The sequence below is a fragment of the Corvus kubaryi genome, unplaced genomic scaffold, assembly GCF_017639235.1.
Source record: "Corvus kubaryi isolate FWS band 111438036 unplaced genomic scaffold, C.kubaryi_AGA036_p1.0 split1-37296, whole genome shotgun sequence".
Classification (NCBI taxonomy): Eukaryota; Metazoa; Chordata; class Aves; order Passeriformes; family Corvidae; genus Corvus; species Corvus kubaryi.
The window spans coordinates 5,658,731-5,730,819 of NW_024582075.1; the positions used below are offsets into that span (position 1 = coordinate 5,658,731).

At 36.6% G+C, this 72,089-nt stretch overlaps 1 protein-coding gene across 3 annotated transcripts; it reads right to left on the minus strand.

Moving 5' to 3' along the window:
• Positions 1-9,484: 9,484 nt before the first annotated feature.
• On the minus strand, positions 9,485-52,785 carry ALDH1A1 (aldehyde dehydrogenase 1 family member A1). 3 transcript variants are annotated; one of them, XM_042013066.1, is made up of 15 exons: positions 52,686-52,785; positions 40,572-40,645; positions 40,153-40,271; positions 32,855-32,959; positions 28,840-28,980; positions 25,689-25,818; positions 24,552-24,613; positions 22,421-22,549; positions 19,871-19,984; positions 18,148-18,250; positions 17,397-17,581; positions 15,758-15,922; positions 13,806-13,963; positions 12,238-12,312; positions 9,485-10,084 (listed from the first exon to the last, which is right to left on the minus strand). In XM_042013066.1, exons 3-15 carry the CDS (start codon positions 40,240-40,242, stop codon positions 10,012-10,014), a joined length of 1,530 nt encoding a protein of 509 aa, XP_041869000.1. In that variant the 5' UTR covers positions 40,243-40,271; positions 40,572-40,645; positions 52,686-52,785; the 3' UTR covers positions 9,485-10,011. The 3 variants fall into 3 exon arrangements, with proteins under 3 accessions (XP_041869000.1, XP_041868999.1, XP_041869001.1); XM_042013065.1 differs by lacking the exons at positions 40,572-40,645; positions 52,686-52,785 and having other exon boundaries at positions 40,153-40,333; XM_042013067.1 differs by lacking the exons at positions 40,153-40,271; positions 40,572-40,645; positions 52,686-52,785 and adding an exon at positions 37,762-37,837.
• Between the last annotated feature and the right edge of the window lie 19,304 nt (positions 52,786-72,089).

A 72,089-nucleotide genomic window follows, 5' to 3' on the forward strand; every position in this document is an offset into this window, starting at 1 on the left:
GTGACTCAGTTGAGATCTCTCTGTTAGACAGTCAAGGAATTGGTGAATGCTTTTCCTGTGTCATCTCCACCCAGCAGAAAGATACAACTGAGGGGCCGTACCCAAATCCACAAAACCAAGGCATTTAACTCCCACTTTGATGGTTTGCATTCGAAATAACAGAGTAAAATTTTTCCTCCTCTGGCTACCTTGTCTGAAATTAACTGATGTTTCTGTGGACACATCTTTCCACTAGCAAAATTACTCTGATACCCATATGTCTCCTAGAGTATTCCTAGATGTGATTAAAGCTTGATGGTTTCAAGCACCAAAAGCAGGGCTGCCCAGTATATGCCTAAACTTTACAAGAAGTAACAAAATCAGTTTCAGGAGGAAATCCTGTCAGCTGTGAGCTTTGAAGACCACAGTGTAAACAGTCAGGCTAGTGCTCCCATTTTTCTGTCCTAGGGTCCTGGTGGCAAATGGACTTTGTTGAGCAGGACTCTAGTGTCATATTTCTGACACCAGATTTTACCCAGTGTCTTTTGCCTCTCCAGGAAATATTGCTACAGCAACCTACTCTGTAGATGGCACTTTCTCCTTTTCTGTTTCACTAGCAGCAAAGCATCTCTGTGCCAGAGATAGACTCCAGAGCGCAGTGATTATAGGGGCTATTCCCTGAAAATGCAGGAAACTTGCTGCTAACCTGTGTGCTATGTTTAGTTGCCTATTACTCGCCAGTTTTGCAATCGTTAGCTTGGTGCTTAGCACACAAGATTTTCCACATTTCTTTTCAACGTTCTTAAAATGCTCACTTGGATATTGAGATTTCAGGGCGCCTCCTGCCAATGTTCACAGACAGCAAGGATGTGTTACAGGTAACATTTATGTTATTTTGTTGGTGTCCTAGGAAATCACAGGTGTGTTCTACAAGGGATGCCAATGAAGAGTAAAAAAAAAACCAAACCAAAAAACCCAAAAATAATTTTTACTGTACCTCTGCACATAATTTATATGGGATTGTGACATAAAATGTATGATTTTCTGCCAGGCAGATTATGAAATAAAGAATATTTCAATCCTAGGTTAAAATGGGATCCTTTCTTGTTCTGAAGTAATTACATAATTTTCATTCATGTGTTTCTTATTTCACCGATTGACAAGGCAAGTTAAAGTACTGTTGTGCCTGTATGTCCTTGAATCCAGGAAGATTTCTTTTATATAAATCCTTCTGCAGGTACTCTTTTGACAGATTGTCTTCATCTATAGATTTTTTGTTGCTGTTAAGGAAGTGTTTGGATAGCATTATGGCAAAGGAAAAATATATTTACCATGAAGAGAAAATAAGACTGATCTGTCAAAAATGTTGTAGCAGTAGAAACAGATTTTACAGATGTTCAAAACATTCTTGAAATCCACATTAATAACTGCATCAAAGATTGAGCTGATTGAGCTGATCAACATCCTACCCATTAGTAGGTTATTTATGGATGATTCTGCTCTTTTATGCATCTGTTTTATAAGTATTGGCAAGAAAATGAAATGTATAATAAAGTGACACATAAGTTGAATAAATTATTTGCTCTCCTTTGCTGCATAGGTTCACAAACGGCTTCTTCTCCTTTGCTAGCTATGGAGCATCGCTGTGAATATTACTGATGTCTGAAGGAATTTCAGCCTTATGGACTTGCATTTCTTCTAAGTCTAATATTAAACTATGAATTCTCTGAATCTGTTCATTATGCCAAGTGTGTTCTATATAAATTTTTTTCTCAAATCTAAATTCTTCATGTGTGTGTGCTGACCTCTAGTCTTACTAGAAATGTACTCCTTAAGGAAATATATAAGGAAGAGCCATAAAACTTAGGACATAGACTTTTTAGGTGATGGTTTTAAAAGATCATGGGGATGGAATGTTTAATTTACTTTTGCTTTCAAATATTGTAACCAAAAATGCATACTTACAAATGCTAAAACATCATAATTGACCAAATTTTTCTGCCTGTTAAATAATATTTATTTCTACCTCTGTAAAAGGTTCAGTGTGGTTTTCTGCATCTAACCCATATTGACAGCCTAACTTTTCTCTTGACATAGAAATATATTCTCCCTCCTCAGTAAGGATTCCTGATTTATTTTATTTTCTCCTGATTTGTTTTTTGAGATTTTTTTTAAGTCTGTAAAGTTTCTGGTAGATGAAATCTTGTCCACCTTCTTCCCTGGAGTACCTCTGCCTTCATCTGATTATTATGAACAAGATTTGACCTTGCAGTTGTGGATTTTACCAGGTGATTGTATTTTGTTGTCACACACATTCACAGGTTTGTGCATCAGTACTTTAAAGAAGCAAAATTTCTCACAGACAGCACAATAACAAAAAATTAAAGAGATTTTTTTTTAACTATGTAATGTCTTATTTGTACAGTAAGAACTTTAGTTTTAAATATTTAACTTGTTTCTGGATTCTCTAAACTGGTGTGCTCTTTTTTCTGTCCCCACATTTCTTTTACATTTTCCTGGCTCAATACCATTGTTATTAGTCTCAACTTCAAAATAATTCATTGCATTAATGATTCAAAACAACAGTTAGTTTTAAAGAGGTGCATTTCCTTTCAGTATAAAAGAGCTAAAGTGTATCTTTCAGAAAAAAACGTTTGCTTGTGTGCTAGGGAAGTAGGCACAGAAAGAGGCAATGAAACCGCTGTGACCTTGACCTGGACGGGTATGTTTGGTGAGACAGAGAAGACATATGTCTCTTTCTTCCTATATGTCTAGTCTGTCAAAGTTTTTAATTTTTATAATCTCCCTTTATGAAATAAAATTTTGCCATGCTCTGTTCTTGTAAATATACTCCATAATAAAATTATTTACAAAGGACATCATATTTGTGTATCAGTTGCACAGGATTAGTACTTAAATGGAAGTTTTTCTGTCACTAAAGTATAAACAGAAAAAAAGAGAAATGAACAGCATGTGCAACAAGCATGTCTCATAAAAATTTATTCATTTTGATAAATAAAGGTTAAAAAGTGTCTTCCAGTATCTATAAAGCCATGTACTTACATAGCTCAATTTCTAGCAGTAAAAAAGCCAGTGGAGGTTAGCTATAAAGCCTATATATTCTCAGAGGTGGGGAAAAGTGAAAGATAAAATGTTGAAGATTTTACAAGGGCCGTCTCAATTAGTGGTGGCTAGTACATCATATACAGAAAAGGACAGAATCTAGGTTGTTCCTGAGATAATGAGATATTGTCAGACATGATCTATTTTGTCTCAGTGAATGCATGGACATTTTTCCTTTAAGTATAATTTTGTTAAGATAATGTAAATCTCTTTGAAGAGCAGTGAAGTGACACAGTGCAGACTGAAGAAACATATTGCGAGGAAAGCACATATCCTGCTTTGCTGAGTGTAAGGTTTAGACTCCTAGGATATTTTCTCATACAGCTGGACCTCTCTTTAGACTTAGTGGCACCCTTTTTTTTAAAGTAGAATAAAATCATTAATGTTGGAAAAGACCTCTAAGATCATCAAGTTCAATTGTCTGCTTCTGTTTGCTGAGGTCTAAAGAGAAATATAGGGAAACCTAACCTTTCCATCAGAAAATCAGCAAAATACAAGACATGAAACAAGCTGTTTATCAGACCACGAGGTATCTTTCGTTCTATAAGGGAGACTCTTTCCATATAACTAATTTGCATGTAGGCAACTCCAAAATTTAATTTCTTAGTCATATGAAGGGGAGACTAACGAAAAGCTACATGCTTTTTCTTACATGGAATTTGTTTTTGTGAGCTAGGAGTGCTTCTCTCTTCTACCTCCTTACTGTTACTTTGACCATGATTGCTTGTTCACAGGAACATATGCTTTTTAAAGATTGCCACCAACACAATGGATAATAAGGGCCAAAGGTCCTTTATTGTGGGAACCCAGAGTGCAGAGAATATTTCTCTGCCTGTTTTGAAGGGTTCTACCCCCCTGGACAACACTGCTTTTGACCTTTGTCCATGGAGAAAATTGCCTATCCTCTGGGAAAAATAAGAATCTACACAGGTGTGAGCTAGGTGATACAATATTATGTAAGATTGTCACAGGATGAAAAATTTAGAGGTTTTGGGTTTATTAATATAGTAAGTAGATAAAAGCAAAAAACATCAAAATGGAGGATTGTTGTTGTTCTCCAGACCTTCTTCTTCTTCTTCTTCTTCTACTACTCCATATTCTGCAGTAGAAGTAGTTCAGGATAATTGGATAAAGAATTCCTCTGTTCCTGTCTGCGTGACCAGACAATTTATTAGACATTGGCAGAAAAGTGAAAATATCTTTCATTTAAAGTTTTCATTGGGTGATTTACCTTTAAAAGGCTGTTTAATCTTGATCATTTGGCTTTTCCTGCATTCTCTGCTTCATGCTATGTCTGGGTCATGTCAGTTGCTTGTACTTCTCTGATAAGACTTAATAAACAACTACAGAAGGAAGAGAAGGCTAAAAGTCCCTTTTGTCTCTGACTCCTGGCAAAGACTCTGAAAAGGCCTCCCCCGTCAGGGGAGACACAATTAAGGCTCTGGACTGTGTCACTTTATGTAAGAATCAGCTCTCTAACACGCATGGTGCTTAGCAGTACAACGTTTGTCTGTAGCAGAAGTTCTAAAACAGGTGCTAATGTGTCCATGCATGGGACATTTATGCTCCAAACAGAAGGTTCACATGACACTTTTGCTTCATTACACTCCTACAAAATCTTTCTTGTTCTCGAACATAGGTTGTTGTGGACAGTGTTGCTTGTTCTCACTTGGTTCACTTATTTGCCTGTCAGACATTTTTCTTTTCTAAGGGCAATACATCTCTAATACTGCTCAGAGTTTTGAAAAGAGGGAGAGCAGAAGGATCGGGAAGTTAAAAAACAATCTGACAGCAAATATAGTGATGGAAGGGCTAGGGAAGAACACTTCATCTATTAAAGTTCAGACTCATACTTGCTGTCACCACAGTCATAAGCATGAGCACTACATATTCTAAGGAGCTGTACTCAGAATGAATGTAGAATCCATGTTGCTGGAGTCACCAAATTTCAAGAAGGCCATAAGTAAGGCCTCAGCAGTTGGTACCATTTGGCAAGGTTTGATGACCAAAGGCACTGCTCTGTTTGCTGCAGGAGGGTTTGTGCTGTGTGGACCATGCTGTATGACCAAAGTTTTTAGCAGTATATGAAATTGTACCCATAAGGTATATGAAAAAGTAAGGGATTTTTCTGCGCTGATAGCGAGAGGAAGGTGGCCAGGTGCAGTGCTTTATTTAATAACTTAAATGCTTGTCAGAGTGTGTCAAAGTGCTCTTTATGTCGAGAGCCCTCTTGGATTGGAGTGTATTGATCATTTGTAATTGTCAAATTATTATTTAGTCATAATCTTATATTCCATATAGAACTATAAACAATATGAGAATATAAAATAAAATAATAAAACAAACCCTCCCATTGTTCCTATCTGTTCTAGCTTTCTTCCTTCTAAAAAATCTGCAGTAATAATAACTTTCCTTGGGAGAGCTGGCTACTTCTATTCTGCTTCCGTCGAGGACAACCTTATGGTATTTTGGTTAATGCTTCTGCCAAATCTCTGCTTTGCCTGCTAGTAATATGTAAAAGCAGCTATGGTCTCCTCTTCTGGCATGGCCAGTTTATTATACTGTGTATGTATCATCTTTGTTGCTGCTCTTTGAGGACTGTTTCACAAGCTGGATTTTCAACAGTCATATCACCCAATACTCAGATCTGTTTATTGGATCATGGCATCCGCCCAATTTTTCATGCAACATTCAACTGACTGACCCAGTGTATGTTGTGTTTCCAGATTTTTTACTTTTGTTTCCAGAGCACTATATTCATCAAGTCACTGTTTTTCTCTCAGCATAACAAAGGTCCTTCAGACCTCCTACTAAGTTCACAGGGAACTATTATTTCCAAATTTTTAGAGACCTTTTTTTACTATTTTATTTTACAGTGGACTTTTCATAAGAAGGAGTTACCTAAATCTCACTTTTCAGTGTGGGAATATGTGGAAGACAATACACAGATCAAGAGAACCATACCATGACTTGAATGTAAAGAGGGAGAGCAGAAGGATCAGGAAGTTAAAAAAAAATCTGACAGCAAATATAGTGATGGAAGGGCTGGGGAAGAACACTTCATCTCTTAAAGTTCATGTTAAATCTTTCAAAATTATAATGACATCTTAGAGTGAGATCTTTCAGAATCTCAGGATGAACCTTTGCTTTCGTTCCTCATCAGACTCCTTATGCTTCTGTTACTCTTCCCTTCCTTTCTCCCTCTTTTTCTTGCACTTGACTTTTCGGCACTTTTCTTTTGTGTCCCAGATGAAACAGCCTAGTCTTCTCCCCAAGAAACCTTTTGGCTGCCAAGTTCACATCTTTTGAATTCCTCCCTAAAACCTACTTCATCAGGGAATTTTCACTTTTTATCCAAGCCAGATGCCTTTCTTGCTCTGAATATTTTTTCCACATCTTTTCTTGTTTGTCTTAAGACCTGCATACCTGGTAGTCAAGGATTACCAGTAATTTTCTTTCCTGAAACACAATGAGAATTCCTTAAAAATTCACTATTTTGACTGAAATAGCCTAAGGGTCCCTCTATCCTTCTGTTGCCATTCAAAAGCAACTCTTAAATAAAATAGTGTGTCAGAGGCAGGGAAGGGTGCAGGGATCACCTCATTAATGGCAAGACAATGGCCCTAAGGACTCCAAGTTTCTACAGCTGGCTTTTCTGTGTGGTATAAAATCACTTGAAACAGATAACTTTCCAATAAGTCTGCAAAATCATGTTCTTGGTCATACTGCCATGAATATTAAAGGTGTGCCTTTAATAGTGTTAAGGGGATAGAAACAGAGTTTACTAGAAAAAGAAACAGTCCCGCTTAAATCTCCTAGAATGTTACTCTACATTATTTACCTAGACAGCCGTTGTCTTCAAGAACTATATGAAAAATATCGTAGCTCCAAAAATAAAAATGTAATAACTGCTACTGACACTAGCAGTCAGTTTTCAGGAGCCTTGAAAGGACATGCAACAAGCTCACTTGTCTCATTAAATTTCATCCTCTGTGAAATAGTGACTACAACTTCACTAACATTATAAGCAATATTTACATAGAGATCAACTAGTGCTCTTCTCGTGTTTCATTTCAGTAAATTTCGATGGTGCTGTTTTGTGTTTCAGATCACAAATCACCATACCCATGTACAGATGTAATTCAAAGACATAGCAAAGACATTTCACCATCAGATGGAGAGTCTAATACTATGAACATAGTTTCAAACACACCTAATTTTGAAAGGACACTTCTTTTATTCACAGAGTCATTATTACTAATTTATTACTAATTATTACTGTGTGCATTTTTGAGAGAAATCCACTTCTGACTTTTAAGTCAGTAAACTGGCAGTTGAGGAACAAATGGGACAATATTATTCTTTTCTTCTGGCTTGGACATTGTCATGCAGTGTGATCTAACGTGCTCATGTAAATCAAACGGGACTACGAAATTTATTGAGCCCTTGTTTTCCTCTTTCAGACATAAGCCAAGTGTTTAAGAGAAACACACACATATTGAATTTCTTAAACTTACTAGATGCCAAAGGATGTATCTCTTTACACTGGCATCTCATGGGAACAACTTCTGTGTGTCGTCAAATCGATCCAAACCTGTACTTGTCTCTGATGAAAACTTTGGGTGTTTAACCTCAGCTGACCTACGGACTTTTCCTCTCTCCCTTTCTCTCTCTCTCTTTCTCCTCCCTTGCCCACCCCCCACCCAAAATGTAATATACACATGAAAGCACTTCTCTGACTCAAGGCATTTGAAATATGAGAACTTGAAGTCACTACTCAATGTTACATTTTGATCACATTGAAAAATTAAAATTGACAGAACAACACCATTGCCAGCTTTCTTTTACCCATCAAGACTGTCAAACAAGAACTAAAATATATATTTACAATATTGTTAGGAACAGTATTAAAATATTTCAGACATTATAAGGAGAAAATACATATATGCATTCAAGGGTCGAGTTGGTCCTTCTCCTTTACCCCCGTATTATACAGTGTTTTCCCTTTCCTTGTGCTGTATTTCAAAGTCATTCTTTGGGCTTGCAGTTGCAGGCACCATGGGTATGACTGGATTTGCAGTCCTGTGCTGCCAAAGGACACAGTGAGGAGAAGGGAACCAACTGCCTGCATAGCACACATCCAGAGGGGAGTTGCTTCAGACTAGCCTTAGTCTGCTTCTAAGACCTGAATGGTTGCACTGTTTGGACCATACCAGAAACACGCCATGTGTGAGCCTTCTTGCTTAATGTCACCAAAGAGGAACCCCACTTTGCTCCCTTTTTATCCTTCTTCCAGGTGAAGAAGGCACGTGGGGAAGACCAGGAATACAATATCAGAATTGCCCTCCTGATTGAATACAAAATGTAAATGTAGGCTTAATGTAATTTGGCTTATTTGTCCTGCTTTGAGTCTTCTACTCTTGAACGCAAAAGTGGAATTCGGATGGTAGAGATTTTTGAAGACCCACACCAACTCTACAAATTGCTTTTAATTTCTTTTAAAATATAAAATCCTTCATTGTATCTATGTTTTCACTAACACTGTGTTCATTTCCACTTTTAAAGACTTCCAGATAGTTTTGCCATTCTTTTCTTATCTGCAGCTTATTTTTTAAGATTTTTTTTCTTTTGCCTTTATTTGGCATTCATTTTTATTTCTCTGCTTTCTTCTGTCTACTATCCTCTGCAGAAAAATCTCTGCTAATTATTTCACAGTACACTCTTACTTTTGATTCATTCTTCCTTCTTTTCCTTCTTCTATTAGTCTTCTGTTTCTTATCTGGAACCAGAATTCAATTTGTTTGAAAATTATGTCTAATGAAGTTATTTTAGAGGCACAAATATGGGATTTGGAATGGATACCTTTCGAGAATAGATAATGTAGGGGCTGTGGAGAAAAATACCTATGCCACAAATTTTATGCCCAGTTCTTCATGGAAAAAGGCATCCTTAGACTAATAAGGTAGAAGTCTGACCTGTATTTTGTTTTAGCTGTATTATTAAAAATAAAAATAATTAAAAAGTGTCCAGTGTATCCAAACAAACAGAACCCTCTTTCCTTTCAATACTGTGCAAATTCTCCTATTGCCCCTCCTCTCCTCTCCCCTCCTTTCTCTTCACTATTTCTTGTTCATATGTCTGTGAAGATTTGTTATGCACACACCACTGCAAAGCCAAGTGCTGGCTCTTTGCGAATTGTCTATTGTTCTGTGTGTTCATGCTTTTCCAGTTAGAAATACTGGCAAAATACGGGGGACTTTAGCCTCCATATAGCAGATGTAGTTTACGTCTGGTGTCCTGAACACACTCGTGGTGCTCCTGTGCTACATATTGGCCAGTGGTTAACCAGTGTAATAGAAAAGACTAATGAAGGGAGAAGTTCTAGCTTTTGAAGGTGAATTTTAATATTTTAAAGTTTTGTACAGATTACATTCAGGTAGCATGATGAAGAACTTTAATAGTCTAAGAAATATATCTAGAGAAACATAGAGAAGAGTATCAGCTAACTACTCATAAGTGCTTTTTTTAAGGCCACAAAGAAAATGCAAGGAGAACTTGCCATCTAACACTGACAAGAGCCCATAAATTCAAACTGTACTTGTAGAATATACTGAAAAAGGAAAATTTTCATGGAACTACAGAGAACTACAACTGCAAACAAGAGTAGATATTTTTGAACATGAATTTTAAAATGAGTTAGCTGTGAACCAGACATTAAAGATTTCTTTTAATAATTAATCACATTAACTTTTCCTATGCTATTCCTTATATTGTTAATGATAGAAGGTACCTCTTATACAGCCAGAAAGCAGACAGGTTAATGAATCACTTGGAAAACTAAACACTTAAGAATTCAGATAGCCTTTTCAGATTCATTCGAAGGTGTTAAATTCTGCATTTCAAACAGCATTATGAGTTCTTTTGAGGGATTTTGATTGTGACAGTCTTTACTTCTGTGTATTCATGAAGTCCATATTCTCCCCTAGATAAAAGAGAACCAAGAGCAATAGTTATGCTAATGCTTTTTATATGAGTTTTGTTCTGGATGGGATTTTCAGTGGTACTGTGCAATTGGCCAGATATGTAACAAGTACACTGGACATATTTGGAAGACAGCTGTGCAGCTAGAGTGATGCTGGAAACCTTCTGAAAAGCTACAGCAACAGTCTCCTGAGAAAAATGGGACAGAGAGTAATTTTATTTCTGTGCAAAAGAGTGGTGTTTAATTTAGAGCATTTCTAAACTGCATTTCTGTACAGCAGATCAAGAACATGCTAGATCTTCACAAGCATGTTCAGCAAGTTATTTATATAGATCTTCTTCTGATGTCTAGAGTTTTCTCTAGAGTCAAAGAACAGACACTTCACCTCAAGTAAAGGGGGGGACAAAATTATTCCATGATGAAAACTCCCAGACAGTGAAAAAGAGTTGAAATCTTTGATATGTTACGAGCATTGTTTCACCTGTATGATTTCAGTGACGAGATGAAGCTTGTTTGTATTCCTAAATATTTGATATCCAATGCAGTCAAACTACATAAGACAAAACTGATTGCTCTATGGAACAAGCGTTACTACAGTATAATGTTACACAGTTCTTACTGCTGTCTCATTAAAGAGATACATAAGCAAAGGAGAAGTCTGTGCTCAGAACACTTGTGCTGGGTGAGAATGTTTACTGATTCCCTTCATTTTTGGAGAGGCATTTCGTTAGTATATGACAGTTGGTAGTTTAATTCATAATGGTATTATCACTCCAAGAATTATGCAGAGCATTTTATTCTGGGGTTCAAGGAAGTCAGTGGCTTAACAGAACCGCATCCTAATTTTTTCAGTGTAGGTCTTTCACATATTTCCACATCTCCTAAAAATGTTTGTACAATATTTGCAAATTTTCTCATGACAGACATCTATCTGGTGATGATTCTTTCCTTGTCCTTTAGTGGGAATATTTTTATTCGTCTGATAATTGTGACTGTGAACCAGAAAACTTTCTTAGCACAAAAGCTTAACTCCTTCAAAATGTATTGTTATAGAGAACATTTTTGAGTGTCTGTTATTTCCAGCAAATATAACAAAAAAATATTTCTGAAAAAGGCTGTGATTCAGAATTGATTATCTCCCAATTTTTGGCATCCAGCAAAGGCAAAGCCGTCTTGGATTATAATGGCCTAAATTATTGGGAGGTTTCAACTTCCAGTTTTCTAAAGCTCTCAGCATTGGCTTGACTGTTTCCTTTGAAGTCAGTGGGAGCTTTGCCATCAGAAGCAGATTGTCTCCAGTGATGAGCAAGTATAAAAACACTAGTCTTTAACTCTGAAAAAACTACATGAAAAGAAGCTCTGAAGCTCCTCACTTTCACATAAATTTTTTAATCACTTCCATTGTCCAGTAGAAGTGTCATGTATTTGTCTTAATAAAAAAGAAAGCTTACATGTACTAATTTTTATTAATTTCTTTAAAAAGAGTTTGTTCTCATATATACGACATTTTAAACTAAGAATGAATACAAGTAAGACAGGATATGATTCAAGGGAAACTGGATTAAAACTTAGAAGTTTGAAGACTTTTGATTAGTTTATAACATTTGCATGCTACTCTGCTTCTAGTTTGGGAAAAAACAAAGGTCCGAAGACTACAGAGGATTATTTTCATCATAACTTTTGACCTAGCTGGCACACACTGTAAAATCATTGGTTTCACAAACTTTTAAACTTGCTTAAATCTTGCTTAAATGAAGGATTTTGAAAAGTCTTGTGCTTTCAAACCTAACATTTAAAGGGGGTTTCACAAACTACCCACAGATTTATCTTCATGAAAATGACAGTTTCTCTATATATGCAAAAACTGTAAACCATAAACACAATGGTCAGTTTTGCTTACGAATATACTGCAACCACAGTAGACTGCAAACTGCTCAGATTGAAAAAGTGTGCATCTAAGCAATTTTCTTATTTATTTTGGAGAGGCATTTTTGGTTGACATTGCCTCTGACAACATGATGCCTCTAAGCACTCTAAAGACTAATTTGACAAAATCTAAAACTGGATATTCTAGTTATGCATATTTAAAGTCAGGGCTTGGAATTTCATTTTGAATTTCCTGTGAATCTACTATTTTAAAAATATTTACTTACATTTCTCGTCCATTTCCTGACATCTTAAAACCTCCAAAGGGACACTGAGCAGACAATGCACTGTAGCAATTAACCCTGGAAGAACAGGAAAATTACTTTTGACAGTGTGAAACAATTTTTTAACCTCTGAAAAATCAGTGGTTTTCTGTCACCTCTAAAAAGCCTACAAATGGTATCTGAGTAAAGTATTTGCAAAAATATATGTAGTTTGAAGTTTAGAAAAATGAAGCATCAAAAGCAACTACAGTTATTACCAGCTTACTAACACTCAGCAAGGGTCTTCAAGCAGAGAGACAGTCATATCTTTCTCTGATAGTTGCAATAGAATTCCTAACTCGTACATAAGCTCTCCCACAAAAGATTATCCACAGCTAAATGTTCTGTAGGTACATTTCTGATAGATAAACTCAGGACAGCTTCATTTCATATTTAGGAAATTTTGTTTGGTTCTATTCAGTTAAACCTTATTCTGTATTGTGGTTGAGAACAAAGACACAATAATGAGTAAGAAAGGAATTTCACAGGCAAATTTTTAGGTATGAATAATATTGGCAGAATGTGCACCCCACTTCCTAGCGGAGAAGCTCTTTTTGTCTTTCAACCTTGTCAAATCAAATATTCTCTATTTTCTTATTTTATAATCTATCCTCCTGCTAGTCTACTGGTTTCAACAGCAGAGATTCTCTTCATAGTTAAGGATTCCTAGACCACCAATCACATAAGAGCAAATCCCAAATATTCCACTTCTAAACTTTCTTCCATATAAAGAATACCAACTCCTAAGTCAAGACAGCTAACTTGTTTTTAGAAAGCATATGTTCTTTGATCACAGGACCTGGGCAGGAATTTGTGCTGGTTGTGAGTGCTTTCAGATAAAATGTAAATTGGACACAGGTTTTGTGTTCAAGTAAAATTGGTTGTTCTCCTTCTGATGCATTGAAATAACTGTAGGGAAATGCAGGTCTTTGTCAGTGATAGTCATTAGACCCCGCTATGCCTCCAAGCTTTCACTCTTTCATCTCTTAGCTTTTTCTTTTTCAGTTCCATGTAGGTTGCCTCTTCTTTTCCATTGCTGGAAAGAGTTGCCTTGCAGTCATTCTCCCAGCTTGTATTTCCTTTCTTTATTCAATCACATTTAATCAATCTTTCCCATTACAGATGGGTGTACTGCCCAGGCTAAGGGCCACTGAACTTCGGGTAATTAATGTCTTTACAAAACACCAAAACTAATCTCATAAATTATGTATTGGGCTATCCCCAGATCCTGAAGTAAAATAAAAGGGCACTCTCACCATATTATCTTTTGTTTCCTTTTCTTTTTAGCAAGTAAATTTCCTGTTTTTAGACAAAGTTTATGGGAAAATTGTGTGAAGACTTACAAGAAGTAATTATTTAGTAACACATTAAATAGGGAAACATGCAGGAAAGATAAACAGAAGAGACCTCAATAAAGATGACAAGGAATGAACATTTTAAAAACACCACCCAAAATACTGTGACTGTGTCTTCCAATTAGTGCCATTGACATCTGCAGATCTAAAGGAAGAATTTAAAAAAACATTACTTACCATACTGTTCCAGCCTGAAGAGCAGTTGCAAATGTCAGTGCTTTATCAATGTCTTTGGTAAAAACTGCTGCTGCTAAGCCATAGGTAGTATTATTTGCCCTCTTGATAACTTCGTCTATGGTTTTAAACTTCATGATTTGTTGAACAGGTCCAAATATCTGTATTAAACACATGCAAAGATATGAAGTGAACTAGAATAACTTACTATTTGAAGTAATCTACATATTTTAAGTTTATTTCTGTCAGATGGCCTTATTCCCGAATCCATTCAGCCAAGAGCGAATAAAGTTCTAAAAAATACTATAAATTCACATAAAGATTTTTATAATATGAAGCACGTTGAGGAAGTCTATTGTAAATAATTAATAAAAAATCAATAAATAATGAAAACAAATAAATAGCAATTAGAAGGCACACACCATAAAGGTAGTTAACATGATGTCACAGCGTGCTACCTATCTATACTGGTTACCAACAAACTCGTGTTTTCTGGACAAGCTCCATTTTTAAAGTCAGGAAAGACATTTGGTTTTTCCATCACCTAAATTTTCTATTAGACTTTTATGCCTGCAGGTAGCTGCACAACTGCAGCAGGTGAAACAACTAATTCTGTTTTTCATATGGGTGTCAGGTAAGGGAATAGTCCCTCAGGTTTGGCTTTCCTGCTACCATTGTCCAGTGTTCTCAGCCAGAGGTGCCCATGCCTATCCCTCAATACCAAGACTGTGCAGGCTGGGGGCGCATTGCAACATCTAACTAATTCTATTTCCATAGATTGTGAGCTTTCTACTTGACTGAATTTTTACTGCTGGTTTATAAATGGAGTTGTAAGGATTTATATAGATCAGAAAACCACTTAACATTCCCATGCTGTTCAAGCCGTGAGCTTCAAAACTTTTACATTCTTTAAACTGTCTTGGCTATCTGGGGCTTCATTGTTCATTACACTTAAAATAGTGTGAGAAGCAGTCCTTATACTGCTGACCAAAGTGTAACTAATAGAACTGTGAAAAAATCATAACTCTGTGCTGTTTTCTACTAGACTCATACAATGGTGGAAACAATCCAAATTCTGTCTCATTCATCTCTATCATGTTTTACAGCTCTCTCCCTGTCACAACTAATTCTAAATGCTGTGATGTTCATTTTAACTCAGGCTGTTGACTCTTGCTGGATGTAGTAAGTATGTTTAGCAGACCACATTAGCTTTCTAGTATGAAGAAGTATAATGGACACCAATTGCAGCAGATATTAATTAAGATGAACGTAAAAAAAGAAACACAGCGAAGAGGTCATGACTGGACTTTGAGTCTTTGTTCAGAGAACTAGCTGACATGGCAGCTCAGCACTCCTAAGTGTCTCTGTTTCCTTGCAGACAATCACTGATACCTTAGCACAGTCTTCTTAGTTGGAACAGTAGCAGATTCTGCAATGATGTGTAGACAAATCTGCAAACTGATGTAAGTAAAAAAACCCCACGAGGCAAAAAGAACTGCCACAAATAAAAGGCCTCTGGAAGCACAATCCAGCTAGTTTCTCATATTGCAAAATAGCTGCCTGGTGCATACAAGCACCAAGTAAGTGGTTCCTTAGGCAGTGCAAAGTGTTCACAAGTTGTGCCTCCAAGGTTTGCATCTCTGTTACAGGTCATTGTGACTTTTATATCAGAGACATGGACAGTATGGAGCAGTGAAAACAATCCAAACCTCAGTATTTATCTACTGCAGAAGCCTTTGTTGGCAGGGCAGCCTCATAATCCGCTCCCTCCTTGAGCAAGCTGGTGAAATGGGCACCAGAAACCAATAAAAGCCCTTTAAACACCACCAGGATGGAACAACAGGTTTACTGAGAGAATTTTCATATAGTCACTTGACCTTCTAACTGGATATTTTGTACAGACATTTAAAGAGACGACTTTCAGTGAGAGAAGAGACCACTGAAAATTTATTTACCTCTTCTTTGGCGATGCGCATATCATCTGTGACATTAGAAAAAACTGTGGGCTGGATGAAGTAACCCTTGTCTCCCCATGGACCTCCTCCACATTCCAGTTTGGCTCCTTCTTTTTTGCCACTCTCTATTAGATCCAATATTTTTTCAAACTGCTCCTTATCAATCTAAATGGAAAGATATTTCAAGGATGAAAACAACACACACTCACAGCCGTTGATCTTCTAGCAGTTAACTTAAACCTGTAGCCCTTTGAGGTGGCTTTTTCTCTGTGGCAATAGACCACAGTGAACAGAGCTGATACAGGCTATCATTTTTTCTCTCTAGAAAGAATTATTCAAAACATAACACGGGATTTGAGGACAAAGAGAGATTTTTCACATAATTACCACAAAAGAAATGCAGCTACATCCCGTGATCACAATTTTCCTTTAAATGGGGTCATACCAGTTCTAAAAGGAGTAACTTTGCTAATCTGTAAAATAGTTAAGTGTTGGCTAAAGCTTGCTAAGGAGAAAAAATAAGTCAAAAAAGGCAAATTATGAGACTAGAGGAGAAAAGAGTCTTTATGCTCATCCAAATATTTTCATTATTGCTTCTTCACGTGTTTAACATCCTTATTTTTTTAGTAGAAATGTATTTACTTCTCTCTTTTAAATTGTTAGCATGAAATTCAAACTCATGAAAAAAAGCCACAATAACATGAGAGAGAATTTCTGTTAATTTTATATTAGCTGTACACCAGACGCCTGGAGTTTACTTTTCTGAATCTTTCTGCCCTTTGTCTTTTAAATTTATTCAGCTGAATTTATTATCTTGTATCAAAACATGTTCCAGGATGTCCAAAAATTATTTTCAAATTGCCCAAATCTTCTGTGGCTTGGAGTGCATTTTTTCCAATTTACTGGGTGTCTTTTATTACACAAAAATACTGTGATAACCAATAAGGAACACATTACTCTATCAAATGCATGGGAGTGATTTTGTCTCCTGCTTTTTATTTGTTTCTACTACAGTGCTTTTATTCCATATCCTGCAGTATAAGATGGTATGGGAATAAGACTAGATGAGAACTATTGTAACAGTGCTCTGAAGTGCTCCATTGAATTCACAGATTTGTGGTAGCTATACCTCTAAATGCTTCATTTTAACATTCATTTGATGGGAATGCTGTTGGCATAATCTTTTAACAAAAGCAGGGAAAAAACCCAAACTCTTGTATTTTAATTGTGTAGTATTCTAAAACTGAGAGCAGCATAATGAAAGTCTAGCGCCTTGAAAAAGGGGAAAAGATATTGAAACTCTCATTTTTTTAAGATAGGCAGTTGCAGTGGCACTATCTGAATGTAAAGTTAGGAAGCTAACATGATATGGGTGATTGTACTTGCACTTTTACAGCTGTTGTATAGGAGCTTTCTCAAAGCATTTGAATTTATTACAATTTTTCCACTTCAATAATAAAAAGAACTAGAAAAGAGAAAGACACCTTAGGCCAATGATGTTGGCACAAACAATTGTACTCCAGACTAACCACCAGAAAACTGTTCTTAGCTTTGAAACCTACTGCAACTGTAGGTTTAGAAATATATTAAATTGTGATGTCATGACAGAATTATGCTGGAAACATGTAATATTACTCACTTGAGGGCCTTGCTGTACACCAGGCATTAAAGGATTCCCAAGAGTGTACTTCTTTGCTCTTTCAATGCTCCGACGCACAAACTCATCATAAATAGGCTCTTCCACAAAAATCCTAGATCCTGCTATACAACACTGTCCCTGGTGATAGAACAGACCAATATGGGCAAATTCCACAGCAGCGTCCACTGCAAAGAAATGCGGGGTTCATCAGATCCTAAACCTGAATTGTCACATCATAAAATCTTTACTAACCTTTGTCACCCATCTAATTTCCCTTTGTAGTACCTTTTTTTTTTTTTTTTAATGGCCCTTTAAAAACAGATATACAACCATTTACTTATGTCCAAACTACCCTTATCTAGAGCATCATGGTACACCAAGCTGAACACACATTTAGATGTTCTACGGGAAATTTAGATTTAACATTATTTGCCCTGTCAGGAGTGCCAAGCAGAATATTCAGGCAGAAATTTAATAAACCTGTATAAGATCCATCTATCCACTTTTCGTTCTGCATTCTTGTTTCATTAGGATGATCATAAATTACATTAAGAGTGAACAGGTTGTCAGAGGTCAACATCTACTTAGGAGCCATCGGTTTTGGTGGCAATCTAACTTAAATTATGGCATGACCAGAAAACATTAAAAATTATTCCTTTATTGAAAAGGTTCAAATCATTTACTGATAAGAAAAGAAAAAGAGCATTGGATTAGCAGTAGTAGTAGTTTATATAATAAGGTTGCTACTAACAGTCTGCATCTGCGAATATAATGTTAGGACTTTTTCCTCCAAGTTCCAAGGTAACTCTCTTCAAGTTGCTCTTCCCTGCTGCTTCTTTAATCAACTTGCCAACCTAAAAGTAAGGGAGAGGACAGCCTCATGTCAAAAAGTTTTTAATGACCTCTATAATACTTTTCTGATTTCCTCAAAAGTGCAAATCAGTTCAGGGTGTCTATAATCCCAGTAATAAAATGAAATACAAGTTAAAATAAAACAAATGAAAGGAGTCAGGATGCAGGGCACTTGTACCCTATAACCTAGAAATGTTTTCTAGAAGAGTTTCTCCCTGTACCCATTCAACTGCCAAAGATACATGGTGCTTTTTTGGTTACCACCACTCTTCTTGCATGTGTCTGTAATCTATAGCAGGCACAGGTTGCTGCTCCACCAGTTACTCCCATTAGGTTAAAATTCCTCTGTTTTATGTGTGAGAAAGTGCTTTAATGCACAAAGTTTATGATACAATCTACATTGGCTGCATGGACACTCTTCCTTATTTCAATTTCTCCCTTAGATGAATGAAGAGGAGGAAATGGACACTGCAAGGTAGAACCCCTACCCCGTTTTTATCTACTGGTGACATAATTAAAGGAACTACTTATTATGAATTGCCCTGGAAAAACTGTGAAGGAAAAGTCTGCTTGCAGCTCTCATGGCTTTTGTCTGTAACTGCCTGTGCGTAGCAACCATCAGGGAAACTTCCTCCCTCTATCAGCCTTCCTGTCACCATTTCTCTTTGCTAAATTATACTGCTAGAAGAGAACTGTCACCAAACTCTATGAATACACCCTCTGGTCCATCTGCCTTTGGTGGGTCACTGGGCACTGGGAACAGTAGTTGTCACTGTCTATTGGTAACATCTGTGGGATATTTCTCAGATGTCAGGGTTTTGGGTTGTTTTCTTTTCCCATTACTGTAGAGCTGAAGGTTTCTGAGAGAAAACATAGCTCTTGCATTCAGTGTGTACTGATCCCTGACATAAGGCAATGATATTTATCTTTGCAGTTTACATCCAAGAAGTTAAAAGACCAGATGGCAGCTTTTCCATTTAGCATGCATGCAGTCAGACAATATAAAGAGCTGTATCAAGGATATTGCTAATCCTTAATTCTATATATAGCCTGCAAAGAGAAATCTTCATTTATAGTGCTCCCAGTTCTTCAGAGTGACAGTGAGGGAAAATTAAAAGTGACCTTCCTTTTAAACAAATACATATTCAAACACTCTTCTAAGACCACCCAGATGGTCCTAAGTATCACTGTAATACCAAAAAGCTGTCACCTCACCTAAGCATGTGCAGACCAAAGAATGAGATTTCTTAGGTACCTTCCTGCCATCCTGTTGTTATTAAACTTAAAAATAAAAGAACTTCTTAAGAAAAGATGTAAACTATGTTATGAAAAAGTTTTGGTTTGAATGAGTAAGACTTAAAATAGCCTTGGTATACTAGAACCTACTGTATCTCATGGACTGTCTTTGTTTGAAGGGCTTTCCAGCAATACAAACATTGTTTAAATATGTTTAAAGTTAATGATAACCAACAAATCATTAAACAGACTTTGTTTAACACACCCGCAGCCATAAGAAAGAAGAGAGTTAAAACAATTACATAGAATAAGTTAGACATTAAATCATTGCTGGGAATCAGAGGGGCACATTTCCTGCTTATATTCTCTTGCATTCATTATAGTACCTCTGTGGAGCCTGTGAAAGCTACTTTATCTATATCCATGTGGTGAGAAATTGCTGCTCCAGCAGTGGGTCCAAAGCCTGGAACAACGTTCACAACTCCAGGTGGAAATCCTGCCTGAATTGGAAGAACGAATGCATAAATTTGAGGAAGGATAATAACTAGACGAACATGTGTCACACAGTCTTACTTCTGTTTTCAGTTCTCTGGTCACCTTTTCTCAGCCATACACTTATTCTCAGCCCTAGAGGCCCAAAAGATTTCATTCTCACGTGATTTACACTTTCTTTCACCTGTCTTTTAGGTTATTGAACTACCTCTATTTTTTTTTTTAAAGAACGTATTACTTTAGTTCTTTGTGAGTACATTTCCAAAGAAATATTTTTATTTATTTTCTCACTCAGATGTATAAAAAAACATTGCTTACTTTCATATCTGCTTCATTAAAGCTGTTTGGATCAACATATATACTTGCTGGCTTGAGCATATTAATAACCATGCTAGATGGAATTTAATTAATGATCCGCTGACTGAAATTTTATTAAGAAAAACCATGGAACTCTGGATGTAGGTTGAAAGTTTACAGCAAAAAAGAGGCATGTCAGCTACCAAGTGAGAAAAAGCTGGCTGAGACATGCGCAGTTTTAATACCTTGCACATTTTTTATGCAAATAAGCTTTTTTTATGGCTCAAAACAAATGTATTTCTTCTCATAAATCCTGTATTAGATATGTTCCATTCACAGCAAAATAAGCTATTTTCTTCCAGCAGGTTGTCAGGCAAACTCAAGGATATGTAAAGAGTAGATGGAATTTTTGTTGGTTTGTGAAGCAGCTGTGCAATCTCAATGGCACTTTCAGAACAACATAGAATTAAAATACCAAAAAGATTCATATCCTGCATCATCACTTTATTAAGTTTCTTTATAGCATTAAATAGGACTTTGGAATTACATGCAAAAGTTCCACTTTTGTTTGGAAAATGGTGAATTTTAGGTGGTAAGTTAGAGCTGCTATAACTCATGTCCTGCATTTTATATATCAGGTTGTTACTTTTATTCAAGCAACTTTTATTCTTTACAGTTTCATGCTCAGATATAGTCTGTCTATCCTTGTTAAGCTCATTTAATTTTCCAGATAAATATTTACCCTGAAATTGATGAGACAATGAGGTTCTTTCCATTTGCTTAGCATTGTGTTACACACTTAATTTGTACAGAAAAGTCTCACTTTGAACATTTAATTTCTGTGTTTGTTTTAGGAGCTCTTCTCTATATATTAGCAAGGGAGCCTTGTGAGTGCTATAAAGAAGGATAGTGAAAGTTACCAAAAGTGACTATATATATTTTTTTTTTCTTTGAATGTGGACACTTGGGAACTAGAAAGTTGAATTAGACCTTCAGATATTTTCACAAGTCTAAGCAGCTATTGAAGTAATCACTGGCAGGGATTTGGGCTCCAACATTTTTTGGATATTCTGGATACTGATCATGTTCCCACTTATGAGCTTTCCTTTTAGGAAATCAGAACATTAGAATGGATATTTCATTAGATCACAGCAGAATTGATTACGTTCTCTGTGAAGTTACTTTTTTCAGAGAAATACACTTTCTGATACTTACTGTTAAAAATTAATAGAGAAGGTTTCTCTGATATTTTTTAAAGCTATTACTCCTCCCCAGTATTATCTAATAACATTTACTATGTGATGCAATAACAGCAAGTCTTGGTTCCACCCTGATAATCGTTTAGTTTCTGTGTAATATTAACTCACAACCAGTCAGTATACTCTGGTGAACCGCTGTTTTGAAGCAGAATAATAAAATGTGCCTAGTCATTTCCACTAGAGCTCTGCAAGGTTACTGCACTGGCGATTATTGACATCTTTGCCAACTTTTGAAACATCTTAGAATACATTTGTTGATTTTATTGGGAAGAAATCGAAACTATTTTACTGTTGTCTTTGGGTGTTTTCTCAACTGGGCATAATAGTTAGCTTTGAAGATACTAACTTTCTGAAGAAACTGGCACACTCCTTGCTCAGGAGTACAGAGTGCCTTCTTGCAGTTACTGTGTGAAGAGAGTTCACAGGTTTGGCAGCAGTCACCACTTTGATTTTACAGCTCCCTGTTAATAAACTCAGGTGGATGAAAACTTTGTTCAGTTGGAAAAAAAAAAGCAAAGCTGTACAAACAGGTTCTTTTCTGTGATAACTATGCTAATAAAGTCATTGCCACTCACCTCCAAGTACTCTGCACTTGACTCCTTGTTTACTTTTGACTTTGAAAGGTACTGTGCTTTTGTAATGCAAATATATTTGTTAACGAATGAAGTTTACTAAATTGTTGTTGTGGGGTTTTGTGTGTGTCTGCTGGGGTGAAAGATATGCATGCTTTTGCTCTGGTTTGGCTTTCCTGGTTTACAGCAAGGTAAGTTCCACAGTGCAAGGCTAGGCATGCAATGAGCCTGGCTTATATTACCTTTGTGGCATTTCAGCTGCAGTATACTCTTACACTTCTGAGAGGAGCAAATAACTCTGTTGTTGGTGACTTACCTCTTTAATTAAGGATCCCATGTAAAGGGCACTGAGTGGAGTTTGTTCTGCTGGTTTGACAACCACTGTGTTTCCACAACAAAGGGCAGCAGCAATCTTCCAGATGAACATAACCAATGGGAAGTTCCACTGAAAGACAGACCAGAAAGTGTATCCTATTTCTAATACATCACCAAAATGCCTCAGCTTTTTCTATTATAATAGTGCAAGTTGTCAACTGGGTGGTTGAACTTTTTGTTGAATTCCTTTCAGAATGAAGATGTTTTGAAAAAACAACTGGCAAGCCATGTAATTCAAAGACCAGTGATTTTTGTATATATACAAGCCCAGGGGATTCAAGGTTTTAGTTAAAACCTCAAGAGACAATAGGTGTACTCCTTTAACAAAGTAGTACAGAGTTGTTGGATTAGTGGTGCAGTTGGGAGCTTTTCTATCTTAAATGGTCACATCCATCATCAATTAACTTTTCTAAGGGAGACAAGGTAATAACACATAATGCTGCCCCTGCCCTGGAGATTTCGCTGGCATCTGTCTGTTGTGGGCAGTTCAGACAGATTGAAAGGCAGCTGCCTGCTTTGGATCACATGTTCTGCACTGTGAGAGACAACATTACCAGGGGAAAACAACTTTTCCCTTTTGAGAATATTTACAATAGTTTGGGAAGCATTGAGGCCATGAGCCTCGGCTCAAGACACCTTATTAGAAATGGGAAAAAAGGCAGTAAAGATAGGTAGTTACCTATCATGTCAGAAAGGCTAGGAGGAAAATACATGCAACACTCCTTTTTTTCTCTCCTTGTCTCCTTTCAGTCTCATGCCAGCCCCAAAAATAATAGGAGCATAAATAACTTAAAGTGAGGGATTACAAGGTTTTCTGCATATTCATTGTTAAAGTGGAACTGAGTAAGTGAAAGGAAGAGGAAATGGTGAGCTATCAAAAGTGGTTTGTAACATACACATAGTCCTCACAGTTTTGTTTTTTGTAGAAACCTACAGCTTGGTTTATATTTTATTTATTTATATATTTATTTATATATTTTGATAGAGAGAAAATGAACTCAGAAATACTTAACATTTTATAAGGGAGTTCAGTGTTTGTACTAACGGCTGCTTATATTTCCAGGAGATAATTCTATTTTAAATGGCCACATCTAGTGTTTCTAGCTCTTTAGCATATCTTGACTGAGTGTTTTACTTGAAATGTCTTGTGTCTGACATACAAGAGGATCTAAACCAGCAGTTTCCCGAGCTCTCCTGGACACTGGATACAAACATATTTGAGCAATGTTCTCCAAATCAATGTGGTGGTCTAAAGATACAGCAAATGTTCAAAATCAACTTAAAGACATCAGGCAGGACCTACATGTCTGCGCAGACCTTATAGACAAGATGACTTTTTCAGAATCTGTTGAGTTGCCAAGAAGGTCAGGCGAGGCTGCTGTGTGCAAGGGGGTGGGTGGATTAGGAGTGCCTAGTGCATACAACTATTTTTACAGGCACCCACCAAAATTATGCAGACTTCACAAATAAATTTGGAACTTGAGGTCCTCTAGTATTTTGAGTGATCAGACTCAGGGAGGCCTTTTGCAACAGTTAAAATGAGTGACTTCAAAACTGGGAATTTAGATGGGACAAATAGGAGCTTTATTGGACACATTCCTTGTATTGTAACTTGTACCACTGCGATGGTGAATGAGTCTTAGCCATAAAGATCCAGCTGTCTGAATGCTGTATGGAGCAGAACAGATATTCTGGGTCTTAAAGAACTTATTGTTTACAGGCTTATAGGCTTAAACATTATAGATTGTAATATTACACTCTCTTATATGTTTGTTTCTAATTCTTTCAGTTTCTATGAAACAAAATTCCATCTTTCAAATTATTTTATAAGTCAAACTTTTGATATTTATTTTCTCTCCATATACAGCAAGGAGAGGGCAAGGTTGGACCAAACTGACTTATCACAAACTGATGAATCAGAATTACAGTACTCAGGATGGTTTCTGTCTTTCAGGACCTGAAAATTTCTGCTTAGGAATGTTTCACAAATGCACTTGCAGAGGTAAAATTTCAAAAGCATTTTCATTTGTAACAAGGAACATTTGTGTTTTGCATAAATAGTTCCAACTTACAGGAATAATTTGGCCACAAACACCAATAGGCTCATGTCTTGTAAATGTAAAAAAGTTTCCATCTATGGGAAAAAGAAAAAAATTAGGCATTCAGACAAAGCATTTGTGAGAAACAGTTAGATCAGAAAAATGATAAAGTTGGGTACCAAACTTAACTGGATACGATTTTACTTATAAATGATATTTTCAAAATCTTAACTATGCAAAAAGCCATAAAATACATCTGGATTCAATGTCTACTTTCTTCATAGCTCCAAGGTTTGATTTTTCCAGTCTGACTGACTTTTTGCAGTGATAACCCTGCTTCTCAATATGGTATGCACAGCACACCAACAAGCATTCCTCATTTCTTTTATCACCTTTTTTTTCTTTCAGAAAGTTCTCTTTTAAATCCTATGTACATATCAGACATTTTTTAATATTAGATCTTAGCTTAAATCAAATCCATTAAATATAAAATTCTCTTTGATTCAAATAAATATGTGTTCCATTAAACCTAGCATAGAGGTCTACATGAGGAAAAAAAGTTGGAAGTATTTATCACTCTAGTTTTCCTTAACTCCTTCTTTATTACCTTTCCCTTAATTCCTTCTTTATTACCATCCTTTTCTTTGTCTTCCTGAGAGAAGGTAGCTAGAGAGACAATGTTTTCCTAGAGCTGCTTAATGGGAAAGGGAATGGAATGAAATCTTAGCAAATACTCTTTCCTCATTCCTATCTCTTAGTACTTACTCTTCCTAATAGATTATCCAATCACTGAAATAAATATTACTGCTTTGTGCTAATCTTTGCTTAAATACCCAGACACCCTGGTCCCACTACTGTAGTCTTGTATAAACTATACAATGCTATGCAAAAGTAGCTTACCACATTTCTTAGATGTACACGCAGCTTAATTTTTTCGGTCCATAAACAACTCTTGTTAGTAGTGTATAGAACAAGAAATAAATGTGAAGACCTACACTAAATGTTTAAACTGAGAACTATAATAAATCTTTAATAACCCATCTTAAACCTTTTCTAAAATATTTTCCATTTGAGATATTTTCTATGTTGCACAACTTTTAGATAAAAGGCAGTTATCTACAGCTTGCGTTGGCCTCAGTTCTCCAATTTTGTTATCTCGGAACTACTCACCCACTGGAACGGTACGTCCATGGATTTTATCAGCCCAGCCTGCACAGTAGCGTAAAGTTTTGATACAGGCACCCAAGTCCATTAGGTAGGCCATGGAAAAGAGCTTCCCACCATCAATGGTTTCCATTGTCTGCAGACAACAGCATTTCAAAAAAATATCAAATACTAATAACGGTTCTTTTGCTTGTACTTTGTAATTTAGCTTTTGGTAGTTAACTCTGAGGATTTCAGCTTTAGAACAAGCATTAGATGAATTCCCCTGTGAAGGACACATTTTGAAAAACTGAATGTAGCAATTTACACGTGAGAAATTTTCATGATGGTTTATTTGTATTGAGCTGTGCAGACAGCATGATCATGACATGTTTGTAATGGTAAGATTTACTCAGAAAACATCTCTCCCCTATGAATCAATTACACAGTTCTAGTTTATATTAAATATTCTGCAAGCACAGATCAAGAGATCAGGTAGGAAACTGATGCAAATAACTGATGCAAATAAAATCAGTGGTTTTCCTCAAACACCAGCAAGAAGACTCAAATCTTGTAATAAAATACCCTAAATACACCTTGAGTGCTTGATGTGCAAAGGAAAGAACTGAGCCATCTAGGACTCTTAAGTGAGAAAAATTCAGTATGAAGAATAAATGCTTATAGAGAAGAGACTCTCTTTTATTAGCTAACTAGTAATTGAGTGAACTAACTGGTCTTATTTGAAGACAACAGCAGATGGCCTGACACTCCATGCCAGGTAGATATAAACTTTTAACGATCTGTAAATATTCATTCAAGATATACAACTTTTTGGCTGAGCAATTCTGTTCCACCCACAGAGACACCAGCTCTAAATAGGGTTGCTTTCCAGCCAAATCTAAGTAGTGTGGTTTGGACTAATTTCCATGCCCCTTACTATTGGGACATAAAGATCATGAGCAGTTCTTAAATAGTGTCAGCATATTTTTGACACTTCAAGAACATTTTTCTCAACTTTTCCAAAACAGAGAAATCAAGGACCTTCAATTTTATGAACAATCCTGTTACAATATTCAGGACGGGGAGCCTAAACTATAGTTCTAAGATCTAAACTGTGGTTTTAAGATCTAATCACATTGGCATTCTTTATTATTTCAGGTTGGATCAACAGACTGATCTTCAAGAACAGTTTTTCACCAGCAACTCCCCTGTGAAGTCCACAATTTTAGTTAACTGGGCACATTTCAGATATCATACTTGGGAAGAGAACAGAACAAAGAGAGAAGATAGCAATGCTTCATGGCTCTTAGCAGCAAGAAACTGATGTATCTGGTGCTTTTTTTTTTCTGTTTGGACACGGGAGAAAATTATTCCCTGGCCTCAAACTTATGAATTCTTTAGCTTTCAGCATCACAACAGGTTGAAACCTAAGAAACACAATTCTCAGCGGCTCTTTCAGTACCTTGCTTTGACTTATTTTTTCAGTTGCCTATCTACAGGTGTGCTGAGCCTCTGAAGCATAACAAAGCACTGAAACGGAATAATTTTCATCCTGGTCAAATGCATGAACACAGGAAAATAACTTTGCAATTAGCTTTGGACATCTATTTTGATTTCTAATGCACAGGAGTATGTGTTACTCTATAGTACTAGTTTTACTGTAGAATAAACTGTGAGTGGAGAAAATCTCTCTTCATCAAAGTCTGGAAAGCACTTCACTCATACATACCTTTTCTGAAAAGGGAAATAGTTAATAATGTGACTAAGCTGTAGGAAATAGAAATAAAGTCAGTAAAATAGAAAGTTGGGAGGGGCCCCAGAGAAAAGCAATTCTTTCATATTATGAAAATGGCAAATGGGAACAAAAACTAATTCAATGTGTCATCTTTCCTGTGGAAAAAAAAATGGTATCTTCATCCTCTTTGCAATTGTAATGCAAATAAAGCAGTAAATAATATAAATAAATAATGCAATAAAGAAATAAATGCCAGCTTATCCAATTATTTAATGGACAAGAGAGCATACTTCTCTATTAAAAATATACCTCTCTTCAAATTTTGTCTCTCTCAACTCAAATCTAGCATTTTAAAGGGTGTAAGTTCCACTCGCCCAAGGCTTCTGCTGAGAAACTCTTCTATAGTTGTAAGGACATATAATGGGCAGCAGATGCTTTGCAGATTTTACATATTTGAAGGTTTAAATTTTATGAGCTTATCTACAGTGTGTTTTGTGGCGAATGGCTAAATACTTTAAACTGTAACTAGATCAGTCTGAGTGATGATCCTGAATGTTGGATACTCCTCCTTCTCTTTAAATTTTTTTATGCAATTGGCAGAAAACCAGGATTCATATTCAGCACAAACAGTTACCCCACCTAAATTTTAATTCCAGAATGTGCTTGAAGTAGCAGAGAAATCACCTTAATAATAGTACCATATGTGGAGTTTAAAACAGTGAGGAAAGGATACCAGCCTTTATCAAATTGGTGGTGCATTTCTATTTTACATGTCTTTTCTTGCCTTAGTTCACAATCTGTAGGTGAGAACATTACAAGTTATGCGTCTTCTGTTAAGTGTGGTAAAATAGGCAATACACAGTAGTTCTTTAAGAGAGGACATGATTCCCCAATGCTCATGTTATTGTTCTTCTTAAAATAATCCATTGTTCCCTTTGATTCTGGTTAAGCTTTATCCCTCATTGCTAGTTGCAAGCTGGAGTTAATGAAGGACTAGCGATAAGAAGCTACAGAGCCCTGAAATTCAAAGTTTCTCCCAGTTCTGACTTGTATCATCTATAAACACTGAGCCAAGCTTTGAGTTTAGGCCTTGATTCAGGCTTTGACTTGAGTTTAGGCCTCAATTCAGTCTTTGGTTTAGACAAGAATTAACCATGTGATCTATGTTTGTGTGTCCTTAAGAATCAGCAATTCAAATTACTGTGATAGTAGATAGTTTAAGTATCACTTTAAAGCTAATCAAATAATCAACTACTTTGTGGATATAGGGTGTTAATAGACCCGAGTGCAAGCCAGCTTAGTGATGTCCATTTGCTAGAGAGAAGAAAACCATGTGTTGAGACAGCCTGGCTTTCAAAAGATGAGGCATGTTAAACTTGCTTGCACCTTTCTTTTAAAATCAGGCCTTTCCTCCTCGTCCCTATGTTCACATATCATACTCACAGCTAAAATCAGACGGTCTCTTTCCACTAAGTCAGCTAGTTTATTCAGGAGCCTTCCTCGCTCTGAAGCGTCCATTGTACGCCAGGTTGACCCAAGCTCAAAAGCCTTTCTAGCTGCTTTAACTGCCTTGTCTACATCCGCCTGTGGGGAAAACAAAAAAACTTACATAATCAGTGATTGGTTCTGCCATCAATAATTGGTTCTGCCATCATCCTTTTTTGCTGTTAAACAAGTAAAGTTTAGCATAAGCTTAACATAAAGTTTAAATAAGAGGAACAACCCCAATATAATCAAAATTAGTAACAGTAATGTTAAATACGTGGGTTATTTTCTTTCAAACACTTCCCTTGCTATATCAGCAATGTGAAATTGTATGAGAAACAGATAGGTTCTCCAGGCTTCTAAAATAAAAATATAGAAAATAACTCTATTTTTAAAATTTAGATTTTTAAGCCCTTTCTGTACACCAAGCACTTACACTGATGATACAATTTAATCTCATTCATTTACAAAGAGATGCCACGTCTGTAAGTTAAATGCTTAATTGCTCATCATCTGAAAGTATCTCACAGTGTAATGAAGACCAGGTTAGAAAAACTCCTTAGGATGTTCCTTAGGATGCTTCATAAAATGAACACAAATTTATTATTAAGGAAGACAAATCAATAAATTTATTTTTGAAAATTTCAAGAAATATTTATGTATAAAATTATTTCAAAAACTAAAAATAAGCCAGGTTTAAAATGCTAAGCCTAAATATTTTAAAGTCTAAGCACTGTCTTTGCATATGCAGCTAATTTTTCAGTCCATTAATGTTTTTTATAGCATATTTTATTATTTATCATTTAGCTTTCACTTTGGAAGAAAAATCTACAGTGAAACAATTCTGTGCAAAGGGTGCTCCAGGATCCAAAAAAACCAATTACAATCTCTTGAAAAAAGGCTTTTAGTATTTGGAATTCTTCTGCATTTCATAATTCTTGTAAAATTTACCAATGAAAACAGTGACATATAAAGGAGGTTTATCCTAGTTTTTAATCGGAAATGAGAAATTCTGAGAAAAAAAAAAGAAAAAAAGAAGTTTCTTTATATGCCACATTTGCCAGAGAAATTTGCATGCAATATTGAAAGGATTTCTTTCAAACATTTTTTGTGCTGCTCTTTGCTAAAATCTCCTTCAGGGAAATCATTATCAAGGTTGACTAAATCAGCAAATTCAACTAAGTCAACACCAAGGTCAATTGTTTTAAATGTGAACCAGATCTTGAATCTTTAACTGGTGTCGGTAGCCATCAACTAATTTTAGGACGCTGTGAGTGGGGTGTGTTAGTGGCTTGGAAAGCCCAGCACAGACTTCTTAGGCAGAAGGCCACAGAACTTCCAAAAGTTTTTTCTAGGAAATTTGGGAGAAGATAGGAAGGAACTATATGAATGGCATAGACATTACTATAGGCTAATACTGACCAGTCACCTACACCAGGTAGCTGAAATCTACCAAATTAAGAAGAATTGTTTTTCTTCAGAATCTGTCAGCATGCTGTCAAACAGCTCATCACTACCTGTGACCCCTATAATAAATTTTCTACATCTTTGCAATAGGACTCAAGGGCTGTGGCTTGGCCTTAAATGGAAAAGGATAAGGGGAAAAAAAGTCATATGAATATGAATCATGTAAATTAAAACTACATTGCCCAGTGTTCTTTCTACTAGAAGTGCAGAAATAATTAAAACCAAGAAAAATCATAAAAAAATAATATAGGGCTGTGAATGAAAAATAATTAAAAAAAGATTGTTCTTCAACTGTATGAAATCTAATTTCATTACATAAATCTACACTGTGAGTATGAAGAATTCTTTCTGATTCTGTTTAGATTTTTTACAGAAGTACATTTACTTTATGTGTGCTGACAATTTGGTGAGCTGCTTTATTATTACTAGGGGCCTTTAGGATTAGGCATGTAGTTTGAAAGAACCATCAAACTGGAAGAAAACAATTCCCACCCACATATATGTCTGTGCTTTGTAACCTCCTCTTGTTTTCTAAAATACCACTGCAAGGCAGTGGACAGCCCTTTGTCAACCCTATTGTAAGCACAAATTAAGTTCCTAAAATCTCTTGGCTCGTTATCTGAAGTCTAGCCTCTTGCATATTAGGTTCATAATGGCTGTGTAATTTACTAGATCTGTGCAATTCACTAGGCAATTTAGTTAATAGCAGTTGTCATCACACATCAGTTTGCAAAATTATTGAAGAGAAAACAACCCTGTATGTTGAATAGTATTATCTCTTTATTTAATGAGTTGTTAGAGAGCTTGTAAGGAAAGAAAGCTACAAAAATTCTAAATGGTAACTGAACAGTTGCAGGTTATGAGTAATTTAATTTGAAGATGATCAAATATCAGCGTCTCAGCACTATGTATAGGTAGCTAGTATTAAAGAAAAGCAAAACCTTTGAAAAACTCCAGGCTAAATATATGAAATAATTAAAAGCCAGATTTTCTCAGCCATGTTTTTCTAAGAAAATGTTTAAAATGTGTCTTCATTATGACCTTCTGGGAAATTGGTGGTCACTATTGCTGAAATGCTAGACAACACTAGAGACAAAGATTATTAGGATGAAATTACAGATCAGAGTAACAAAGATTTAATGAGAAGATGATTCTGAATGTATTTCTCAAAAGAGAATTTTATTTCAGTGTGAATTTCTCTACAGTAAACAAATAATTCTGGAAAAGCATGTGCTTATTATATTGGCAGTAAACTTTTGGTGAACTTATAATACAGACAAACAAGTTTTACATTATTTCTACAGGATAAAAAGGTGTTTAATTAACATTATTATGCTGAGCTTAAAAAAAAACTTGTTATACAAAACATTCTAAATATGCATCTTTCTTGACTAAAATTAATATATCATTTTGTGAGAAAAATGAAAAAAATTCCCCTTTGGATGCAAGATTAACTTTGACAGGGCAGCATAGAAAATTAAATAAATATGTAGAAGAACAAAACCAGTAATATTAAAATCAGTTTTCTTTCCAGTTACAGTCATCTTGCGAATTGGAAATAAAACCTTCACTTCTTGTATTTACTTTCTAAGAATTTATAAAAAAACCCTTTCTTTGGTCAGAACTTTAATTCTGTTAAGAACATTGCCCGTCCTATTTAAAAAACTACCCCTTTACTTACATTTAAACCATATGCACTAGACAAGTCCTGTTTGTAAGAAAAACACATAATGCAACAAAAATACCGAGATTAGGTCTTAGGTTTTCATTATATCTTTGATTACATGTCATCTATCCAAAACTTTCCACTACAGAATCTCATAAATATATTTTTAAAAATATTTCTTTACAGTTTTCCACAAGTTTTTTAGTCCTTTGCTGAACACTCATTGATTCAACATGCTTTAATTTGATCAAATTTGGAGGAATTAGTGTCTATTTGATAGGCCACCTTCAGCTTCAGTGTAATTTTTAGGAATGTGTTCCAGTATGTTTTTCACAAAACAAGATATTTGAAGGGGGCAGTGCTGAGAAGACATATAGCTAAAAATACTGATGTTAGTGATCATCTTCACGAAGTCTGCGGGAAATTATAAGTATTTGTTCTCTTTATTTTATCTATAAGAAAAAGCCTTATATAAATGATTATATTACATGTAAAGAAAAAAAACCAGAAAAAATAAAATCCCAACTATATTTTTAGATATCACTCATGACAGATAAGAAAAAGAATCAATAATATTAGTAAAACAAATCAGCAAAAATATTTCTTCAGAACTTTTCTCATATGAGCCCAAGGTAAAGCAGTTTTTCAGTGTCTCTTTACAAAAAAATATTATGGCTTAGTAAAAAAGGGCTAAGAATTTTATTTGTGGAAGAAGGTATACAGGATGAATCAGGTACATCTGAGGTGATGTTTTACATCACACAAATGGCTGCTTGCTTTCCTGCTTTTAAGATCCACTGAAATTAAAGTTACAGTTAAGTTCAAGAAAGAAAACCCTACCTTGTCACCTTCTTCAACCTCACAGATTTTCTCTTCAGTTGCGGGGTTAAAGACTGCAAATTTTTTACCACTGACTGAATCATGCCATTCATTGTTTATAAATATCTGTAGGGGAAGAAAGAGTGCAACAATATTAGTAATGCATACATAGCTGTTGTCTGTTACATGTTTTAGTGAATAAAGATATCTTTCATAGCTGAGAGCTGCTGGATTGATAGAGGCCTGAACTAAAACTGGATAACTGTTTCTACGTTACTCTAAAGAGATGACTAATCACACATGCACTCAACCAGGATCAGCTTTTTAAAACTGACTTCCTTTGGAGAGGCAAATTTTCCCTACACTGTATTTTTACTTTGTTTCATGTCATAAAAATATGCTGTTACATAGGGGTCCTTCCACTCTGTGAAGTAATAGGGAAGCCCTAAATGACCTATGGAAAACGGCCTGAGTTTCCTGGGCTCACAGGGTTGGTAAAAATGAAGGGCTTTTCTGTTACACAGCCTCACAGAAGAAAACACAGTCCTTGGATTTAGTCAGTGTAGTATATTAAGAATATCTGGGATACCACTGTTGTATTTAGCTTTGCTTTGATTTCTCTTCACTCTTTCCTGCCAAAAAAAGAGAATCCCAACCAGAACCAAAACAAACCCCCCAAACAAACAAAACCAATAATACAATTTTTTGAAATTAAATCTGAGACTGAAAAAAACCCTGCCATAGTCAATTGAATGAATTACAGAATCATGGAATATGTAAGGTTGGAAGAGACCACACTGGGGTCATATGGTCCAATCACCCTGCTCAAGTAGGGTTATACTAGGGCACAGTGCACAGAATTGTACCCAGATGGTTCTGTGTGCTTAGGCCAGGCATACGGACTTCTGTGTGAAATTTGAGGTACTTATCTCTGTTCACAAATGCAAAACAGATCCTGGGTCTTACCTGTGGGTGCACAAGACCTGTACTACTCTACAGCCTGCTGTCTCTGAGGTACTGTTGGTAAAATGGTCAAAGTGGTTTAATTTTAACTGTAGGTTAACCTCGAAACAGAAAGGAAATGCTCATTGGAAAGACCTGATAAATGCACAGCTGTTGAAAAGAGGAGGATAAGTTGCTAATAAGTGATTTGAAGGTTGCTTCTTGAAGTGGACATGATAAAGTATACAGTCCAAACTTAACAGTACCTGACCTTCCCTGCCTGACCCTCTTTGTGCTCTCTGGGTTCAGGTCAGGACTGAAATTGGGGTGCCATGCTAAGTTGTCTTCCCAGCGTCTGAGCCCACCTTCCTGATGCTGGTGGGCTGGTGCCCTCCTTTCTCCCTGTCTTCCAGTGCCATTGTGTTGCAGGCATGAATATGAGATCTTTTTTGTAGTCACCTCTGAGGCCATGTCAGGCTCTGAATGACTGTACCACATATTTTGAGCTCAAATTTTGTTTCTTTCTAGAATCAAGTCATCTTGCCTCACCTTTACTCACTGGAATCTAGCTGTGAGACTAGCTAGCAGGAAAGATGTGATTCTTGCCTCCTCTCCATTAGGACAAAGAACCTAGTGTTGCTGCTTAGAGTAGCAGGAACTTAGAAATAGAAACCTAGAAAATACTTTGGGATTGGCAAAGTAGACAGTGGTTGACTCAGGTCAAGACAATATCGAGACACCGGAACCGCAGGATAAATGCTTTTTTTCACAGAAACCTGAGGACTAAATCCTTCCACCTCAACCACATATGCTATGAAAATGTGACAGATTTCAGGGAATACATTTTCTGCATAGTATTAAAACTAGTTGAGTAGTTGTTAATAACTGGTGAGTAATTTATAAATAACTATCAAGATTGATTAAATTATTATCTCTAAATGGATATGGCAAAAATCTGTTAATATATTGATGCATTCCTGTATTAGATTAATACAGTTCTGTATGTTTTTGCTTGTCTTTACCTGGGTACCTTATACAGAGTGTCATTGCCACCTCTGACCATCAGGACTGACCACCGAACTCCTGATTTAACAAAAGCTGTCTGTGAAATAAGTATCTAAGTTCATGGAAACTTCTGATAGGCAATGAAGCAAGTTGTAAGAATATCCACACAAAATCCCAACAGTGGTGAAAGGACAAAGACAGGAGTTAAATGGTTAATATGAAAAAAGCCATTGCCAAGAGAAGAGAAAAAGTAAAAGATAAATATTAACATAACACTGCTATGATGTTACAGTATGCCAAATTCATATCTGTCTGTGAAAGAAATAATAGAAAGACATACCATATTTGGAAATATTTAAAGTGCTTGTTTAAAAACTACATTTATTGCAGCACTCAATATCACCTATAATATTAGTTTAGAATATATTTTTTATTAATGTTTCTAATATCATTCCTGTTTAAAACATAACTTAATTATATTAAATATATTTATGATACTGTATCAGAGTTACCCAGATGTCTTTCATAAGCTAGATAGCAGCCTTGCAACTGGAAGTAAGAAAGACAGGAAAGGAAGAAGTCAAAACTCTCCATGTAAGCTGTATTAACACATTTCAGGCAGCTGTACTCATTAACGTGCATGCAGCCATGCCCATAAAATGCTGTGGAGTATTTACTACACGCAGGATGTGGATCTCTAAATCCAGGCAGCACTGAAGTGCCAGCTAACAGCAGCCTCTAACAACAACCTTGACCTGCTGAGGAAAACAATGATTGGGATCATCTTCCAATAGGTTACAGTGCTTTTTCAGTGAGTCAGAACTCCACTGACAGCTCTTCAGACACAAATGCAAAGGACCTACCCTTTTGTGTCGAGTGCTGTGCAGTGGGTTATCTGTGGTGACTGACTAGGCCCCATGAGGTTTAGAGCTACAAGTGTATTTTGCAAAAAATTTAGAAATACTGTTACAGGTGTTTTTAACTGTTACTTCACAGGAATTTTAGGAGAGAATTTTTTTTTTTTTAATTTCAACAACACAAAGAATTGGTGACTATTCAGATTTCTTTGCAGTAGAACTGGAAATACAGATTTCCAGTATATGAGACTGTATACTGTTAGAGCTTAGTGTTTTAAATAAAGCCCAGGCAACTGGCAGTCAAAAACCATCTGATTGTCTTTATTCCTCAGTGTCATAGTGCAGTAAAATCTTGCTTCTCTGAAATGCTTGATTTCAGTTCAAATGATCTAATACCATCCACTGTTTGGTGTTGAAGTTACCTGGAAGACTGCAGTATTTCTGTCCTTGTTTACACAGTTGATTTAGTCATTCAGATGACCTCAGCAGAGAATGGAGAGACAAGACCTGAGCTTTGGGTTTTTTTCTGCCATCCCAGTGGGTTCTTTTCCTTCAGCTCTGGAGTATTTTGAAAGAACTGTGAATTCATTTTTAAGTATTTGCTAGATGGGAAGTGCCATATTTGTGTCTGTGCTGCACGCGAGAAAAAAGCATTTGACTCTGTACGTCTTTGTCTCAGATGAACACCATACCTCTGGTCAAAGAAATTTTAGGGTCTTTACTTAGGTGTCATCACCTCATGAAACATAACTTTTTGCTTAATCTTCCTTAGAATAAGGATCTCCTTGTTTGTGGGCTCAATATTGTACAGTCTGTACACGGTTTCAGACTTTAATGCTTCTGCAAAATAACTTAAAAGGCCAGCTTAAAAAGAAAATTTCTGCTGTTGCATTGATCCCATATTCAGCATCTATCTATAAACTTACTGTTTGCTAGGGACAAATTTTTATATAATTTGCTATTATTGATTTACATTATAATTCATACAGAGATGTAGTCAAGAAACGTAACGAAACTAGCTAAAATGTGAACCGTCCCTATCTTAGACATTAAGGACAGCTTTTTAAATACAGAAGTAAAGGTCTAAGCTATCTTCTGTTTAGATTTCAGAAACTCTTCCAAACTTACAGTACAAGAAAAAGCAAAGCCTTTTCCCACCTTAAATCTGCCTTAAATCTCTTAACAAAGTTTTTCTTGAAAATACTCTTCAAATGAGCCCAGCTTCCTGTTTCACAGAGATAAAAGTGTTCACCAGATTTGAACCCTTGCTCATTTGACTGCTCTCGAGCTTCTTTGAGTAGACTATGAAGCAGGGAATTACACAAACAACACGTTTTTACAGGCAAGGAACAAGGAAGAGACACCAAGGCTGAGGCTGGATGCGTGCTGGAGGCAGTTCAGCATCACTTGTGTGAGGTGGTGCAGAGTGCTGAATAACTGTTGCACCTCTTCAGACCTGCTTATATAGATTGTGACAGCCATTCAGGTATCCCTGAGTACAGTAATTCACTAAAAATTTACTTGGCAGTAAATTTTACAGATACACTTAAGCCTTAAAATTTTGTGGCCTGAGAGGAGGCTCATTTCAAGTGCTGAAAGTTCTAATTTACTAGTCTCAAAATATGTAATGGAATCTCACTGTGTTCTTTGAGCAATAAAATTAAAATATGTGACATTTCTTAAGGAACTACTAAAGAAGGAAAATGTAAGCTTTAAACAAATACGTCAACATAGATACTGCTGTAAAATCCTTTTCTTTTCTCCCCCTCAGGTTTTTTCTTACAAGAAGTTTATATATAGCTAATATTTCATGTAATTTTTTTTCTCTCCCTTGGACTTATAGGCTATTATTGAGGTAGGAATTACATGCAATAGACTAATTACCTGAAAACGTATGTTTTCTATTAAGTATTTATACAATTTTTTTTATTATTTTTCAGTTACTATGTGTCTACAAAGTGAGTTGATCTTAGAAAGTTTCTGTAGTAGCTTTCTAGCTGATTACCTTTCCCCAGCTACGCCAATTACATTTTTGTGGTTTTATGCCTCACCTTTGTTTTTGAAGCTAGTCACTGCAACAGTTTAATGCTTAGCTATAATTTTTCTTTACTCAGAGTGTCTTACCCTTCCACATTTTCTGATATTCCACATGCAGCTTAGCAAGAGAATGTTCAGACCTTTTCTCCCCTTCATGTAATTTGGCAACCTAATAATTAACTAATCTGAGTTTCTCTGATTAAAGGAGTACCACAGGGCTTAGTGTATGTGAAAGCCTCATGACAGAAAGCATTTGTGACTCCACATTGTCTAATCATTGTCTAATTCCTCAGTGTTGGCTAAGTAAAATATTTACTAGCACATTTTTAACTAGCTACCAAAACTCACTGGGTTCATGGAAATATCTTTAAAGGAGATTCATATATGAAACCAATTCAAGATTACTTTATGGTTCAAAATACAAGCCAATTTCAGTGCTTAAAATACATTTGATTTGATAGCTGAAAGTAAAATTTCATGAAGAGTGTTCAGTGTTATACAATATGTAAAAGGCTTACTCTGACATGTAGCTATATCAATCTATAGATCATTTAGTTAAGTGAACTATGTGAAAAGCCACAAATGATCTCACACATAGAAAATAAAATAGAGATAAAATAGAGAGACTGATAAGTAAAGAGAGTCCTTAGAACATCTGCAGATCTTTCTTCAGATCCTTTTGTGATGACTGTTGGTATTATGCAATGGTAGAAAAAGAGAAATTGGAGCTTATGAAGATGAAGGATCTGGCTCTAGGTGCTTTGGACAGAAAGGTTAATACATCAGTAGAAATTAGTGCTTCCCTCATCTTCCAGTGTAACTAGTCACCCACACCCAATGTTCTAGCTTGTGTGGGACAGGAGAGGAATGGGATGGGTAAGAACACAAGAATGCAAAGGCTTTACTAAATTGTGGGATGAGTGTTGTGTATGGGGTGACATTTCTATTATCTCAACTCCCTCAGTACACTGCTGGGGCTTTCAGACAATCCTATGTGATATTTGAAGATATGAGTACAGCATTGCAAAAATCAAGCCTCCACAGAGGTGTGCTGGATTTTGCAAACAAGTGCATTGCATTTCTACACAGTTGGAATCATTAAGCAGCTTTCAAGGAAATGGTATCTATTGTCAAGGCAAAAGAAACATTTGTTATGTGACACTCTCCTTGATTGCACACTACAAACTAGGCTTTTCAACGATGCTGGCTCTCTCCCGGTTGCCTTTTTGTACTAACAGAATAGATTTTTGCTAATTAAATATTTTAGAAGGATGGCAATATTTACAGGAATTTGTGTCTTGCATATTCAGTTACATCATTTGGTGTTTTTCTCATATTAGTTGTTTTCCTTTGGAAAACAAAAAAATCAAATAGTAAAATGTTTTGGGCTTTTTTTGAGACAGGAAGAGCAGTGGCAGGCTATCACATGGCAGAACTACATATCTTTCCTGTTAAATATTTACAAAGTAAGATCCTGCATGATTTATTCAAGAAAGACATGTACTGGAACGTGGTTAAGTTTTTCCATTAGAAAAAAAAGATAGAATGGAATTTAAAAGGACTAATTTAGATGAATGCCTGCTTTTGGAAAAGAAACTAAACAGTCATTCTGGAAAAGAAAATTATTTCCCTTGCAATGGTATCAAGAAAGAAAGAAAAGAACAGTAACCAAGAATTTCCAAAGATAAGAGGTCCTTTCTGATCAATAGTTCTACCTGGATGTTTCAGAGGGCAAAGCTTCTGCCAAAGAAGTTCTAGCAGATATCTGTGTGTTATGATATAATATTATGATATAAAACTGGCAAAGAGTCTTTTAAAGCTTGAAACACAAGTCTGGATTCAAGCCTTCTTTATCTGTATATTTTTAACTCTATATAGAAAGAATTTTCTATTTCAAGAAGTTTGAAGTAATATTTCATAGTTAGTTTCATAGTTAGACTCTATCTAGTTTATTAGCAACTTGTTTAGCTAAAAAAAAATTCAAAGCCAGATTCATTTTCTCTAATGTAAATATGTGACAGAATTAATTTTATTTTTAGTTTCATTTTCACACATCCCTTTCTATGTAAGCTTATCTGGCATAATTGTTTGAATCTGATTATAACGCAATGCAATATGCTAACATTTTAATTTGTTGTCACTGTTTTGAAAAATGATATAATAGAAACCTTTCTTTGCTCCATTTATACTTTCTGGTAAACTTATCACTGCTGAAAATTTGTTTCAGGAGAAAAACAACATCCACACCATGTGAAATATAGAACCATTCTATCATGCTTGCACATACAAGTGCTTTAACTTAGGTTAAAAGGATCACTGCAGATCACTTGCTATGTGTAAAATCAGAATTCAGCCAGAATAAACATTTTAAGCACTGGTTTACAGTGGTTTCCACAGTTCATATAAGGTTAAAATGAGCACATCCTACTGTCTGAAGTGAATGCATAAGAAAGATTAAGAAAAGCAAATGTTACTAACCTTGGTATACTTAATTTTCAGATCTTTTAATGGTTCTGGCAGTGCTGGCGTAACCAGAGCAGGATTGCTGTCTGACCCGTGCTTCTTCATGTCTTCAGTTGAGAAGTTTGAGGATGTTCCTGAAACACAGGTGAAAAAAGGTATAAAGGGAATACGGTGATTTTTGCCCTGACTGAGCTCTTGGCTTTATTTGTGCTTTTTTATCTGAACCAGCCATGGTATATTTGCATACAGGAATACGATTGGATGAAAGAATTTATTGCAAAGAGAAAATGACACTACTTATTTTTATGACCAAAAGCAACAGCCTTTTCAGTGAGCTGAGACCTCAGTGAAGCACATGCTGCTGAAACAAACTGCTGAGGCAGAGGCTCTGAATTCCTCACTGGGGAACAGAGTTTAAGGCCTCCTCATCTCACCTGTAATATTGCTTTCTCTCAGCAGGCAGGTGTCCAAATTCTAAAGGAAATTCTTCATGTACTTGAAGGCAGGTCTGAAGGTAAAGACAGACTTGTTAGCTCTGAAAACAAACTAAGCCCTTCTTACTAGAAGGTCGATGAGAATAATTACCAGAGCTAGAAACCATGCATTAAAAAACAAGCCACCTTAGGTTACATTTTAATATGTCCACAGTACATTAGAAGTACTGTAATTAATGTCTGTTTTGCACATCAAAGAGAAACAGGGTGATACAAAATCCTTTGTGGGTTTTTCAAGAAGTGTGAAGGTAGGAGAAAACTGATCAATCCAGAAAAAAAATCTCTGGGTAGAACTAAGAAAAAGCTTGTTGTTTTTTTCTTCTAGATAGCACCACAAATTTAAGGACAAAGTTTTTACCACAGTGTCCTTTGGAATATCTGAGTCCAAACCAAATTGTTCAATAGACAAGGGTTTTCTACTCTGGGTAGAACCCACTTTCCTGTTTTGATTATTCAATGAAAAATATATATCTTGCACAGGCAAATAATTTTTTTTTTTTATTTTTTATAAGATACAAGAAACTCCTTTCTTCATGAAGTCCTACCTTTTCTGATTAGTGGTATCACAGAACTTGTTTTTATATGTTAGGCTTCTGAAAAATGCACACTGGATCCATGCCATAGAAATAGAAAGAAATTATCTTATTGCTTTCATTAAGACAACATAAGTTCTTGGAGAACTCACTGCTCACAGTTAATTAATTAATATGAGGTATCATCTAAATCATCTGTCAATGTAGGACCTTTAACTGACAGATGAGGCAGGACATATCATGAGCTTAATCTTACCATGCATTAATTCTATTTCACATGCTTTCTGAATTAAAGTGCATGCCATAATTATTATTAATGATTTTTGTGTTTGGACATAGGGTTTGAGCAAGAGTTTCTGAAATTTAGAAAAGTTCAAGTTATTTCTGTGTAACAGAGAATTCTATTCTCAAAATAGTCGTCTCTCGGTGAGATGTAAAGAGCTGTGTGGACTGAAACAAGTTTCAGCCATTCAACTTGTCCTGTGAATGAAGGGAACCCATTTCCATTGCTAAAAACACTGTGATATTGAAGGATACCTGCTCACTTACGTACTTTTGGATGCATCTGTCAGCTTTTCTGCCTTAGCTGCCAGAGGTCTGGCTGAAGACATGTGAACATAGAACAGTACATTTGAAAGTTTTTTGAGCATTTTCAGACTTTAACATTTTGGGTTACAGTATTTGCCTGTAAGGAATGTCTTTGAGTCTCTCGTCTCATGCAAAACCCAGAATGTCTAAATACGGTTTGTTCATTTTTATTTGGAATATAAATTTTTTAACTATCTTTGTGTAGCAATCTTTTTTCTGTTTTTTTTTTCCATGTAATTTTCTGATTTAGACACTAAAGTCTACTCTAATAAACTTCTTGCCACTAATTTCTCCATCAACAACAAACAGTTTGTCTCTAGTCAACTTACCTGCCAATTGCTCAGATTTGCAAAATGGAGATCAGTGGATTTCTCTGGTTTCAAGTAGAGCAAAAGATCTTTCTTGCAGTTGAGAGTGTTCTAAATGCATTCTCATATTTAGTTACCATTACATTCCCAATTTTTAAAAAAACGATTTAATCTAGAAGTTCATTGTTATAGTTTCTTATGAAAATGTTAGCATTTATCTTCTTTTCCTGTTTATAAAGGACAGCCTGAAATCTGTGCAGGTAAGCTTTAAAGATGCTGCCCTGGATGAAAAGTTTCAACTTTTCCAAACATGCTGGTAATCACTGCTTTGTTCTCCGCACCATTTCTTCATTTAAGACAAACTCTTTTCTCTTTCTGTTTCCCTCTTTCACTCCTGGGTTTCATGAATCACTTTCACTTTTCTATTTATTTTCAGCCTAGGAATGCTTTTAGCCTAGTGCAGAAATTACTTAATTTTCCTCATATGCCGTGTTCCTGTTTATTGTACCTTTCTGCTATTTTCATTCTAGGACCTTTTTCCCCATCCTGAGTGACATCCTTTCACATTTCACCTAAATAATGATGAGCAATTCAAGAACTATAACTATTTATAGGATTGTATTATTATTTCAAGTAGTGAATTATACAGCACTTGGATATTACAGCTATTGAAGATTACATAGTTTTGTTGTTAATGTTTTCTTGGGAATGTTGTATTCTATCTAATTTTTTCCTTTCTTTTGGACAATAATTTGATTCTTACTTGTTATCTTTTCACTACTAAAGGAAGGAAACCCAGTTACTCCACACCCTGGCGAACTATGTGACGTATTTTCTGACTTCATGATAGTGCTTTCTATACTCCAAAGCATAACATTTATTCCAGTTCAAAACTACTGAGTTCCCTGTTTAATACAAGTTCAGGGAGGAACAAGAGTAGAGGTCTACTGTGCAAGTTGTGTTTAAGCTGTTATATGCCTTACTGAATGGCACTGGCAGTGGTAAAACACAAGAACAATGGCTGCATGAACTTTAGGTCTGACTCATGCCACCCTGCGTCAGGAAGCTACGTAAAAGCTTTATGCTAGAAAAAAAGTTGTAAATAGTTTGTCTATGTGTCTCTTCTCAAAGATTTAAAAAAAGATAATTAATAACCAAACACAGCATACCGTATTACAAGTCCTCCTCGCATGTGACCATACAGTGGGATATCAACAATGTTGTAACATTCTTGTTGAGTTCATTGTAGTCTAGGTAGGCAAACTACTGGGCCTACACTGAGGTTTGTTGCAGCCCCATATTCATTATATAAGATGTAATTCAAGAACCAGAAATGTACAGATGAAGGCAGAGTTTCTATTTGAGCTAGCTGTCAATCCAACTGATGAAACCAGTGTGTCAGAAGAACAAGCCAGATGTGATCTGTGACTGGATTCTTGTCCCTAAACACAGTGTTAGTACCATCTGTAATGCCCTGGGCTTTCCTAGCTGCCCTGAGATATAGGTCCAGGAGCAACTTTTGAGTCTCCTTGGCATTTTTATGTTAGTGTATGCTGAGTTAATACTGTCTGAAAGCCATTATTTTGTTCTATGCCCTTCAAGCATTAAATAGAGAAATATTTACTTTGTACTGTAGAAGAAGATTATTCTGGGAATTTCGTTTATCCAGAAATTACTTTGATTTTTCTAAAGGCCATAAACTGTTGGGATTTTACACCTCAAACATAGGCACAAGCTTTTCTTTTTTCTAAACAGTTTTTTTTTAATTTTCCTTTCTTTTTCCTTTTTTTTTTAACGAATGCCAAACTACTTTCCAAGTTCCCACAGTCCAGGTGACTCTATTCTCCAACAGGGGACAGTTGACTTAATATTTTTATAAAGCTGAAGTTGTAATCATAGCAGTAAGAAAATCTGGTCCTTAGGTTTCTAGGGAAAAAATCCCTTGGCCTTCATACATTTGATCATTAAAGAAATCTAATACTTATTTTGTTGTAGAGATGCTCAAAGCTACATAGATCAGATAAGACTGCATTTCTTTAGCTTGAACCACCTCTAATGTTGGATAATGCAAGCATTTTTTTGCAGGTAGACAGTAGATGTTCTCTGCCTTTAGGTTTTGTCACCTACAGCTCTGGAAACATTTCATATTGAATATCTCTCTCACCTGATGATCAATCAGAATTACACCTTCCACAACTATTATCCCCTGTAAAAGGGGACATAACTACCTAAGTAACCTCTACAAAGTTGCTATAATTTAAAACATTGAAGGTAAATAATCTTCCATGGGGACTAATACCATACTGTCCAAAGTTCTCTGGGGTAGGAGCTGCACAAGATACACTGCTGCACTCCACCGTTTGGTAGCTGTATTTTATCATCTGTGCTGAATTTAGACTGAGTCTTGAATGCTGAAGTACATGCCTACACTTTATAAAACCTCACAATTAAAAAAAACCCTGGACAATATCTGTTAGACAATATCACTGTTAACTAAAAATCCTGATTAACTGAAACATGTCTTCCAAATCAGAATATACAGGGAGTTCAGAAAGGGAATTATACATGGAGTTCAGAAAGGGAATTATTCAGGGATTTGAGCAGATCCCCCATTAGTACTGATAGAAATGAGCATTAAGTAAAGAGTGAAAGATCTAAGGGTGAAAACAACCAATATATGGTTTAAAAGTGGAAATCACTGAGATTTGAGAAACCACTGGATTCTTGTTCTGAAATTCTTTATGCTCTTTAGTGATCTTCCTTATGATATCGTATTAGTGGCAGTAGAACAGAAACAGTGGTCATTTTTTAGTGTGATGTGGAAAGGCAGACACATCAGAAATGAAGCAGAACTGGTGTGAAATTCACGCTTTTTTTCCCATCTAAATTGAGATCTCAAATTTGGGTGGGATGTGCAAGTTCTCATAACTTTAATTGCAAAGCACTGAAGTCAAAATGACAACATTTTCAAGGCTACAGAGCAAATTCCTTTGGCTTTTGCAGCACGCTGACTATCCTGCATTTCTGAAAATCCAAGTGTTCCTTTAATATAATTACCAGTATCTCTGAGCACAACTAGCAGTTCTTCAGTCATTATGAAATTTCTGTGAGATATATACTCATGGAGTGAGACAGTAGAGAGATGCATATCTGAGTTTGAAATTTGAACTCTGTTAGTGAAAAGTCTTTCCGTTTTGCAACATGGACAATAACTGTGTACAAAGAAATTTCTTGGAATTCTCTTCACTCTCATGAGAAGCAACAGGATTCAAGGAAACGACAGGAAGCTGAGTCAGGGGAGGTTTACGTTGGATATCAGGAAAAGGTTTTTCACCCTGAGGGTGGCTGGACACTGGAACAGACTCCCCAGGGAAGTGGTCACAGCACCAAGCCTGACAGAGTTCAAGAATCATTTGGACAATGCTCTTAGGCTTATGGTGTTGCTCTTGGGGTGTCCTGTGCAGGGCCAGGAGTTGGACTCAATGATCCTTATGGGCCCCTTCCAACTCAGTGGAATCCCTTCTGTGCTTCCATGATTCTGTGACTTTCATCTCACAATGACATGTCAAAAGTACAAGAATAAATTGTACCAGTGGGTAGGTTTAGGCTGCTGCATTTCATCATGCATGTTGGAGGGAAAGAATGCCATCCAGAGGGACTTGGTCAGGCTTACCTGTGAGAACCTCACACACTTCAAGAGTTCTGCATCTGGATTGGGGCACAAAAAAAAAAAAAAAAAAGCACAAAAACTGTTGGCAAAGAGTAGATTGAGAGCAGCCCTAAGGAGAAGGACTTGGGTGTGTTGGTGGACGAGAAAATCAACAGTTTTGACAATTTGCACTGGCAGCTCAGAAGGTTAACTGTATCTTGGGCTGCATAATTAGAAATGAGGTCATCAGGTCAAGGGAGGTGTTTCTGTCCCTCTGTCCCTCTACTCTGCACTCATGACACCCTGCCTGAAGCATTGCATTCAGCTCTGGGGTTCCCAGCATAAGAAGGACATGGACCTGTTGGAACAAGTCCATGCAGATGCTCAGAGGTCTGGAGCAGCTCCTGTCTGGAAACAGGCTGAGAGAGTTGGGGCTGTTCTGCTTGAAGAAAAGGGTCTGGGGAGACCTTACAGCAGCCGTCAGAAGGGGGAGCCTGGCACAAGAAAGGTGGAAGACTGAATTTTTATGAGGACACGTAGTGACAAGAGGTAACGGGTTGAACTGAAAACGGGCAGGTAGAGATTAGATATTAGGAAGAAATTCTTTACTGTGATGGTGGTGAGGCACTGGAACAGGCTGCCCACATAAGATGTGGCTGCCTCATCCCTGGAAGTGTTCAAGGCCAGGCTGGATGAGGCTCTGAGCAACCTGGTCTTGTGGAAAGTGTCCCGGCCCATGGCAGGGGCTTAGAATTAGATGATACTTAAGGTCCCTTCCAACCCAAATAATTCTATCATTCTATGATGCTAAATGCATTTTAGAATTATTTATTTTCTTCTGCTAGTTGGACATCTGCTCATTGTAGTCTATTTTTTTTTGTAGCATGCATCATAATATATATTGATTTTTGGGAGCAGATGTTTTATTTTTGTATATAGGACAATTGACACATAAAATAATGACTAAAATATGATCATAAAATCACCAAAATAAAATAAAAGGAACTGTATATATTATGGGACAATGAGAGAATGAGTAGTGGTTCAGGAATTATTACACCATTTTAAAAAACATTTATCGATAGAACACATTTCAGTTACAGGAAGTAATATTCTTCATAATATAAATTAGAAGGCTATCTATGTCATCATTGCAGCATTCCTTAATAGTTGTAGGACTATTTGGTAGAGTGCAGTATATTTTCCTTCCTTAAATTGAAATGAATTGTAATTGTTTTGTTTCTTGTCTTTAGTTTATCATAAAAAAAATCATACAAAAGTAAAAGGTGTAACAGTCTGTGAAAAAGGCAATCAAGCAAAACACAAATAAAAAGAACTCAGTATATTCTGATGCCACAAAAATATATCTATATTTCCAGAGAAAGAAGGAAATTCTCACAAAACTGGGATAAACCTGGAAAAAACCATAACTGGCTTGTAAAAGTCTGTCTCAACATTTGCCCTAAAACATGGAATATAATCAATCCTATTTTACTCATATCAATAGAATTTTTTGTACTCTCCTAATTCCTGATTATTATTCAATCCTGACATCAAATATTTTCCATAAGGTCTTGGAAAGAGTCAATTAATAAGTTATCATATGACAAAAGTATAGGTTTTTCAATTAGGCTTAATTAGTTTTCTTGTCCACAGGACAATAATTAATAAATAAATATCAATTGCTTTTCTAATCTTATGATAAAAGTTAGTCAACATTTATATTTCTTTTGCAATACTGGACAGATTATCTGGGCTGAGAAAATGAGAACGCTTAATAGAACAGTATTATCACAACAATACATTAGTTAATAAACAAGTGCAGTTTTATTATAGACTACAATTCCAGTCTTGGCAGCATAGAATGACTTATATTTAGAGTATCTTTTTGTGATCCAAAAAATGTTATTCTTGTTTTTCCTGTTAAAAATTAAACTAATTTTTTAAACCATTTTTTGGTACACAGTTCAAATGAGGGAGCAAGTAATAAGTAGTGCATAGTTTGAAGGCTTCTCAAATAATTGATAACGAATAAGGAGAAAGATTTTATGACACAGGTCACAGTAAAAGCTCTTATCAGTGAACTTCATGAATAATTTGATGCAAATCAATAGAGTGCAAAGGCAAAACTGGTCAGGGTTAGATCAGAATCAGACCCAACACTAGTTATTAACCTACATTGTTAGCAACAATTACTGCCAAGTAATTTTCAGCATTTCCTCCATGAACCTTTGTTTCAAAGCCAAGTTTTAGACAGCCTCAACTGATTTTACATAATTGCTATGTGTGCTTTTTAAGCCTCTGTGTAGTAATTGTGTTCTTCAGCTATGAAAGACTCACACGTGAAAATAACCTTCTTTCTAATTTTAAAGTTTTGAAGAACATCTAAAAGAAGTTTCTGTACAGCTAAAATGAAAAAATGTCAGAGGTATATTTAACATCTACCTCTTTCTTTGATATTTAGAAACAATTCTCTGAATGAATAGTCCTTATTTTCTTTTAATCAGTTCTAATTATCTTCATGTTATCTTATATTAATTATCAACATCTTCATAACTACAGTGGTTTTGAAAGGTATATTTTTGTGTGTTTTGATATAGGGTGTATTGGGTCCTGAATTCTCTGCAGTGAAAAAATCCAAATCTCTTTACTAGAGTTGAGTGCCTTTTCCATACATCATAGTAGTTAGCCGCTAGAACAGGATTTGAAACTTGCAGTTAATAGAACGCATCAAAAGGATGTCTACTGAAGTTGCAACTGAACTGATGTAAAACTTTTATGAAGTCCATGATTATTCATTTTTGTCATCCTGCCCCCCCACTCCCCACTCTAACTTGCTATTTCTTATTTATACTGTTATTTCCAGGAAGTTCCTACAGAGCTGGCTAGAAACCATGCATCAGGTAAATAATCTTGAGGTCAAAACTCCTCTTTATAACACTTGAAGTATAATGAGAAATGCTAAGAAAGAACCGTATTTGCAGTAGGAAAGTGACTTATTAGGAATAAAAGAACTTGGCACAAGTTTTAATTAATCACACAGCATTTCCAGATTGACTGTGACACTCAAGTACTTTCCTTGTATTGTAATCTCAATGGAGGATTTCAATGGATTTCCAACTCCTCTGTTTCCCAACTTTTTAGTTTAACTTAAACAAACAAACAAATTATATGAAGCAAGACCTGCCTTTGTTTGCAAATTTCAGGGAGGTTTCTGTGGATGCTGTCAGAGATTGCTGTTTGTAATGAAAAGTGAACTTTAACCAGATTGTAAATCTGTGCATCTCTGGTCTGGAGGGCTATGACTCAGAACTCAAATTCCAATTAGAATAAAACTTTTGCAGCACATTATGAAGAGTCTTTGTTTTTCAGTTGATAGAATCTACTCTCTTTTAAAGATAATTAGTAAGATTAATGTTATTCCCTGTTCTGTGGTTAAAATCTTAATTTCAAGTTTAGATGTAGTGAGTTGGCCACATTAGCTTGTAATTTGTTATTCCCATTTTTCTCTACTTTGTCATGGTTACAGAATCACAGAATCACAGGATCTGCTTGGTTGGAAAAGACCTTTGAGATCATCAAGCCCAACCTGTGACCTAACAACACCTTTTCAACCAGACCAAGGCCCCATCCAGGTTTTTCTTAAACACCTCTGGGGACAGTGATTCCACCACCTCCCTGGGCAGCCCATTCCAATGCCCAATTGTCCTTTCTGTGAAGAACTTCCTAATGTCCAAATGGTTATAATCCAGTTGTCATGTGTTTGTTGGTAGAAATATTGTACTACTGTGTATATGGTACTCATTAGCATCACTGGTGAATGAGAACTAACAGCTTAAAGCAGTTGACTAGGACTTTTAAAAAGATGATGTGATCAGTCTAGCATCCACTTAACGTTGTCAAGAGCTTTCCCATTGTCTTGTGAATCTTCAGAAGGAGTAGTTTTAAATCCTGGTAGTCATCTAATTAAATAATTGCATTTAAACAGGAATAGGAGTTGTGACAAATTTGAAATATATTAGTAGTTTCTGTAAGATCCCTTGAACGCATTTCAGAATCATATTTCACATTTCATATCATCCAACAGATAATAACAATCTAGTATAGGAAACGAGGTTAATAACATGCACTTTGGGAACTAATCTTCTGCTTTGCTACAGAAACATGTTAGCCACCACAATTACAAATGTAAACCCAGCAACACAAAATCTCAGAAGGAGCCATACTTACAGCGAAAACCATAACCCTGTATGTGGTGTGTGGCATTATTCACTTTTCATCTAAAATTAAAAGTATGTTTTAGGGATGTGCTACCTGTGTATGTATTTGGTTTTTATTGCAGATATAGATAGAACCAGATTTACTTTTTGAGACTGATTCAATAAATATATTTCATTTCTCTTCTAAAAAGAAAATTAGAAAAGAAAGAAAATTCTTGCTCAAAGGAGAAAGAATCTTTGAAATGGGAACACTGCAGTCCAATAAAATGTTACAGTACTTAACAGATTTACTGTAATTCTGAGGAAAAAAAATGCCTGCAAATAATTTTTGATTGTTACAGAGTTTCTGAGAAAACAGGAGTAACTTTTTTTTTTTGTCCAAGAAGTGTGGGGTGTGTTCTGCTTCTCTTCCCGTAAACACATTAAACCTTATAGTCTCAGAGTACTTTTCCTCTTTAAGTTAATGTTCGGATCATCTGTGGATGCAGCCCTGGTAATCCAGGTAATTAAGAATGTAAGTAAACCTCTTTTTAAAATTCTTTTTGTGTAACATCATCTGCTGCTGAAGTGTCCTAAGAAAAGACTCAAGTTCAGACCTTTAAAGCAAATCTCTAAGGAGCTACATATATTTTTAAAAAACTAAATTAAATTATATCTATTTTGATTTAACTGCACCAATTACAGGGCAGTAGAACAATTTAAAACCTCCTTGTTTCTTTTAATTTGTATAGGAAAAAACTATGAGAGCTGAGAACATAAAGGTTTCCCATTTCTGAGAAAAATAAGTATGTTGATAACATTTTAGTGCATTTTTTGAGATGTTGCTGAAGCGTGCCAAATATATACTATCCGGCATATTGCCAGGTAGTGAGAATGCTAGGTGTTATGCAGAATAATTCTACTAACTACTGAAAAAGTTCTTTGAATTATACATTGCCTGGATCATAGCTGTATTCTGAGGTGATAATGCTAGGAATAAACTGAAATTTACTTGATGATCAGCACATCATGCTGGAGAAATCAGATGCAAAAATAAATCAAAGGCAGGAGACATTGGTCAAAAGAAGAGTTACTGTTTATTCCTTATAATTTTTAAATGAAAAACAAGTGGCATATAGCTAAAGTCATACCTCTGGCTTGAAAAATTAAGCTATTACTTCTCTTTCTTATTTGGTTAGTTTGCCAGACTCCACTGACACAGAAGTTTTGCAGTCAGTGCAAGACAGTATTTAATCTTTCATAATCAACATAAATTCAAAATTGTTTTGCTCAGGATAAGGTTTACATAAAACTACTCCTTTACTATCATTGTCAAGAAAGATTTAAAATTTCATCTTAAAACTAAGTAAAATTCTGGTGTTTTCTCAAAATTACCCCTGAAATTTTGTATTAATTTTGCGTAGGCAAGTATGAAAACTTTTACCAAACCAGAAGGTAAAAAAAGGAGAGATTGAAGGGAGAAGCAGCAGAGGAAGGAGAGATTGCCAAGCTACATACAAGCTAAAACTTAGAACACTAATGAATAAATAAACTTTTGATGAGATGAAGATTTAGCTACTGCGGGCTAGGATATGAATTAGAAAAAAGAGAATTGTATATATTGATCTAGCTAAACAAGCTGAGTGAATGTAAGCAAACTTATTAGGAAAGGTCTCAATAGGAAACTGGTTTTGTAGTTCGGACTCTTGAGTATTTTCCCATTCTAGCTTAATGATGGCTAAATCCTCGTTTTGCCACCTCAGTGAGAGCAAAAGCACAGAAATTATGTTTGTTTGCAGTGGATAAACATCCATACCTCTGTGATGTGCCTTTTGAAGAGAAAGGTTCCCAAGGCAATTCTACAATTTTTCAACTGCTGGAAGTTGGAGCTCAAGCTGCAGTTCCACTTTTCTGTGCAGAGACAGGTTTTTTTTCTGGGCAGAGTACATTTTCTTCCATTGCACTCTAGTCACTTAATCACAGTAGCTGGGGGCATACAGGGGCACTCAGTCTCTTTTCTAACACTGAAAATTCTCAGTTTTTCATTCACCGTTCCTTGACAAGTCTGCTTTCCCTATGTCTTGTTTAAAATCATTGCAGTACACTAGAAGTGTTAAGTGGTAAAACTGACAGCTAGATACACAGCACACTAGAATATGTTCTTCTCTCACAAGTAACTGTTGCACTGATGAAATGGCAGTATCAGTTTGGAGTCTACTGTCTATAAATCCTTACAATTTCTTGTCTATTTTTCCCAAGATTAACTTTCCTTTTATATTCTTTCATCAATAATAACCCTTTCAGCAAAATCCACATAGCTAAATTCTTGTGAGAAATAAAATTTAAAAAAAGAATTAAAATGTACTTGCAATAATTATGTAGTACCTGTGTGATACCTGTGTAATATTTTCCAGCATTGTAAGTTCTTAGAAACTCAAACCTCTCTAAACATTCCTTTGCAAATTATCCTTCATTGCCAAGGGCACTTAATGATGGAAAATAATACTGTCATATTTCTGCTACAAGAGAGGAAAATTTCTACTCAGTAGTTTTTCTCAAAACGCTAGTCAGGAGTGTTCTGAGAAAAACTGCAGAATGGCTGTTCAATGAGGAGAAATTATGTGACATTCAAGTGCTGTAATTTTCAGTGGAGAGGAAGAAAAATTTTAAAATGAGAACAAGTTTATCTAGCTAGAAAAGTCAAGTAAGTTCATATAAAGTCAAATATTAAATTTTCACAGGATGGAAGTAAATTTATCAATATTTTTAGTACTCACAGTTCAGAAATGTTCAGTGCTTGAGGAATTGCATTTTCAGTTCACTTAATGCAATCACAACTATTTAATCATAGGCAGCAGTTTTTGGATGGAAGGACAACCAGTTTAAGAAGTTCTGAAAGACAAAATGCAAAAGTTGCTTTGATAATATTTTTCTCATTATTTATTTTCCCATTTCTTTTCTTTGTGATAGCATATAAAGCAAAACAATATGAACATTTTATTCTATTGGACTATAAAGTCTTGTTTTAGCGTAGCTACAGTGGTACAAATAAAGCATTTCAATACAAGCCAACATCTGATCCACTAACAGTTTTTTATGGGGGTAGAGAAATAGCTATCTTCCCATGCTACCTCTGTGGCAGCTGCAAAAGTGAATAAGGGTGAAGTTTCAATAAGGCATTTCAAGTCCATCCCCTTTTGTCCTACCCACTCCCTAATTCTATCATGAACGGAAGTATAGAATTAGTTAAATAATATACACTGACAACATATTCTGAAGGCTATGTACTTTTGTACAATATTCCATAGTTCAGTTTATACAAATACCACAAGGTATAGTTCTTAAAATTAGTCATAGCAATTTCTTTCAGAAAAAGTTTTAAAATTTCAAACACACAAGAATGTCATAACTTCACAAATACCTCCAAATAAAAGTTCTCCGAGTTATTTTTCGTTTTTCCCCAGACCTGACCACAAAACAAGAAAAGCTGCTTCCTTTGCACTAAAAACATATTACTTCTCAGGGCTCTAAATGGTCTTTACTAATTTTGGAATAAATATTAATGCTAATGGAAGTTAAAAAACAAATTCATTGACGCAAATTAAGGCTTAAGCAGTACACGAGCAACCAAGAAAAGATACTAACCTGAGTATTAAGACATTGTTTCAAATAGGTTTGTGCCTGTAGCTGTACCACCAATATGGATAATTCAGCATGGCTATTAATGATAGAAAGTACTTTGCCTGATGGTGAGCATTTGCAGAAGCCTGGAGTCTGTGTAATGTCATTCAGTGAATTAAAAAGGAAGTGTTTGTAAAAAGGATGGTCAGGGTTCAAAAACAGAAAGGATATTTGGGTGGTTAACTCCATTACAGTAAGAATATGCCTACTTTTGTCCTAATAATACCAGTTATTTCTCTTCATGATTAAAATAGAAAAGCATTCAAATATCTCTTGATGAAAGATGAAAGGAGTTTCTGTATAGATTTTTATGCTGCTATATGAAGACGCAAAAATTTCTGTATACATCAAGCTTTGCTCACTATCTAAATCTTTTTCCAGCACCACTATTAACAGATTAAGGTTTATTAATCATCAAATTTTCCTACTGAACCTCTGGCTTCTGAGGAAATTAGCAATCCAATTAATATTCTGCATGTTCCTGTGCACAAGATGATTCTGGTTGATCATAGTTAGTATTTTTCTATATGTAACTTAAACAAATTCTTTGAGTTCACAAATTCTACTGCTACAGGTCAAACATTACATGCTTCATTGCCTTTATGCTTTCATTACCTCTTTTCTGTTTTCTTGGATATTTTTTTTTAGCTAGCAGTATTTGCTTTTATGTACTTTTTAGCAATTTGTCTAAACATATAAGCAATGAATTTTTAAATAATTCTTAGTCGGAGTTTTAATTCTGAGGTGAATTTAAGTACTATATCAATTCCAAAAAGACCATTGTTTCAAGTGTCAAAGTGCCACTGTTTCATCCTACAAGTATATTTATTTCTGTGAATCTATCTCTATATGTCTCAAGAGTAAGTCAAAATCAACTGCAATGCAAGCACAAGCATTAGTAGCACATGATAAACTATCCTCGTGCCAAACTGATTTAGAGCAGTTTTTAGTATCAAAATTGTTAATCCACTAGAAGCAGTGTCTCTTAAAGGATAATTTGTAAAACCATTGGCTTTAAGGTTTTGTAATATCTTAGGTTAGACAACCACATGTATGAACTGCCATGTGCCACTAACACCTACAGGACACAGACACCTTTGCATTACCTGTGCACTTTAAAAGTTGTATTTCTCTTGGTTCTGTAGCTGTTTATTATCTTATCCTGCATTCTGAAGCTTTCACAAAGTGTCATACTGGGTGTGTCTCAAACTGAGCTTGCTGTCAAAACTGTGTCTGAACTCAACTTCAGAGACAGAAGTGAGAACACTTGGGACCGTAGATTCTGCTTTGCATTACATAACAATCTTCTAGTCATTTCTCTCAACTTGTTAACAATATTTCCCTCGTTTATTACGTACTAAAATGTAAACTTCTTAGACCACAGCACTATCTTTCTCCTTCTCTTGCCATACCGTTTATATGTTGATAGAAGTCAGGGATTTTATGTGCATTGCACAGAAAATTGTGCAGTTTTAGGCATGGAAGAATTTCAGGAGCTGGCATATCAATTTGACATTTGGAAAGCTACAAGGCATTATAGAAACCATGGTTCTAATCTGGGCATGTGAAGGGATAAATATCTTTACTCTTGAAGAATCAACAGTATGTTTACTATATATGTGATAAAGTATAAATTATTTCCTGCCTTTCTAAAAGTTTTTACTTTCTAGACACCTTTTCGATAGATTTTATATTAATTTAGTTTTACTATTTTCCCCATATGTTTTAATTTCTGACTAAATGAGGGATTTATATGAGTTCATACAATTTTTATGGCTTCCATGTAGCACTGGAAGTGATATAGTCTCAGATGTCAAAACTTAATAAAACTATTAATGTCATCACTCTATAAAATTTTTAATGTCATCTAGTAGAGAGATTTTTAAAGTCCTGAATTTTTATTAAAGTATGTGTTTATACCTTTTTCTTATACCACTCTTATATTGTGATCTAAGACACATGTAGAAAGAGAAAGATTGTATAAATTAAACAGTCTTAATTATGAATACTGAAATAGAGGAGTTACTGTAAATTCTTTTAATTCCATGAGTGAAAAAAGAACAATTTTTCATCTGTGGTGTAAAGTAGACCCACAACGATCACTACATTTTTGTGTTACTATAGAAATAAAAGATCAAACAGAGGAACATTATAAGGGCCGAATCTGTCTCCTCTCAGGATTTAATGCAGTTTGCACAGAACTGTACCGATAGCTAGGGAAATAAATAGTATATTAAAAATAAATTGTAAAAATCTCCTAAACTTCTTGCAACATCTCCTTATGGAGATGTTTGGCCTCATGTTGTCTATGTTCAGCAAGAAACTGCTTGCCCCCCTACCCCCCCAATAAAACCTCCAAGGATGTCTTTTTGAGGGGATATTATCTTCTTCAGTGCTGTAGCACTCTGGTATGTTCTGATAATCAAGCTTATGCTTTGTCATTCATGAAGCATTCCTTTTGTGTCTCATTAGTCTGATGTCTTCTCTGTCATAAAGAGATGTTTCTGGCAGAAAGGAAATTAATTTTTCTTAACATGTATAATGACATTTTGATGGCAGCACTTCCAATGTCTCTGTTTCCTTTTTTCCAATAGATTTTTCATTCTATATCCTGGATATCAGATTTCAAAAAAGACCATAGAAAGTTGTTTAACTTTAAAGCTTTTTTTCATTAGCATTGCTAATTAATGGATAAATTATTAACACAAATTACTGCCACACAACTTCATATGCATGCAGGCACATACATACCAAATTAGCAATTTAATGTAACAATTATTATAAATGTGGCTGTCGATAATTCATGAATCTTGCACAACAATCTTTGAAGATTCAAATTTTACATATTAATGCATTTACATATACATATATAAACAGCCTCATAAACACTCAAAAGCACTCAAATATAAGTTTAATGCAGGCATGTATTTTTGCATTAGTTGCATAGCTATCTATACCTGTCTTTCCTAAGCATACATTTCATCTAAAGAGCACCGTATGTAGTCAGTCAAAAAATGTAAGGCCTTACCTTCAGAATCAGGGCTTGATTTCTTAGATGTGTTATTCCACTTCCACAGCACACTCTGCCCTAAGGTCTGTGATCAGCACTACAGACAAAATAGCAGGCATGACCTCTACATATACGCAGTTCAGTAATAGAAACAAGTGAATACTTAGATTCTTGTTTCAGTTCGACATTTATCAAATTATATTGCTCTTAGAAAGAGATCCTTCAAGCAAACAATCTGCATTGAATTGGGAGTGATCTTGATGATACACTTGGGAAAAAAAAAGGACCTTATTGTACAACACAGCAGATGAAAATACCCGCAGCCATTGCACGTACCACTCATTCTGTTAACCATGTAATATACATTGTCATTTTGACATGTAGACTATTTCTCTTCCTCTATCACCTCCATGTCAATCCAATTCACTCATTCTTGCCAATGATGAAATGAAAAAAAAAAAAAGAAAAAAAAGGAAAGGAAACAGGGAAAGATTGTTATCCCAGGTCTGCATTTGCGGAACATTTTAAAGCCAGTTAGATTAACCATTGGGAAGATGTTAGTCTGGATAAGAGAATCCCCACTGGTTTTCTGTCTCCCTTAAACAATGAAATCACGTAGTTGTGTCTGTGCCTCTGTTTTGGATTGTTCTGTTTTAACACATAACAGATTGAGGGCTGCCTACTATTCCTAATTAACTCAAACTAATGAGAGAGCGGGTAGAGGGAGTGCCAAAAAAAGAAAAGAGATCATGAGTTGGAAGAGATTGAATTACAACTTAAAGAGGATGGAGAAAGGAAAAGAAAAAGGAAGAAGGGGGAGGATATGCAAATACCATTAAGGCTGAAAAGTAGGGGAGACAACTGCCTGAGAACAGATTTGCCTTTTATTTCCAACAAAAAGCAAAGATGTCTTCCAAAAACACCAAAGAAACGTAAGCAATCCAATATTGCACTGATGTTAGATTCTTGCCTCTTTTTAGAAACTACTTCAGCACCCACTGCTGTCCTGGTTCTACTCTCACTCTCCTGTTACCAGTAAGTAGTTGCTGGGCTTGATAGCACAGCCTGTAATTAAACCAGTTTTGGGAAAAAGCAAGTAAAAATCAATTTTCAGATGTGCACGTACTGTGTGAAATGTCACGCTTAGAAGAGTACCTTTTTGCCCCAGGCCCAGAGGAAGACTCTGGCCAAAGCTCCCACATTTGTGTGCCGGAGTTCTCCTTTCTCTAGGGGCCGAGATGGGAGCCTGCAGGAGGCAGAGAGGACAACAGGAGTCTGTTTGCTGTGTTTGCTGTGTTTGCTGTGATTGTAGGACTGCCTGGAGTGGGACCTCACCTCTTCAATGGATGTCCCTGCTCCATTCATTCAGGCTGCGCCAGAGAAAAGAGGGGCAGAAAGTAACATGAGAAGTAGAGGTAGAAGGGGAGAGCAGATCATGACAGGGAGGTGGGCAGGCTGGCGGGGTGAAGTCACTGGAGATCAGGTTGAAAGAAAGAAGTGCCATGAAGAAAATACGTTGTCAGACCAAGGGAGTGGAAGAGATCAAATCAGTCAAACCTTCACATAAGGAAAATGAGGAAAACACTGGGAAAGCAGTGAGAGAGGCTGAAAAAGTGAGGACCTGGCTGAGAAGGAGTTTTAGGAGGCAATGTGCTAAGGGGAAAGGAAGAGGGGAAAGGAGAGAGGTGGGAGACGCAATGGCTGGGGACGTAGCCTAGCCCCCACCACTCAGCCCAGAACCAGGGGCTCTTGTTGGGCTCTGTGCCTGCGTGTGCCTGCATACACACATGCACAAACGTGTGTAGTGCTTGCTTCTTTACCGTAGACCAACTGGGGTTAATAGCAGCACTGATGAGTTTAGCAAAATCCATGGGATGTGACAGGTAAGCAGAAAGAAAATAGCCAGCTCGTTTTGGCCGGCTGTGTTTATTTACATCTAACAAGGCCAGGTTGTTGCCAGGCTGAGCGCAGATGGAATGAAGCAATGGGCTGTAGCAGGGCAAAGGACGTGCCACAAAATCCTGACAGGCTGAGGTGTGACCTGACAAATCCTAACCACCCTGGACATCCTCAGGACAGCGAGGAGAGAGACGGTGTGAGCGCAGGGTGCTGGGACACAGCCTGGGCTTGGGCTTGGGGAGAAGGAGCTGGGTAAGGAGGATAGGAAAAGGGGTCCTACAACACCTTGTTTCAGACTGAACACAAGTGCAATTTAATTACAAATTCAGCCAATGGAGGACAGAACTTTGCACCAAGGTTTTCTTAGATTATTTTTTTCTTTATTCAAGGAAACTTTTGGCACATTTTTTTCACAGAGGGAAAAAGAACTTTAAAAATTCCAACATCTTCATCTCATTAACAACAGAGTAGTTTTTTTCGCTTGGTTTTTTGTTTGTCTTTTTTTCAGGTTTTGTTTTTCCTGGGAGCAGGGGGTGTCCTGTAAAAGAGATACAAAAATTAGCTTTTGAAATATGTTCTGCAACACAAGCAAGGGATAAAACAGCCTGATTTCTGTGCCATACACATATAAGCACTTGTATCTTTGCAATCACTAAGTGACTTTGGACATGCATAGAAATTAACATACTGCAATGGTGAACAGGTAATAATCATAAGAAAATATGTTGTAGACAGTGCAATTGTGGGAATATTCTTTTTGCAGATATGTGTATATGTCCAGATCCACATGGGCCAGAGGATTTACTTACCTACAAATATATCTCACTTGAAGACTTCTAGGAGAAGCTGTTGTAGTATGCGGAGAGCAGTTCTATTTTAACCTTCATGTAACACTAGCTGTTTAACAAAGCAAATAAAAAGGAAGAGTGTGAATTGTAGTTTTAAAATCTAAAGTAATGGAAGGAAAATTCTTGTTACTTTGAACAATTCCTCCCATGAGAACTACAGATGTACTGCTACAAGGCTTAAAAGCTAGCCAACAGAGATGTGAAGGAGTACATGTGTAGGTATAGAACAATTGTGTTTTGCATTCTGTGCTATCATAATTTCCTAAAAGAAAAGGAAACAATGAGAGAACAGACTAACTCAGTTAGAGAATGGTACTAATAATGCCAAGATGATCCTTGTGAGTCCTTTCCGACTCAGAATATTCTGTGAATGATTACTGAAGAGAAAAAAAAGCATATTTACTACAGTTTATTTCTCTTGCTAATGCAAAGCCAGTAGATTGTACTTTTGTTCTGAGTAAGGTAGATTTGACCCAAAGAGAGAGGAGAGGTCCCAGTTGACTGGAAGTAGGCTAACTTTTTCCTAATTTGGCAAAAAATGGCAAAAAGGATGACCTTGGAAGCTACAGGCCTGTTAGTGTCACTAACAGTACCCAGTAAAATTATGGAGAAGATTAGTCTGGAAGGTGTTGAAAAACACCTAAAGGACAATACAGTCAGTGGTCACAGCCAGCATGGCTTCATGAGAGGGAAGTCCTGTTTATCAAACCTGATTTCCTTTTGTGATCAGGTAAACCAGCCAGCTGATAAAGGAAAACCAGTTTGTGTAATCTTTTTGGACTTCAGTAAAGCTTTCAATGCTGTCTCTCCCAGTATCCTTCTGGACAAAATGTGCAGCACACAGCTGGATGAACACATCAAGGGATGGGTGAGCAACTGGCTCAGCAGTGGGGCACAAAAGGTTATAGTGAATGGGGTGACATCAGACTGGTGACCTGTCACCAGTGGGGTTCTGCAGGCTCCACCTTAGGCCCTGTGCTCTTCAACTTCTTCACGAGTGACCTGGATGCAGAACTGGAAGGGATGCTAAGCAAGATGATACAAATCTGGGAGGAGCTGTTGACTCCCTCAAAGGCAGGGAGGCCCTGCAGAGAGACCTCAAAACTTAGAGAGCTGGGCAATCACCAACCATATGAAGTTCAACAGGGGAAAGTGCCAGATTCTGCACCTGGGATGGAGCAACCCTGGCTGTGTTTAATAAACTGGGGAATGAGATGCTGGAGAGCAGTGCTGTGGAGGTCCTGGTCAGTGGAAAGCTGAATGTGAGTCAGCAGTGCCCTGGCAACAAAGAAGGGCCAACCATGATCCCTTCTGTTTGGTGACCAGCGGCAGGACCTGAGGGAATGGCATGAAATTGCATCAGGGAGATTTAGACTGGATCTTAAATAAAAGGTTCTTCACACGGAGGGCTGTTAGGTACTGGAACAAACTCCCCAGGAATGTGGTCACAGCACCAAGCCTGACAGAGTTCAAGGATCACTTCAACAATACTCTCAGGCTTATGGTGCTGCTCTTGGGGTGTCCTGTGCAGGGCCAGGAGTTGGACTCAACGATCCTTATGGGCCCCTTCCAACTCAGTGGAATCCCTTCTGTGCTTCTGTGATTCTGTGACTTTCATCTCACAGTGACATTTCAAACGTACAAGAATAAATTGTACCAGTGGGTAGGTTTAGGCTGCTGCATTTCATCATGCAATCTCACACTTGGGATTAATATTTTACAGAAGCCATATCATGGTTAGCACACAGCACTGATTGTAGTCAAAGACAGCTGGGTGCAGGATACCAAAAAGGCAACTGTTTTACCAGTTTTAGACACCATTATTTAGAATATGATATTTGTGCATACATGACAGCATCCTGTCTCTTTTTACTGGAAAATACACAGGTCAGAAATCATTAAAAACACAAAAAACCCAAAATAGTTGTTCTGCGCTTTTGTCAGTTTTAATTGGCAAATCCTTCTGTATTGCACCTGTGTGCACACATAGGTAAATGGGAAACATCAAATTTACAAAGTTCTAAATTAACCGATCTTTCTGAAATTGGTTTTCTACCGTGTACATCATCTTTTTTCCCCTTATCAAAGAGACTTTTGCACTCATTCATAAATCCAGATGAATTTTTTATGACAGCTGAAAAATTGCATCCATGAAAAAACAGGAGAAAATGGAAAAGTGATGATGATTTGGCCAAAGTCCCAGAACAAATAGGCAAAGCTCTGTGGAGGACTGTTACACACACATATTACACTACATATTTACACAAAGCTAATGCAGACAGTCTTGTCTCATGAGGTTACTCCAGTGTATAACTCTTCTTTGGCTAAGTGAAGCTGTAACAGTCTGCTTTAACCATGGATAATCTTGCACAAAAAACTGCCAGAAATGGAGTTCTTCAACTGCTGTGAGACTTTGGAAACTAGATTGCCATAGGATTAGACATCAAGTATTTGACCTGTCTTGCTCTCAGGAAGTCTGAAAATGGATTGAGCATATAAGGACGGGATACAGCTCCCACTTGCACCTTTTGCAAGGCTGCTTGCTAAAAGGAATGTTTCCTTTTCCAAATTGACTTAGTAATGGGAATGAATGCAGAAAAATTAAAATCAACTGCTTGGAGAAATAAAGGTTTTCCAAAATGTATGTAGGTGCAAGCCCCAAATATCAGCTTACACGAAATAACATCCAACACCCAAAGAGGGGGAAAAAAAAAAAGTGAAAATGTGGACTTCTGTTATAATCCTAACATAGAAGAAAAAGGGAAATGTTTATATCACACAGTATAAATAATGAAAAACTTCATTCGAGTTGCTGATATCAGTGAAGTTACATCAGATTAAAACTTTGTATCGCACTTATCTGTAGCAGTCCCTCATTAAAGATTGACTTCCAGTGAATAATAAAGAATTTCTCATTCTTCTCATTCATATCAAAGTATTATTTTTTAATGTCTGCAATTATCGTCAAGTTATTGAATCAACATTTGTTTAGGGAAGACAGGTGCAAAGTCAAGCCATTAATGTTTTCTGCATAATAATTATCATAGACTTCTTGGGCAAGTAAATTCAGAAATAAATTTTCCTTTTAAAAGACAATAAATATTCTAACTGTATTAAAAGTTTATCTGGAAATCAATTTTTGAAGCCCCCCCATCATAATAGAAAAATGCCTTCAACATGTACCTTACTGCATGGTAAGAAATATCCCATAGATATGTTGATTCATCAGCAAGCACATGCACATTGGATTTTACATTTTACTAGAAAAAATATTGTTCTGAAAATTCTGCAGTCTGGAGCCCAGTGAGTCTGTATGCATATGCACCTCTCTGAGCTTTCAGAGAGCATGAAAAAAATCAGTATCTGAAGTATGCCCTCTCCAATGTGGTATTTTACAAATGCTGAGGCTATGGAGATAACAAATCTAACCTTTCTTTTAAAAATCAAGCTGGCATGAAAAACAGTACCTTCAATTTTGTAATAATCATTGGATCACAAGATATTCCATTGGGCTACTATTTTGTGTTCTATCACACTGTGCTAGCAGGAATTTCCTAAAGCAATTGCTTTAGCAAAGCTAGTTTCGTGGTACTCCTACTTAATTGTAACCCAAGTGAAATGGTGCCAGTGTTACAAGATCTTTTGAAAAATACATTGTAGCCCAGGTGGAAGGGTACCACCGTTACTGGACCGTCTGGGGAAAAAGCCCAGTTATCTTCCCAGCCTGGGTTTTGGCCAGCAGGGACACTGACAGGTGACTAAAGCAACCCCATGATCAGCAGTCCAAGCTCTCCTATGGGAGCAGCCCTCTGAGCTCTCCTGAGCCACAGGACCTGTGAAAGCACCCTCCTCCCAGCGGGATGGCTCCTGGAGCTTGCCAGCTCTCCTGTGTGCAACACTTGTAAAACTGTCACTGATGATGAGGCCTCAGCTGATACTGCCCCAACACACACATGCTCCTCGAGGTGCAACCATGCCCATTAAGAGATGCTAGGGGGTTTGATGCGAGCACTTGACTGAACTTGAGGGGAATTCTTGATGGGTTCCTTTAAACACATAGATGTAGATGTATACAACTCTGCCTGTGCTCATTAGTGAGAGTGAGAGCTAGGCATTGAAAAAAGAAAACCAAAGTAGCACAGGAGGATAAATCCCATAGTTGTTTTAGAATTGTTAGTATAAAATAAAGTAGAAATTAACTATATTATAAAAAATCAGTTGCATGTACACAACCTGAAAGAAGTTCTTCTTTTTCACATCCAATAGCAGGACCTAGAGGTCAGTTTGCTGTAGTATGGAATATAATTTAGAATAAGAGCTATTGCAGAAAGACTAATAATGCTTAACTTACTGTGAGGTTTAATATTGTACTTAAAAATTGAGCTATTCTAGTTTCTGCGCTATAAATAATGCTTAAGCAAGGCTTGCTCATATCTTCTTTAACTAGTGAGACATTGAGGTACTTTTGATAAAAGTTGCACAGTGTTTAACTGAAAAACTAAATCTTATAGCAAAATGTAGAAAAAACATTAACAACCTATTTTAACTGACTTTTCTTGCTTGTTTTGCTGCTTAAACTATTCAGCAGAATTTGGGGTTAGTTCCTAGAAACAACATTTGTCTTCAAGTTCCAATATATCCTAAAAATATTTATCTCTTTAATGAGTAGCTTGCACTACCAGAGTTCTGCTCTTTTCTTTCTTCCCACTGTAACCCTCACACATAACCAGCAACTAGAATGTGATTGCTTTATCAGAGAGATTACTTTTATTTTCAAAATTAGTATTAGAATGTCTTGTGCTTTTATTTATAATTTCTTCTTATTCACATTTGGGGCTATTTTTGTATTTATAGTAAGATTTTTTTTTTTGTTATAATGTTTATTTCATTCTATGAAACTTGTATATCCACACTTTTAAGGCACACTACTTCCTGTTTAACCATTTTCTGTTTTCAGAACTTCCCATGTACTAAAGCATATGATACACTATAACTGATGGGCTTTCCATCTCATTAAAAAGCACAGGCAAAGCTAATTTAGCCTGAAAGTGGAGTTTTTCTGAACTTATGTAAGTAGATAGGTGGTATCAGCTCTCATGACCAAAGGCAGGGAGACAGGGACATACAGTGTTAGAAAAGATTTCTAGACCTGTTTCCTAATTCCCATTTCCACCCACCCAGCCATCGCTACAACTTGAAGAATAACATATTCTCAGTTTTTCTAACTCCATAATCCTTGAGTCCCTGAAGTAGCACTTTTGAATGGGTGTCTTGTTCCTTCCAACCCTCAGCTTATTGATACTGAAATCCTTAATTCTGGGGCACAGAAACCTGACATCTCTGCTGTATGCAGGTGTCTCTCTTTATGATTTCCTGCCTGAAACATAATGTATACTGCTTAAGGAGGATAGTTCATAAAATTCTGAAGATTGTCCAAAGTCAAATTGCCATATATTTTGTTGTGATTGATTTAGAAGGTTATTGTTTGAATTTTTACAATCATTCTCTACTCAGTATGGAAGATAAAAGTTAAATGAGAAAATTAATATCTGCAATCAAACATGATAAAAATAAAGGATAATTTGGGGATTTCAAGTTATGGCTGTTTGTGTTATTTACTATTTTTCCAGTCAAAAGTGCTCCTATGATGCCTTTTTCTATTGCTTGCAACAATGCTTCTGATTGTTGTTGGCTCCTAGAATTCACTGAGAGAGGAAGGAAAGGGGACTGTCCCATCATTGACAAAAGTTCCTACACATCAGAGCAGCATACCACTCATATTTGTGCTTTTAAATTTGTTTAAAATGGTCAGGTTTTCATTATTATGAGATCCTTACCTTTGTAAGGAGTCACAGCAGGAGAAACGATGAAGGAGGCAATGAAGAGAGAACCAAGGAAAAGTTCAGTCTGGATTCTGAATTCATGGGCACCAGATCAATCATGCTCCAGAAAAAGAAGCTTGACTGTGGAATTCTCATAAGCTTCAATTTGCTCAACCATCTTAGGAACATTAATGTACTTCTGAGCTGTTAAAACACTCTTTTCTAGAAGTTCAGAACAGAGATGGACCAGGTGGCAGTTACTGAAAATATCTTCTATCTTTTCTGTAAAATTGTTGATTTTACTGTCAGTTTTACCTTGAGACTTCCTCTGAACAGGTTCTTTTTTGTTTATTCATAGTTTCTTACTGGGCTTGTCTTTATTACATCTGTATGAGAAATGTCTAGAGTCCTATTCAAGAGTATACAACCACATCACAAACTATAAAGCTACTTCTGTGTGTTGTGTGGCTTAAACACTGCCTGTATTTAGCAGGGATATCTGGGAATCATGCTCTTAGCTAGACCTTTACATAAACAATAGATCAGTGAAGTGATGCTGATGTTGTGGTTGTGTGATGAATTTAACTGCAATTTAAGATCAGGTGAAATATAAATAAGAACAAACTTTTGTTCTTTATCTGCTAAGAGTAAAATTGTATTGGTGTTTTATTCATCAGTGTCTGTAAGTTCTTTATTCTTTTCATAAAGCAACTTCAACTTCCCAGACTGTTAATGATTTAGTTGTCTTGCTGGACTGTGTTCTGTGTTTGCTTTTTGTTATACAGGTAGCAGATATAAAGTTTTGCACTAATTTCAGCTCAAAAGGTGTTGCATTTCCAGACTTAAACTCAGGACAATCCTTCTGAGTGTTTATATTTTATTTGTGTGAAATGACTTGATAATAATATTATTCAATAATTTGAAATTAAAAATTCATTATAAATTAATAGCATCACTGTGTTACCCATTTTTGTGGTGGATTCAGTAAAAAAGTAGTGTAACACTGTAGAGAATCAAAACTTTATATGAGATCTCTGGCAGAGCAAAGTAAATAAGAAACTAAGATAATGAGATACATAGAAGTCAATAAAGACTAAGACTCCTGCAACACAGTTTTTTTGAAGACATTGCCAGAGATTTCAAACAATCTGTACTTAAAAGGCAAAGTTAAATATCTACTACTATTTTAACATGCAGTCATGCAACCCTGAAGTCTGTTCTTTGAATACTGCCGAAATGGAGTGACTTTGGTTACTTTGAATGGCTGATTTCAAAGGGAAAAATATGACAGCTGGATTATTTCTTCTCTCCAGGAATGATGCTAAGAGGGCTATAAGGAATTTTTATACTTTCTTGCATAGTGGCTCAGTGTAAGCAGAATGTGAGAGCAAGAAATGCTTCATTTCAGTGATCTATATTGCACTGGGGTGAGGAAAAAGTGCACTATGACTAGACATACTTGAACTAGTTAGAGAATAAGAACACCTTGGAATGCATTCACAGAGGATGTGTTAGAGCAGACCTCAATGAAGGCCAGGTGACACAGCATACTGTGCTCTTTTTACCAAGATGACTGCAGAATTAAGTAGAAATAATTTACTAACATTTCCAGCATTCATTCACAGTAGCATAGTAATATTTAAAGATGCAGAGTAAGGGCTAAAGGAGTCACAGTTGACATGGGGCTTTCAATACACAGGAAGAAGTACGCCCTGACCTTGGAAGTATTAGAGTTACATTTCTAGCTCAGGGGCTGGAATTTAGCCTGAGGTGAAATTCCTGCTAGAGGGTTCTTTCCACAGCACCACACTGGCCCAATAAGGTTTTGTTTTGTTTTGTTTTGTTTTTTGTTTGGTTTTTTTGTTTGTTTTGTTTTTTGTTGTTTGTTTTGGTTTGGTTTGGTTTGGTTTTTGGTTTTTTTTGGGAAAGAATGGGAAAAGAAGGAATGTAAATCAAAATGTTCTTTTAGAAGGCAAAAGAAAACTAAAATCCTGACTGGAGTCCTGATTGTTAGTTTGCTGCAGTACTGAAATTTCTCCATGGATTCAATCTCCAAAACCCCTGTAAAAGCTGAAAAAATATATAAGGTTGTTAAAAATCTGAAAACTCTGGTTCTTGTGACTTCAGTCCAAAACTTCAGTCAGGAGGCTAGTCTGTCTGTTTAACTAATATGTTTTGTAGAGAATTTGAAGGATTCCCACTCCTTCCTCTATTTTTCCCACTGTCTACCATTTGTAGTCAATAGTTTTTTCTGGCCGAAGAGAGAATGGAGTAATTCACACTATACTTCCGAATTATACAATCCATAAAACATCAAGCCTCCTTTTCCTTAGCACCATGCTGTGTTATGACACCTATTCCAGAGATCCTGGTCCCCGGGACTGAATGATACAGAGGGAGTTTTGACCACACTGTTTAAGATTAGCCTTTAAAGAGCAGAGGTGTTTGAGATGTCCTGTGGCTGGTTCCCCCATGCCCTTAAGGTGACATTTTCTAAGCATACCCTTTCAATCCAAACTTCTTGAAATAATGTCATGATTTTTTCCTCTTCTAGAGTATCTGCAACACTGATAACTGCTGAGAAGGAGAGAAGCCTGCTAGAATTTTGCAGAAAGCACAGTTTCTTGAAAAGCCTACAAGGTTTTCCCTTGAAGGATGTATTCCCAGCTGGATTTTTTTTGTCAGAAGCAGCTCAATAATTTGCTTCACAAGAGACACTGAAAACAAATTGAACAAGTACAGTGGCCTGGCATCTCCCAGTAAATGAGAGAGATCATTGGCAGTGTAGTTGTGCCCAAAGAATTTGACACAATCACAGAATGGGTCATTCTGGAAGGGACCACCTTCTGGTCTAACCTCCCTGATCAAGCAGGGTCATCCCAGAGCACATTGCACAGGGTTGTGTCCAGATAGTTCCTGAATATCTCCAGCGAGGGAGACTCTACCCCATCTCTGGGCAATCTGTGCCAGTGCATGGTCCCCTACACAAGTTATTCCTTTATGTTCTCATGGAACTTCCTCTGCATCAGTTTCTGCCCTTTGCCTCTTGTCCTATTGCTCAGCACCACCAAGAAGAGCCTGGTCCATCCTCTTGGCACCCTCCCTTCAGGTACCTGCAGACACTGATAAGGCCCCTCTCATCTGTCTCTTCCTGAGGCTGAATGGGCCCAACTCCCTCAGCCTTTCCTTGTAAGAAAGGTGCTCCACTCCCTTAATCATCTTCATACTCCTCCCCTGGATCCACTTCAGGAGCTCCATGTCTCTCCTGTACTGAGGAGCCCAGAGCTGGACACAGCACTCCAGATGTGCCTCACCAGGGCTGAGTAGAGGGGCAGGATCACCTCCCTCAAGCTGCTGGCAATGGTCTTCCTGATGGACCCCAGGATACCATTGGCCTTCTTGGCCAATCTGGACACACTGATGGCTCATGGACGCCTTATTGTCCTTTTTTCTGAACCACTGATATTCCTAAATTTGCTTTAATATGAATTTCATATGTGTCCTAATTCAGCGCATGTTTTTCACCCTATTTTTTTTTTCATATGACACCGAAGGACTTATTTCAAAACATTAAACCTCTGCCTCAGAATGATTTTACCTTGAAAGCTGGACTTTTCATGATCTGGTTAATCCTTCTAGTTTTTGTTTGTCTATAAAAGAACTGATTGCCACTCACACATTGAATTTTAAATGAGAAGCAAAAATTAGTATCTATTTGAACCAGCTGAAAAATGATCAAATGGCAAATGCAAGAGATAGAAGTACCAATTCCTTCCCCAACCCTTTCCTCAGAATGTGCCTCCATAAGTGATTGTTGTGATTTTAAACTGAACTAGAGATGAAAAACTATGCAGCCACTTGCTCAAACCCTCCTCTCTTCCCTCCTCACCCCAATGGAATAGGGAGAAGAATCAAAGTAAAACTTGTATGTTGAGTTAAGAACAGTTTAATAATTGAAAATAATGTAAAATACAGTAATAATTGTAAATAATAATAAGAAAAAGAATAACAATAGTAATAATAATAATAATAAGGAAAAAACTGCAACTGCTGCACAATGTAATTGCTCACCACCCACTGATCAATGCCAGACCCCCTTTCCCAAAGCCAGATCAGCTTATCCTTCAGGTAACTCCTCCAGTTCATATACTGGGCATGATGTTCTGTGGTGTGGAATATCCATTTGGTCAGTTTGGGCCAACTTTCCTAGCTATGCTCTCTCCCAGTATCTTTTGTGTACCTCCTACTGGCAGATAAGGAAAAAAGTCCTTGAGTTGGAATAAACACAGCTTAGCAAAAAGCCAAGACATCAGTGTGTTATCTACTTCATTCTCATTCTGAATCTAAAACACAGCACTGCAACAGCTACTGAGAAGAAATTAACTCTACCCCACCTGAAACCAGGACAGTAATGATAGGAGCCACTTTTTATTCCATACCATACATGTCATGCCAAGTTCCACTCTCCTCAATATCCCATCACCTTCCCTACTTACCTGTTTTGATAGATATACACATACATATCATTCTCTTAGTCTATGGAACACTTCTGTCAAATGTTCATAAAATGTCCACACAAAAAAAACCCCAACAAAATGCAACAAAACCAAAACCAAAACCAAAACCAAAACCAAAAACAAAAAAATCAATCAAAAACTCCCACAAAATGTTGTTGAATTCATTTAGCCCATGACTTTGGCCTTCATTCTAGTTAACTTTTGGGCAGTAAAAATGTTGTGAGGTGTGGGATGGTTGAACATTTAAGTCAATTCTGATTCCAATACTGCTGTGCTTGTTCAGTTTTATCAAAGTTAATTTTTCATTGGTGTGATCAGAGGGAAGTCAGGCTCAGATACCCCGAAGCCTTGTGGTTTTAAGAACAATACCATGAGGTGCTCAGTGAGGTGATGCACATGTAGCCATCACAGAAGTGGTAATACACAGTGTTTTAGTTATTAACGTAATGCAATTTAATTCATTGACTATTCTCACCCAAAATAAAATTCCCTTGGGGCACACCCTAGACTTCCCCATCATCTCGTATTACCCACAAAACTGCACTTGGGAGCTTGGGCAAAAGCGCCATCCCACAGATGGCTCTATCTTTGCCTGGGGCAGGAATAATGCAGACAGTTTCCCCACCATGATTTTAATGTGTACTACAAGAATTTTATCCCCTTCCACAGTATGTAAAAATTTTTATTGGGCAGGGCCAGCCTGATTGGCAGATCCTCTGGTGTTAACAAACCCCGTGGCCTTTGCTAAACATGTATGCCGACATTTGAATGTCCCACCACCCATTGCTCTCAGTGTAGTCTTTAGCAGTCCATTACATCATTTGATCTTGCCAGAGGCTGGTGCATCATAGGGAATGAGGTACATCCACTCAATGCCACATTCTTTGGCCCAAATGTCTATGAGGTGGTTTCAGAAGTGAGTCCCATTGTCTGATTAAATTCTTTCTGGAGTACCATGTTGCCATAAGACTTGCTTTTCAAGACCTAGGATACTGCTCTGGGTAGTGGCATGGGACACAGGATATGTTTCTAGCCATCCAGGGCTAGGTTCCACCACCATAAGCACATAGCTCTTGCCATCATGGTTTTGGGGGTGTGTGACATAGTCTGCCAGACCTCTGTATACTTACATTTCAGCCATCGTCCTCCATACCAAAGAGGTTTTACCCACTTGGCCCTGCTTTATTGCAGCACAATTCATGATCATGCATAACTGGGAGATAGTGTCCATGGTTAGGTCCACCCCTGGATCACAACCCCATTTGTATGTTGCATCTCTTCCTTGATGTCCCAAGGTGTCATGGGCCCACCAAGCTAGGAATAACTCATGCTTGTTTGTCAGTCCAAATCCAGCTGAGCCACTTCAGTCCTAGCCTCCCAATCCACCTGCTGGTTGTTCCAGTGTTCTTCAGTGGCCTGACTCTTGGTTACATGAGCACCTCTGCAATGTATCTTTGTAGCAAGGTTCTCTACCCAGGCAGCAATATCATGCCAAAATGCAGCAGACCAGACAGATTTACTCCTACGGTACCAGTTATTCTTCTTCCTTTGTTGCAATTAACCCCCAGCTTTGTTGCTGCCACCCATGAATCAGCATAAAGTATTAGCCCTTTCTCTCGTTCAGCAATGTCTAAGGCCAGCTGGATGGCTTTCATCTCTGCAAACTGATTCAATTCACCTTCTCCTTCAGCAGTTTCTTGACTTGTCATAGGGGACTCCTACACACAACTGCTTTCCATCTCCAATGCTTTCCCACAAAATGGCAGGATCCATTAGTAAACAAGGCATATTGCTTATCACTTTCTGGTAATTTATTATATAGTGGGGCCTCTTCAGATATATATCCACCTTCTCTGGTGGCATTCCAAAATCTTTGCCTTCTGGCCAGTCCATGATAAGATTGGAGATTCCTGGAGAACTGGGGTTTCCTGTCCAAGCTTGTTGTGTGATCAGTGTGACTTACTTACTCCACGTATGTAGGAGAGGATATATGTATGTATGTATGCATGCATGATGTGTAGAGGAGATCCTCCCTCTGAACATCCCGTCCAACATGGGTAACCAGGGTGCCAGGGGGAGTTGTACTTCAGTACCCATCACCTCTGAAGTGGCTCAGACATTTTCACAAGCTGCCAGTATCTCCTTTTCAGCTGGACTATAGAGGAATTCAGATCCTCTCTATGCCTGACTCCAAAAACCTAGAAGTCAACATTGAGTGTTTCCTGGTGCTTTCTGCCAGAGCCTCCAGGTAGGGCCACTCTCCTCAGATGCAGTATAAAGTATGTTTTTTACATCTTGCCCCGTTCAGACTGGCCAGAGGGCTACAGCATGAACTACCTCCTGTTTGATTTTCTCAAGGCTTGTCACTGCTCAGGGCCTCATTTGAAATCATTCTTCTTCCGGG

Excerpts from the sequence above, each read along its gene's own strand:
- ALDH1A1 (XM_042013066.1), bottom strand. The coding sequence starts at position 40,242 with ATGAAGAAGCACGGGTCAGACAGCAATCCTGCTCTGGTTACGCCAGCA. Across the intron at positions 19,985-22,420 it reads TGGGATCCTTAATTAAAGAG|GCAGGATTTCCACCTGGAGT; the intron begins GTAAGTCACCAA and ends CTTCCAATTCAG. Across the intron at positions 12,313-13,805 it reads CTTCAGGCTGGAACAGTATG|GGTTAATTGCTACAGTGCAT; the intron begins GTAAGTAATGTT and ends CTGTTCTTCCAG.